The following is a 70,757-nucleotide window of genomic DNA, read 5'->3' on the forward strand; positions in this document are numbered from 1 at the left end:
GAGAAGGGCCGCAGGCGCATCTGCCTGGAGCTCAGGGAGCTGGAGATGGGATGCACGGCCCAGAAACAGTCAGAGACGGAGGAAAAGGCTGACCACCGTGCCCTCTTCCTCCCAGCAACAGTGACCGCCAGCTTGGATCAGAGCGGGCGAGGGGTCGTGTCTCTGCGAGGGGACCCTCAGACTGGCTCAGGGACGGCCAGGGGAGGGGAAGGTGGGGAGTGAGCAGGGTCCTGGGTCAGGGTGAGGGCGGGTCTCAAGGTCCTCCCTGTTTCTGCCCTGCGAGGAAGCCTAGCTCCCAAGAAGCCTGTTGTTCCCGCCGGAGGCTGCAGAGAGAGACACCTGGAAAGGAAGTGGCAGGGCTGGGCCCGCCAGCACCCTGGGCCCTCCGCGTCTGCGGATCCCTCATCCTTGCATTCAACTCACTGTTGGAAAAAACTCCAGAAAATTCCAAAAAGCGAAACTTGAACGTGCAACCTCCCTCCCTACTGGCAGCCATTCCCATAGTGTCAACAGTATATTAGGTGCTGTAATTAACCTGGAGATGAAAGTGTACAGGAGGGTGTGTGAAGGGCACAAGCAGAGACTACGCTGTTTTGAGTAAGGGGCTTGAGCATCCCATAATTTTAACATCCACAGGGGATCCTGGAGCCGATCCCCCCTGCCCAGACACTGAGAGACGAGTGTGTGAAATGCCAGCAGGCCAGGGGGACCCTTCAGAGTCTGGTGCGTGACTGCCACCAGGCTGGGCCTGGAACCTGCCAGGGAAAGCCTTGCACCTGCGGACGGTCAGGCCTAAAAAATCACACTGAGGTTGTTCACCGGGAGCTGGACTCCTCAACATCGCACAGGCATCAAGCCCAAGGCTGTCCTGTCCTGAGTGGCAAAGCTCTCCCTGAACCAGCTCGAAGCTGCTGGCAGTTCCCAGAGCTCCCCTCCTCTCCGCCCGCTCAGGTTCCTGTCCCTGGGGACCCTGCACACATAAAGAGCTCAGCGTCTCCCTTCCGGGTCCTTGTCCCCTCCTAGGCATCAGCTCTAGGAGGCAGCAGCGAAAACTGAAAGGCGTTATCTACCAGCAGTGACAGATGACTCCATTAACATTTGTCATGTATGCATGAGTTATTTTATCAAGAGAGTGCAGGAAAGAGCAGAGGACAAATAAACCACAGGGCAGCAGGGGTAAGGACGTGTGCGGCGGTTTCTAAACAAGTCTGTGAGATAAATGATGCTAATGGGGCTGTTGTGCTGGGGCCAGCCTGGGGGGACGTGGCTGGGCTGTCGAGGCTGCCCGCCCGGAGCCTGCCTGATGCCGTTATAATCTCTTTAAAGGTCAGTTTTCTCATCCTTAATGATGGTGGATTAATTTAGGGGAATAATAGTGTGGATTAAACTATATATAATTTTATTATTTATTTTGGCTGTTCTGGGTCCTCATTGCTGTGCAGGTTTTCCTCCAGCTGCAGCGGGTGGGGTGGGGGCTGCTCTCTGGTGGCGGTGCTCGGCTCCTCCTGTTGCAGAGCACACACTCTAGGCGGACAGGCTCCCGTAGCTGCAGTTCCCGGGCTCCAGAGCACAGGCTCAATGGTTGTGGTGCAGGAGCTTAGTTGCCTCACTGCATGTGGGATCTCCCCGGATCAGGGATCAAACCCCGTGTCTTCTGCGTTGGCAGGCAGATTCTTTACCATCGAGCCACTGGGAGATGTGCTGTGCACTATGCTTAGTTGCTCAGTCGTGTCTGACTCTTTGTGACTCCATGGACTGTAGCCCGCCAGGCTCCTTTGTCCGTGGGATTCTCCAGGCAAGAATACCGGAGTGGGTTGCCATGCCCTCCTCCAGGCGATCATCCCGACCCAGGGATCTAACCCAGGTCTTCCACATTGCAGGCAGATTCGGAGCCACCAGGGAAGCCCGAGTCATCAGGAGATAAATGATGCTAATTTTTTAGGGAAGCCCCACAAAATCTTTGCATACAGTGTGCAGAACAATGTGATTACTCAGGATTCGCTGGTGGTGTGGTTTTTATTATTTTCATCTGAGTCCTACCTTGCTCAAGTCCTACAGCAAAAGCTTTGTCGGTGTAGATCTTGCTCGGTGCATTAATGGGTTTCTGCAAAGATGCACGTAAACCAGATTCACTGTCAGTTGTGAATTTCACTGGCAGTTCTTCCTCTTCATGCCTGGGCACGTGGTCTAAGTGTGAGCAGTCTCCTCCTTGGGTGTCAAGCTCTCCCTGCATTCCACTGTGATTGTCGGGAGCTGTATCTCTGCTCGAGTCTGGGAAGAAGTTTGCACCTTTCATGAAAGAATACACAGTGCCCAGGTGGGGTAGCTGAGGTTAAGCCCTCCCTGGCATCCACACAGAGCCGGTCTTTCTGTATGGAATTCTCCACCTGGAAGTGGAAGCCGGTGTGAAGTGGTGGCTCAGGGTTAGAATAAAAGGAGAGAAAGACGGAGCTTCTCCACACACTGCCAGGTCACGCCCGAGACACACAGGATGGTTTCTTCACCAGAGAGCAGACCAGCCTGTGTGCAGAGAGTGCGCTGGGGCAGCATCAGGCAGCTGTTGACCCCACATCCTCCTAGAAAGAGACCCGGATGCCTTCCTGACTTCCTCTGCTGGTTGATGGACATAGTCAGGACACCAGATTTCAAGGATATTTTTATGAAGTGGAGATAAGTGAAGTAGAATCTCTTAGTTGGAAATCATAAAGGGGAATTTGGTTTAAGAAAGAACAGATAGCTTTTTCTGTAAGGGCCAGAGAGTGAATATTTTCGGCTTTCTGAGCTGTAGAGTCACAGTTGTAACTGGTCAACTCTGCTGCTATGGCCCCAAAGCCACAGTAAAAGATGTGCTAACAAATGCACGTGTCTGCCTTTCCTGTAAAACTTTATATAAAAAACCAGGAAGCTCAGGTTTGACCTGAGAGCCATAGTGTTGAATCCCTGGCTTAAGAGAGATGGGAAAGGCTAAAATATAAAATTCTGCCTATGTCATCGTGAATCACAGCAGTCAGAGGAAAAACAAGCAGACAATTGAATTAATCAGTGTAGTTGCAAAGGGAGCTGTCTGCCTGGGGTTGAAGGAGGCGTGTGCCAGAGAGGAGGGGCCGTGTGCACGTGTCCTGTGGCTCAGAAATAAGCTAGCTGATGTTAAAAAATTAAGCTCTGGGAATCAGCAAAAAAGGCTCAAGATTACAAATAAAGAAGGAATAGGTTTGGGTTTTAGTTTGGGGGGAAGTTGTTTAGTATAGTCAAAAGTTCAAAGGAAAGGGTAGACCCCGTGCCTGGGGACAAAGCTGTAATGCAAACAGGGGCCGTGACTTTGCTGACCGCGGTCACCTAGAAGGGGACCCGGAGGTGGGCCCTTGACTCTCTGAGAGGTGCTGGGCAGTGGTGGCAAAAAACAACCCAGTCAAAGCTGCAGAAGAGGCAGGGCTTGCCTAGTCGTCCAGTGGTTAAGACTCTGGGCTTCCAGTGCAGGGGCATGAGTTGGGTCCCTGGTCGGGGAACTAAGATCTCACATGCCTTGTGGTGCAGCCAGAAAATAAGTCTGGAAGACGGATCCAGGCCCAGAGAACAATAAAAACAAAAGACTGAAAAGCGATCTAAAAGCTTCCAGATGCGAATGCTCGTTGTCGCTCAGTGTCGTGATTTGGGTAGTTGTTTTCTTTTTTATTCTTACCCTTCAGTCGCTGAGTCATCTCCGACTCTTTGTGACCCCATCGCTGAGTCATCTCCAACTCTTTGTGACCCCATGGACTGTCGCCCCCCAGGCCCCTCTGTCCATGGGATTCTCCAGGCAAGAATACTGGAGTAGGTTGCCATTGCCTCCTCCAGGGGATCTTCCTGACCCAGGGACTGAGCTTGAGACTCCTGCATTGTGGGAGGATTCTTTACCACTGAGCTGCCAGGGAAGCCCTTTCTTATTTTTGAGTAACTTTTATTATAAACATATGTTACTTTAAAAATGAAAAATGAAAGCTATTTACATGGAGGAGCAACCTTAGGATGTGTGCTTAGAAACTGTAAGAAGACCTTCTTCACTCAGCCTAAGTAGGAGTTTCTTACTCTAAGGGTCTGAGCTGCAAACTAGGGAGTGTCCCAGGGTAGCAGACACTCGTTGCTTATCAGCAGTTTTCCTAATGGTAGAACTTGCCCCCAGCAAATATCCAATACTTGTCTTCCCAGCTTCCTTTGTGGTCACAGCATGGGCGAGCCACATCCTTGCCAAGGAGAGCTGCTGGGAAATCTGCTCAGCGGTTGCTGGGGGAGGTTCTCCTTCTGGCTCTGTGTGTGTATGTAACGTGGGCAGAAACCTCAGCCTTTCAGAGTTAGACATGCTCCTGTGAGGAGGTGGTGTTGGTGCAGTGCCAGCACTTTTGTGACCACGAGGAGCTAACCCCAAGGTCACCATACAGCACGCTGGTGCTGGTAGACCAGAAGGCTGGAAAGAGTGGATCCTTGGTTTGTTGACCTGCACCCACCTCTTCCCATGTATCTTCAGAGACCGGAGACAAGTGGACTTGTGGAGGATTCGGTTCTCACTGGGCACTGCAGCTTCTGAGTGGGTCATCCTTCCCAGACTGTTCACAGAGGCGTGTGGATGGAATGCCTTAAGTTGGGTTAGAGGATGAGCAATTCTCAAGTCCTGGGGAGCTGTTTTAATCCAAAACCTTGCAGCGAGAGGCCAAAATGCAGTTTTGCAATGTTTATTATTTCTTGTCATTAGATTTTGTTGCCTTAACTATTGGGGGGAATAGAGGTGTTTTCACGTGGCTCAATGGTTTCTCTTTTTCATGGTTGTTGGCGCCCTTCCCCGAGCCCAGTTCTGCGGAAGACAAGGGTAAGTCCTGAAGACTCCCTTCGGTGGGGCAGGAGATGCCCAGTCTCTGCATGTGTGGGCTCATGGGGAGGTCTCGGGGGAAAACCAGTCTTCGCATCTCCTGTTGGGCAGAGAATAATGGCTAAACTGGAGCTCCCTGCTCATGGTTGTGGGGGAAGGATGGGGAGAAGGATAGTTAGGAAGTTTGGAATGGTCACCTACACCCCGCTCTATTTAAAGTGGAAAACCAACAAGGACCTGCTGTCCAGCACAGGGACCTCTGCTCAGTGTTATGTGGCAGCCTGGATGGGAGCAGAGTTTGGGGAAGAATGGGTACATGTTATATGTATGGCTGAGTCCCTTTGCTGTCCACCCAAAAGTATTACAACACTGTTAATCGGTTATACTCCAACACCAAATGAAAAGTTTAAACTGAAAACAAGGAAAAGAAACAGCTTCCTGTGCTCCACAGTAGGACCTTGCTGTTTACCATCCCTTGTCTACTGGTTTGCACCCGCTAACCCCAGACTCCCAGTCCACCCTTCCCCAGCTCCTCCCCACACTGGCAACCACAAGTCTGTTCTCCACGTCTGTGAGTCTGTTTCTGTTTTGTAGATGAGTTTATTTGCATCATATTTTAGATTCCACGTGTAAATGATATCATACGGTATTTGTCTCTGTCTGACTTAGTACGATAATCTCTAGGTCCATCCGTATTGCTTCAGATGACATTATTTGGTTCTCTTTATGGTTCAGTAATCTCCCATTGTATATACGTACTTCAATTTAAAAAAGTAGAATAGGGCAGGAGGGCCCGGGGGTACCCACTCCGGCAGAGCAGGCTCACGTCCTGGCTCCAGCTCTGACTGGCAGCCGTCTTGGGCCAATCCCTTAATGTCTTGGCCTTGGTTTCCTCGTGGATAAAACGAGGATGATGTTCATATGATGGAGGTCATGAAGCCCAAGGCCTTGTGAGGGCTCCAGCGCTATACCTGCCCCACACTAAGGATTCCACACGAGGATCCTGTTGTCTTCCGTTCACGGGGAATCCATTCTTCCCAGGTGGCCCTGTGCGTTGAGAGGCCGTCCCTGCCTGGGGACATCATCCTTACCTGGGGACATCGTCCTTCAGCAAGGCCTCAGGGATGTGGAGGCGGGGTACTGGATTTAGCAGAAAGCATTTCCAGTTTGGAGAGCCCTCATCTCCTTCTGGGCCTATCAGTTGATGGTGCTGCTCTTATTACTGTTTCATTTTGCTTGTGTTTGTAGCATGTGGCTCAGCTTGCTCACCCTCCCTGAGGGTGGGTTGAAATTCCACGTCTGGACGCTCCAGCATGTTTGGCTCTGGGCACGTGGCCCCTCTGCAGGGGACAGGGGTCAGCGATGGGAAGATGGACAGCAGTGGCCTGTGAGAGGAGGTGTTGGGGCTGGTTCGCGGGAAGGTCAGAGTACAGAGTTCTGTGTGCAGCTGTGCATTGGAATCGCGAGTGGACAGGTGGCCAGCCGTGCGGTCTGCATGAGTTCCAGGGACTTGAGAGCCTCAGTTTTAAAACCAGGACTTTTAGTGTTAAAAGATACAAAGTCCCAGGAAAACTGGGCAGGTCAGTCTCGGGAAAGTGGGGTGAACTGGCCACCCTACCAGCGGGGCTTTACAGCATGCTGCTTCCCCGGGGACTCACCCCCAGAGCTTCTGATCTCTGCTCTGGGGGAGCAAAGATGGGGAGTGTGACTGCCCAGGCGACTGTGAAGTTCAGGGAAGCATGGGAACTACCGATGGGTAGAAGTTTCTGACCCGGGTTCCAGGGTACACGATGGAGCTGAGAATGGGTTACAGGCGGCCTGGCATACTGGCCACCAGCCCTAGGGGCCCTGACAGAGTGAGCCAGGGTGGGAAGTCCTGCTCAGTGATGATACATAAACATGGAGCATCGTTCAGTTCAGTTCAGCCGCTCAGTCGTGTCCGACTCTTTGCGACCCCATGAATCGCAGCAGGCCAGGCCTCCCTGTCCATCACCAACTCCCGGAGTCTACCCGAACCCATGTCCATCGAGTCAGTGATGCCATCCAACCATCTCATCCTCTGTCGTCCCCTTCTCCTCCTGCCCCCAATCCTTCCCAGCATCAGGGTCTTTTCCAATGAGTCGACTCTTCACATGAGGTGGCCAAAGTATTGGAGTTTCAGTTTCAGCATCAGTCCTTCCAATGAACACCCAGGACTGATCTCCTTTAGGAAGGACTGGTTGGATCTCCTTGCAGTCCAAGGGACTCTCAAGAGTCTTCTCCAACACCACAGTTCAAAAGCATCAATTCTTCAGTGCTCAGCTTTCTTCACAGTCCAACTCTCACATCCATACATGACCACTGGAAAAACCATAGCCTTGACCAGACGGACCTTTGTTGGCAAAGTAATGTCTCTGCTTTTAAATATGCTATCCAGGTTGGTCATAACCTTCCTTCCAAGGAGTAAGCGTCTTTTAATTTCATGGCTGCAATCACCATCAGCAGTGATTTTGGAGCCCCCAAAAATAAAGTCAGCCACTGTTTCCCCATCTATTTGCCATGAAGTGATGGGACCAGATGCCATGATCTTAGTTTTCTGAATGTTGAGCTTTAAGCCAACTTTTTCACTCTCCTCTTTCACTTTCGTCAAGAGGCTCTTTAGTTCTTCTCTCTGCCATAAGGGTGGTGTCATCTGCATATCTGAGGTTATTGATATTTCTCCCGGCAATCTTGATTCCAGCTTGTGCTTCTTCCAGCCCAGTGTTTCTCATGATGTACTCTGCATGTAAGTTAAATAAACAGGGTGACAATATACAGCCTTGCTGTAGTCCTTTTCCTATTTGGAACCAGTCTGTTGTTCCATGTCCAGTTCTAACTGTTGCTTCCTGACCTGCATACAGGTTTCTCAAGAGACAGGTCAGATGGTCTGGTATTCCCATCTCTTTCAGAATTTTCCACAGTTTATTGTGATCCACACAGTCAAAGGCTTTGGCATAGTCAATAAAGCAGAAATAGATGTTTTTCTGGAACTCTCTTGCTTTTTCGATGATCCAGCGGATGTTGGCAATTTGATCTCTGGTTCCTCTGCCTTTTCTAAAACCAGCCTGACCATGGAGCATAGAGAACTCATCAAAAAGGGAAATTCTCAGGCCCCATCCAAGACACCCAAGACCCCTTGTATGGTAATGACTACAAGCCTGGGGGAATATACATTTTTATCAAGCTTCCCAAGTGATTCATTTGTTGTTGTTGTAGTCCCTAAGTCATGTCTGACTCTTTGCAACCCCATGGACGATAGCCTGCCAGACTCCTCTATCCACGGGATTATCCAGGCAAAAATAATGGAGTGGGTTGCCATTTCCTTCTCCAGGGAATCTTCCCCACCCAGGGACTGAACCCACATCTCTGTGTCTCCTGGACTGGCAGGTGGATTCTTTACTGCTGAGCCACCAGGGACGTCCCCTAAGTGATTCATATGCACACTCAGATTTTAGAATGGTAAGACTGCAACTCTAGAAAGTACCACAAAGACGTAACAAGAAGAGCTTCAAGGACCTGCCTCCCGGAATAGTCCAACTTGAGTTGACCTGGGTCCCGAAGGTGACAGGTGAGGAACCAGAGCCATCATCCTTTATCACAAAAGATCCCCCTCTCCCCAGACCTCCTCCTCTTCTGGAAATGGCTGTGTTTCTGAACACAACTGTGGCCACCTGCCTTCAGCTCTTTTCCTAAATCTGGGGTCGCAGACCTGTAGGTAGACTGGATTTAGTCTCTTGTGACAGTTGGGATTATTCTCAATTCTTACTCTTCCTACCCTGTAGACTTGCAGTGAGCAAAAGTGGAATGAATATATTTCTCTGTAAGCTAGCAAGGGAGAAATGTAGATGCTTGCCAGCGTAAGCACTGAGTTTTAGGGTAATTTGTTTTGCAGCCAGAACTGACTAATGTATCCCTCCAAAGAAAGGAAGCCCTGGGCTTTGTCCCGGTTCTCACTAAAAGACGTTACAACCCTGTGAGGAAGAAAAGCTTGCTCACCATGGTGGCGAGGGCCTGGAAAGGGCAGAAAATCTGTCCAAACTGATAGCACTTGTGAGTGTTGATGTCTCCAAAGCGGCTGCGACGCTCCTTGCGGCCAGCCAGCCTCTTCTCTGCCTTCATGTCCATGAGGTTCTGGAACGGGCCTTGCTGGGGCAGGCGGGCCGCCTGCACCTGTGCCAGGAGCCCAAGAAACGGAGGTTCCTGAGCGCCATGGGCTCACGGGGAGACCAGGCGGGGACTTTTTAGAAGGGGCAGCTCTTGTCCACGCCTCTCGTGCGTGAGTTGGGCTTCCGGGCACCTCTCTTCATTTTCTGTATCCCTGGGATGCAGATCAAAGGGGCATCCCCCCTCCCAACACTAACCCTAACCCCAACCCCCCAGGTGTCACTGGGGCTGTGGCTCAGTGGCTGGAGGGTCAGGACACGAGCTCTAGTGATGACCCCGCCCCTCTCTATGGGACCTCGACTCACCACCCGCCTCTGTGGCGGATTATTATTATTTTAAAATTTTATTTGTGGTGTATTGATTTACAACATATTCTTAGATTCAGGTGTATGGCAAAGTGACTCAGTTATACTTAAGTGTTAGTAGCTCAGTTGTGTCCGACTCTTTTCAACCCCACAGACTGTAGCCCACCAGGCTCCTCTATCTGTGGGATTTTCCAGGCAAGAGTACTGGAGTAGGTTGCCATTTTCTCCTCCAAGGGATCTTCCCGACCCAGGGATCGAACCAGGTCTCCCACACTGCAGGCAGATTCTTTACCATCTGAGCTACCGGGAAAGCCCTCAGTTATACATATACATGTATATTTTTATTTTTCAGATTCCTTTCCTGTATAGTTTATCACAGAATATTGAGTAGAGGTCCCTGTTCTGTATAGTAGGTCCTTGGTCATCTATCTTATGTGTAGTAGTGTCAGTGTTCATCCCAGCTCCTGATTCATCTCCCTCCGGCCAGTGTTTTCCCTTTGGTAACCGTAAGATTGCTTCGGTGGGAGGAGGAACAGAGCCGGCCTGACATGGAAGAAACCCTTAGGACCGTCAGGAGACTGCCGGGTTTTGAGGATGTTTCTTTCTCTCTGTAGGGATCCCCGATGAGGGTCATGCTGGGTGCATTAGGACCTACCCTCGGGGTTCCCTTTCTCCCCTGCCCTGGTCTCACCGAGTGTCAGGGCCGGACAGGGACGCGGGGGAGGGCTAGACCCACCCGCTCCTGTTCTCTGGTTTGCATTGGCCTCAGCACTCTGCTCAGCTCACCGCTGGACGGGGCCCGTTCTCACTGTTCAGTCTGCAAAGGACAAAGGAGGAAAGGGACCCTCGGGAGACTCACGTCGTGTATCCGGAACCTGTTTGCCGTCGGAGGAGACAGTTCCCAGCTTCGTCCCAGGGCTTTCATGGAGCTTAGACTCGAGACCAAAGGTGGATAAACAGGTCCCAGGGGGCCTGGCAGCTTCCAGTCTGTTTCTGGGGGGTGAGGAGAGAAAGGGCACCCCGGAGGACCCCGGCACTGCCCCTCCTTCCTTCCCACCGCGACCAGGGCTGATTTGTCCGTGTTTGACCCCAACATAACAAGGAAGAGGTTTGTGCTGCTGAGAAAGAAGCAGGCCCTCACCGCAGAGCCCAGAATGAAAGCACTTGTTAGGAGATCCACGGGACCCTTGTGACAATGTTCCGATTTGCTTTTCTGGAATGTGACCAGCTCAGCGGACGCATCTCAGGCCACGTTTTTTGTTCGTGAGTTGAGGCCACACAGGTTGAGTTGATTCTTGCTCTGGGGATTTAGCTGAGTAAAGAAGGTTCTTAGGGGCTCCAACGTGGTCATTTAATTCTGTTAAAGGATGACTTATGCAAGCCTCTCATTTTTCTGCCTTTGTGCAGGATTATTCTTTGACTTGAGTGCGGAGGTTGGAGAGCTTTCTCTGCCGATGTCCTGATAATAAACATTTAAGCCTTTGTGGGCCATCTCGTCTATCACAGCACCAGAGTAGCCACAGACAGTATGCAAATATGCAAATGAGTGGGTGGAGCTGACTGTGTCCCAATAAAACTTTATTCGGGCACTACATTTTGACTTCCATGTCATTCTCCCGTGTCACCAAATAGTCCTCTTTTGATTTCTTTGTCAACCGGTTACAAACAGGAAATCTCTTCCTAGTTTGCAAGCTTTAGTAAAATAGGTGGCAGGACAAATTTGCTGCCCGCTGTGTGAGCCTTACAACTCAACATTCAGAAAGCTAAGATCATGGCATCCGGTCCCATCACTTCATGGCAAATAGATGGGGAAACAATGGAAACAGTGAGAGGCTTTATTTTCTTAGGCTCCAAAATCACTGCAGAAGGTGACTGCAGCCATGAAATTAAAAGACGCTTACTCCTTGGAAGAAAAGCTATGACCAACCTAGACAGTGTATTAAAAAGCAGAGACATCACTTTGCCAACAAAGGTCCGTCTAGTCAAAGCTATGGTTTTTCCAGTAGTCATGTATGGATGTGAGAGTTGGACTATAAAGAAAGCTGAGTGCCGAAGAATTGATGTTTTTGAACTGTGGTGTTGGAGAAGACTCTTGAGAGTCCCTTGGACTGCAAGGATTTCCAACCAGTCCATCCTAAAGGAAATCAGTCCTGAATATTCATTGGAAGGACTGATGCTGAAGCAGAAGCTCCACTACTTTGGCCACCTGATGTGAAGAACTGACTCATTGGAAAAGACCCTGGTGCTAGGAAAGATTGAAGATGGGAGAAGGGGATGACAGAGGATGAGATGGTTGGATGGCATCACCGACTCAATGGACGTGAGTTTGAGCAAGCTCTGGGAGTTGGTGATGGACAGGGAAGCCTGGAGTGCTATAGTCCACGGGACTACAAAGAGTCAGATACGACTGAGCGACTGAACTGAACTGAACTGTGTGAGTGGACTGAAGAAGGAAATGGCTACCCACTCCAGGATTGTTGCCTGGAAAGCCCCATGGACAGAGGAGCCCGGCAGGCTGCTGTTCATGGGGCTGCAAAGAGTCAGACACGACTGAGTGACTGAGCACCTGCCTGCAAGGCCCCCACCTGCATCAGTAGACATAGAATCCGGAACAAGAAGGGAATGGACCAGTTTTCTCTTCTTGGTCTCATCACAGGTGCATCCCTGAATTCAGCTCAAGGGCACTGGGACCCACTGTGGCTCCTTCAGAGGAGAGTGGGGAGGATGGTGTGGAAAACCCTAAAACGCTCTTTGTTCTTTGGGGCATGAGTGAAGGAGGTGGGAATGATTAGACGGAAGATGGATGGATCCGGCGGGGGACATGCAGTCACTCTCGAATATCCGAAGGCTGCCATGAAGAAGTGGGGTCCAGCTGGTCTGACCAGATCCTGTGGACGGAACTAGAACCCATGAAGGAAGCTGCAGGGAGGCGGGTTTGGGTGAGGTTTGGTTAAAAAAACCCCAACAATACTGCAGAGAATGCTGTTATGGACCATGTTCTGTTCTGCAACTCGTCTCCAGCCTCTCAGAGCAGCGTGGGCAGAGGGAGAATTTGAATGCCATTCTCATCTACATATGGGCCCATCCAGGTGGCTCAGATAGTAAAGAATCTGCCTGCGATGCAGGAGACCTGGGTTTGATCCCTGGTTGGGGAAGATCCCCCGGAGAAGGGAATGGAAACCTACTCCAGTATACTTGCCTCAGAAATCCCATGGACAGAGGAGCCTGGTGGACTACAGTCCATGGGGTCGCCAAGAGCTGGACCTGACTGAGCGACCGACACTTTCACATACGGTTCCACCTAGGCTGAATCAATGACCCCAGGAGAAGGTCAGGGCTTGGTCCCTAAGGGGGCGGTGTTGGAAGCTTTGGAACCCATTGTGGGAGCCTGCAGTTCAGAATCCACCATCCTCACCCCTGTGAGCCGGTCTGCATAGAAAGCTCACAGCCACAACCACCAAAGACCGAGTGACCCATCTCAGTATATAGTCCATCGCTGGCGACAGTGAAGCATAAACGAAGGCACTGTCTCCTCTGCAGGACGTGGTGCAGCGTCCAGGCGCACGTTTGCATGCAGGTTCCTTTACTCCGCAACCTCAGCGACGAATTAAGGAGTTATTCAGCCCCTACTATGCGTCAGACTCCAAGGGGTCAGACTTTTAAGATCCTCCAAACTTGGTGATCCTCTGTGCCTCTGGGCCGGGAAGATCCCCTGGAAAAGGAAATGGCAACCCCACTCCAGCATTCTTGCCTGGAGGATCCCACGGACGGAGGAGCCTGGTGGGCTATGGTCCATGGGGTTGCAAAGAGTCGGGCGTGATTGAAGTGACTTCGCAAGCTGAGTACAGTGAGCTACGTTTTGCCCAAGAAGAACCAGGGCACCAGGATGTGGGGTGGGGGAACAAAGCCAGTGTGGGAGGGGTGGACCCTTCACCCTCTCTGAGCCTTTGCACTCTGCTCTCCTTTCTCGTTCAACCATCTGCTCTTCTCCTAGAAAAGCGAGCCACACTCTGCTCAGCCATCTAGTCTCGAGCACGTTTAGGCGGAAAGTGCAGTGTTGGCCCGAGAGTTGTGCTCCCCTGGCCCTGACACGCTGGAGCAAGAGCTCCTTTGATCTGCAGTCTTCCAGACCTCAGATACCCCGGAGCAGAGGCGGTGGTTCAGATTTCATGCCGCATGTGACTCCGGGGCTTGGGAGTGCCCGCCGGCCCCCAGATGCAGCCACTCCCACTCTTCTCTGCACTGAGGTTCCAAAAATCGCTGCAGAAACTGCCCTTTTCTAAGCAAGCCCGTTTCTTCTGGAGCATTTCTCCGTCTCCCCCTCCCCACCACTCTGCCTTGACATCTTACACGTCTGGGTATTTCCTGCCGGGATCTCTTGCCTGGCGGAACCCCCAGCAGTTTAGAGGCACCGCCCCAGGCCGTGAAAGGCGACCTGGCTTTGGAGCTGGGCATTCCGCAGGCAGCAGGGCCGTGGGCTCGAGTCTCCCTGCCTCTGTGCCACGTCCGGCTTGCGACATGTGGGGAGGGCAGCCGGGCAGCTGTGAGGGGCCGTCGGCCGCCGTAGGAGCATCTGTTGGAAAACTTGCTGTGTAATTTCCAGAGCCTTTCAGGGACAGAAGTGGGTAAAAAACCCCAAATGGAAGAAAGTCCTAATCACTTTCAAGTGGGAGGAAAGTAAGAAACAGGCCAGCTCACATGGGTGCGGAGTCTGAACTGCAGGCTCCCACGACGGCTTCCAAAGCTTCCACTGCCCCCTCAGGGACCAAGCCCTGACCTTCCCCGGGGGTCATTGATTCGGCCCAGATGGGACCATATGTAGATGAAAGTGGCCTTCAAATTTTCCCTCTGCCCACACTGCTCTGAGAGACTGGAGATGAGTTGGAGAATAGAATGCGGTCCAGAAATGCATTCTCTGCATTAGGGTGTTATTTTAATGATATGCTCAGTGACTCAGTCGTGTCCAACTCTTTGTGACCCCATGGACTGTAGCCCCCCCAGGCTCCTCTGTCCATGAGATTTTCCCAGCAAGAATACTGGAATAGGTTGCCATTTCCTCCTCCAGGGGATCTTCCCCACCCAGGGGTCGAACCCAGATCTCCTACATTACTGGCAGATTCTTTACCGTCTGAGCCGCCCTGGAAGCCCAACAGGTGTGAGCTGCCATTTGAGCTCCTTCCCTGAGCACCGCGTATTTCAGAGGGGGACCTTTCTGATGCTGTTTCCACCCAGCTCCATGCTACCCTCGTCTCTCATCTGAATGACTCCCGCGTTTGTGTTGTGGAAGATCTCCTCTGGTTTTCATTCACTGAGGTGTTTTCAGCACCTGCAATAGTGTCTGGAGCAGAGTGGGTGCTCACCACATAGAAAGCAAATGACAGAATGAACCCACTTTTTTGCCCTACACACTCCCTAAAGTGTTCGCCACTTAGCTGACTGTGAACATGGTTGGTGCTCGACACCAAGGCTTTGATCTCTCCGCAGAGCTGGAGGGGAATGTAAATGAAAAGGTTGGAATCCTAGGGGAGAATCGACATGGCTGCGTGCAGGGGTCTGGGAACGCTGTGTGCCCTGGGTGCAGACCCTCAGAAGGCGTCTGAGCTGGGAGACAGGAGGAGCCAGATGTCTGTGTCCTGTGCCTTTGAAGTTGACACTCATTCTGAATTCTGTTGGCGATGAAGAGTTTGCACTTGCTTGGCTTCAAAGTTGAAGTTGTTATCCTAAGATAAGTTGTCTCCTCTCTCCTACTTTTGCTGTATCTCTCCTCTTTCCCTTTCTCACAAGTCTTCCTTTTTTTTTTTTTTTTTAATGTTTGTTCTTATTTATTTATTTGGTGGCTCCAGGTCCTAGTTGTGGCATGAAGGATCTTAGTTCCCTGACCAGGAACTGAACCCAAGACCCGTGCATTGGGAGCATGGAGTCTTAGCCACTGGACCACAGGGAAGTCCTTCCACAAAGCTTCTTAAGGACTAGTTTCAGTACTGGGGAGCAGGACCAGATTTGGCAAAGCTTGCAAAAGCTTTCCAAGCTCAGTTTTATCTGGTTCACATCTTCACAGTTTTTACTGGCTGTCATGTGACTGAAACCAAGAATACTTTTAGGGACTAGAAACCGAGTCACAAAACATGAGCCGTGTCTGCATCACTAAGACCCCTTCCCGATTCTGTGTGAACAGAATCAGGTTCGTGTAACAGCGGGAACAGGAGGCAGTTAGGAGGATTTACGTAACGCTGGCTCTGGCAACTGGAATTTGTCACTCTGTTTGGGACTCGGAATAAGTGATAGCTCCGAGTTAATGATCAGAAAGGATTGCACCATCCAGTTAGTGAGGCTTGAAGATAACTTTTCACCTTAAAAACACCCCCCGCTTTTCTCTCCTCCATCCAGAAGACACAGTGAGCAGAAACATCACGTGCACGTCTCTGCAGAAGGTGTGGCTTCTTCGGCTACAGCAGGAGAGAAATGTGAAGATGACCTGCCTGTCTTCCCCGGCTCAGGGTGCAGAGAGCCCGGTGTCTGCCTGGGGCTGGAGCCTGAGCTCTCTGAGAGCCCCGGGCAAAGCAGAGTCAGTCCTGGGGGGGAGGTGAGGCTGGGGAGGACGGCTGGGGGGACCAGAGGAGACTGGCTGCCCGCCACTCAGCTGCCACCCTGAGCTCCAGCCCCGCTCTGGGGTCTGCCCTTGGCACCTGGTCATGAGTCCCCATTCTTCCTCTGTTTTCTACATTTTGGCTGTGTCAGGTCTCCGTTGCGTCCTGGGGCATCTTCACCATGGTGGGCGGGTTTAGTGGCCCCGCGGTGTGTGGAACCTGAGTCCCTGGCATTGCAACGTGGATGCTTCTCTGCTGGACCACCAAGGACGTGCCTGCCCCCCATTCTTGAAGAGATGCCTCGTTGGCAGCCGACCTCTTCCTGCCTGAATGAGGTGTGCCTGGGGCTCGGTCTGTGCATTTTGGGCCTGGCTGCTGAGCCCCTGGGAAGAGCCCAGCTCCCAGACATGAGTGGGGAGTGGGGAAGGGCTCGTGCGACCTTGGCCAGAAGCAGACTCTCTCCCTGAGGGTGAGGCACCTGCAATCCGTGGCTGCTGAGCCCACTGCCCTGCCTGGCCGTCGGCGTCACTGGGAGCAGTCCGCTTTGCCCAACCCTGGGTTTGACCTAAATGCCGGAGTGAGAGCCTTGGGGTCGCACGTTAAGTCCTGAACACTGGAGCTCTGCAGACTTGCATTTTATAACCTGAATTCCCCCGCCTCCATTCTCCGGGTCCCATCACCTCGGCTCCACCCTTGCCCCGGGCTCCAGCTCCTAAACTGGAAGAAAGCCCGCAGATGCCCCGGGACGGCTGGCCTTACCCCTGGCGTCCTTCTGGGACTCTCTCTTGCCGAGAGAAGCGCCGTCCTCCGCAGCCTTGTCGTCTCCCGCATCCCTGGTCTTGTCGCCCGTGATCTGGGCCCCTTCCCCCTTCGGTAGCCTCTGACCGAGGGCCCGGCGCTGCTCTTCAGACGGGGCTTCCTTCTTGTTCTCCTTCCTCCTGTCACGGGGCGCTCTAAACACAAAACCGCCGTCAGCGCTGATGCTCAAGGCGTCAACCGCCCCTGAACGTGGGGCCTGGCCTCTGGGCTTAAGAGGAAGGCGGCAAACGGAGAGCCCAACTTCAGGAAAAAGAATGTAAACTGAGGAGAAAATGGACGGCTGCGACCCGCTTCTCCTTGCTATAGCAGAGTGAGAGATGGGTGCGCATGTCCTGTCCCCGAGTAGCAGGGCGATTGGAGAGCAGGTGTGTGTGTGGGGGGGGGTACATACATACTATACACATTCATATATGTGAAGGACAGAAAATAGTTCTTACAAGTCAGGACACTTTTAAGAGCTAGTATTTCATTTTTACGGGGTAGGCTTAATATTTGCTGTTATTTGGTCGCTCAGTCGTGTCCGACTCTTTGCGACCCCATGGACTGTAACCTGCCAGGCTCCTCTGTCCATGGGATTTCCCAGGCAAGAACACTGGACTGCCATTTCCTTCTCTAGTGGATCTTTCTGATCCAGGGATCCAACCCATGTATGTCTCTTGCATCTCCTGCATTGCAGGCAGACCAATTGAAAATAAAGTTATTTTGGGGGAGTATCAAGCTCAATTCTCCAATCACTCTCAAACCTCCAAGTCATCCCTCTTGGCAAGACCCACCAGGAGCTTCCTGACTCGGCCCTGCCCACTTCCTCCTCGCCCCTCCCACGTCCTCCTCGCCCCTCCCACTTCCTTCTTGCCCCTCCCATTTCCTCCTCGCCCCTCCCACTTCCTCCTCGCCCCTCCCATTTCCTCCTCGCCCCTCCCACTTCCTCCTCGCCCCTCCCACGTCCTCCTCACCCCTCCCACCCCCCACATCCTCCTCGCCCCTCCCACATCCTCCTCGCCCCTCCCACTTCCTCCTTGCCCCCTACTTCCTTCTGGCCCCTCCCACGTCCTCCTCGCCCCTCCCACATCCTCCTCGCCCCTCCCACTTCCTCCTCGCCCCCCCACGTCCTCCTCGCCCCTCCCACGTCCTCCTCGCCCCTCCCACGTCCTCCTCGCCCCTCCCACGTCCTCCTCGCCCCTCCCCACGCCCAGTGCTGACCATCCCAGGGCCCGCGGGTTTCTGGGGTTTGGGTTGTTTCTCACTCTGCCTGGAATGTCACACTTTCCCCCTTTCCTCGTTTGTGCTCCCGTCCTCCTGGGGACTCCTCCTTGTCACGTCCTCCATGGAGTGGTCCATGACTCCTCCCACCTCCCACCCATCCATATAGACCTGCCCCCCCTCGGGTCCCCAGTCCCTTTCACGCATCTCCATTCTAGTAATGACCACAAGTGCGATAAACGGTCCATCTTCGTGCCTGTTTCCACAGTTAGGTATTATGTTCCATGAGATCTTAGACTCTATCTTGTTCACCGGTGTATCCATAGCATGTAGCACTGTATCTGGCAAGAGATAGATGCTCAGTTCATATGGATGGATGGCCGGGTGAATGGATGGATGGATGGGTGAGTGGGTGGATGGGTGGATGGATGACAATGGATGAGTGGATGGATGGATGAGTGGATGGGTGGATGTATGTATGTATGGATAGATGGTTGAATGGATGGGTGGATGGATGGATGGGCAGAGGACAAAATATTGGGTAAAGGTTGAGGGGAATAAAAGACAATAGATTAAAAATATGAACTATGTGGAAGAGGGAGTTGGGGGCCTGATGGATCCACCCCAGATCCACAGTGACACCCGGAGTCAGTCAGGATCAGGGAGTCAGGGAGCTGCGTGTACCAATGAGGGTGCATATGGGATTCATCAAGAGGGTCCAGCTACACCAAAGGCTCAGAAAACAGGACATGATTTTGCGTTTGCATTTTGTGGTTAGCCCATCTGAAGAAGCACTAAGTGGTAACATCTCTGGCGAGCTTAAGTTCTTCCCTGAGAGCCAGAGAAGTTGCATCTGAAACCCAGCATCCTGGACGTGATAATTAGAAGAGAATGTGAAGATTTAGACATCACTGTGTCCCTCTGGGAGCCCTGGGTTAACACCAGGCATTGAACTGTCCTCCCTGAAGTTGGACGGGCACCTGGAATTTTCTCCATACTGTAAAAAAGTGTGCAGCTTTTCTTTGATGAGTTTACCCTTGGTTTGTGACACTGTGGTTTCTGAGGCCTCGGTGCATTTACTGGGCTTCTCCGCTGCTCCTCTGCAAAGATGCAGCTTTAGCAGTTTATGTGTCGCACAGTTGTGAGTTGCTGGGCAGTTGTTTAGAAAAACAACATTCTTGCGCTCAGGGGACATCTGCTCTGTGTCTGATCACCAGAAACCTCCAGCTTTGCTAGCAAGTTGTATCGTTTGAACCGATCACCCAGAGGCGTGTTTTGGCACAAGAAGGAAATCGACACTCAATAAAGATGCTATTATCGTGTCTCTGGTGCTCTATTCAAGGATCTCAGACCATGTCCCTCTGTTACGGATTCTTGTTTGTGAAGTCAGAGCTAGGCAGTCCCAGCTACCAGACCCAGCAGAAATGCAAATGAGCATGGACCCTCAGGACTCCTTGTCAAGGTGGATCGACCATCGAGTGGACTGCTGGGGGCGCAGAGATGTCCCCTCATGAGAACGTATTCTGGCGTGTAAAATTATGCTCATAAAATGTTGGCAAGAAGAGTAGTCTAAGGGGCCCTCCGTCAAGTCAGCCACAGGGGAACGGACTGCTTTCCATCTGTTTTCAATTAAATGTGTTTATTATCTTTGCGTCTCACTCCCCAACTCAGCATAATCAGTTAGAAACTATCTCCTGTGATCTTAAGTGCAAGCATATTTTTATAAGTGGAACTGGCTCTTTGCTTTCACACACGAGGCGGTGACAAGGCTTCCTTCCCTGTGAGGCTGGTGTGTGCTTTGTCGGGGCCGCAGGACGGGGCCTGAGGCTCTGTTTATCTAGCACTTGTTTTCTGTCCCCTGGGATGTTGCAGATGCTGTGTTGGGTGTTAGGGTGTTAGGGGTCAAGGGAGTCAGTGAGTGAATATCTAAAGAGAGTAGTTGTCCTTTGTGAAAAGTGCTGGAAGGGAAATAAGCAATGGAGAGAGAAAGTCATTGTGAGGGCCACCTTCTGAATTGCTGGGAAAATTGAAGGCAAAAGGAAAAGAGGGCAGCAGAGGATGAGATGGCATCACCGACTCAATGGACATGAACTTGGTCAAACTCCAGGCGATGGTGAGGGACAGGGAGGCCTGGCGTACTGCAGTCCATGGGCTCTCAAAGAGACTCAACCAAGCGATCGAACAACAACCACCTTCTGAACTGAGTGGTCTACCTCTTTGGGCAAGAGAATTTGGATCTGAGGCCTGAATGATAAGAATGAGACATCCAAGCCCTTCTCTGGCGCTCCAGTGGTTAGGACTCGGCATTTCCACCATGGAGGGCTCAGGTGCGATCCCTGGTTGGGGAGCTAAGATCCTGCGTGCGGCAGTGTGCCTCCCGAAAAACAAATTGGGTAAGAACAAGCCATTCAGAGAGAAACTAGTCACTCAGTCGTGTCCAACTCTTTGCGACCCCATGGACTGTAGCCCACCAGGCTCCTCTGTCCATGGATTTCCCAGGCAAGACTACTGGGGTGGGTAGCCATTTCCTCCTCCAGGGGATCTTCCCAATGCAGGAATCGAACCAGTGTCTCCTGTATTGCAGGCGGATTCTTTACCATCTGAGCCACAGGGAAGCCCAGTAGGGATGATCCAAGCTACTTATTTAATGTTATCCTTTCAGCTCCAGCAAGTGGAACCCCCTTTTTAAAGCTACTTTTTAAAAATGACATTTTTCTCTGTAAATCAGGCATTGAAAAAACCAAAAAAGTACAGAGGCTCCTCTTAACGTTTCTTCAGTAGGTCTCTGCCTTCCTATTCATTTTCAGCAGATTCTGTTTGTTTTTCCACCAGCATGCTGGCGTCTGAGAACAGGCTGTTCCACGCTCTACTTTGCTTATCTCCCTTTCTGTTTGGTTCTAAAGGTGTCCGTGGTGCTTTTAGGGAGGGTGATGTTTGAACAATTGGTGAGCAGCCTGCACTGCAAAATGCATTCACTTGCGGTTATCACTGGTGACCCACGTGGAAGAAAAACTTGTCCCAGCGTATTTCTGGTGTGTGTGCCTAGAGTCTCAGAGCCATGGAAGGGAAAGTCTTCTACTTTTGGTAGAAAAAGCTTAATTTGGGGAGTCCTTAGCTCTACAGTCATCTAGTTTAAGACTTGAGGATTGTGATAAGCATTTTTTTTTTAAGTGTAAGAGTGACATTTCATTCTCCAGGGGATCTTCCTGACCTGTGGATCGAATTCACGTCTCCTGCGTTGGCAGGCAGATTCTTTACCACTGAGCCACCTGGGAAGCCCCATAAGTGCTGTACAATATTGTGCGAATTACAGGTGTACTATGCAGTAATTCACAATTTTAAGGGCTATGCTCCGTTTATAGTTTTGCAAAATATTGGCTATATTCCCCTTGTTGTACAGTATATACTTATATCTTTTTTATTACTTTCCCCTTGTAGATTATTTTATGTCTAATAGTCTGTACCCCTTAGCTCCCTACCCCTATCTTGCCTCTCCCCACCTCTACCAACTGGTAACCACTAGCTTGTTCTCTACATCTGCGAGTCTGCTTCTTTTTTGTTATATTCACTAGTTTGTTGTACTTTTTAGATTCCACGTATAAGTGAAATCATACAGCATTTCTGAAAATATCATTGAACTCTGTTTTCATCTGGAAGATGTGAATAATGAGATATATGTAAAGTGCAGAGTAGTTGTGAAGACAAAATGATATGACACGTGTAAAGTTCTTAGCATGAGGCTGTTCATACTGGTAACCACAAATTGCCTATCACATTTTTATTATCAAACTTACAAACGCAATGCTTGTCTATTGGACAGGAAACAAACATTCCTGGTTTGCAGCTCTTGAAAGGCTGTTGACAAGCATTGCAGTTGTGTGTGTGTGTGTAGGGGGGGTGCAGGGGTCCTGGGGTGAATTTGCTCTGTTACAATCAAGCAGAGGTTTGCAGACTGGACCACCTGATTGTGTACTTTAAACCAATTTGACAAAAAATGTAGATTGAACAAGAACTTTCCTATGTAATGTGGATCAGCTTCTCTTGAAAAGCTATCAAGTGGCACGGGGCCCTCCCACTGCAGCTGGCGACCAGCGCTATGACCTAGAGGCTGATGTCAAGGTCCCGTGTGTCCTGCCCCATTCCCTGCCTGTCTTGGAGTTGTTGTTCTTGTTTAGTTGCTCAGTTGTGACCCCATGGGCTGTAGTCCCCCAGGCTCCCCTTTCCATGGGGTTTCCCAGGCGAGAAGACTGGCATGGGTTGCCATTTCCTTCTCCATCCCAGGGAGAGAATCCATGTCCCCCACACTATAGAAGGATTCTTTACCGCTGAGCCACCTGGGAAGCCCACCCATCTTGGAGAGCCTGGCCTTTTATCTTATATGGACTGGGACCAGCTTGTGGGAGCTTGGGCAAATTCTCCAAGTCTTTTAGTTTTGGTTTCCCTACCTGTAAAATGGAGATGTTAATAATAAGTCTTACCCCTGAAGTTTCTTTTGAGGAGGAAATAACATCAACAAGTTTTCCCACAGTGCTTGGCATGCGGAAAGCCCTTGGGGCCAGCTACGGTTTTCCTCACCAGAACACTTCACAGATCAGTGGGCATCTGGTTGAAATCCATACTTAGATGGGTGAAGCAGACAGACGCTGGTGGAACGGAACCACGCGTAAGGCAGGCTTATGTTATAGGGCGACCATACCTCTGAAAAATACCGATAGGATTTTCTTCTTCATCCTCTTGTGCTTGATCCCTTCCCCATGCTGTCTCAGGAAAAGCTTTTCGACTGGATCTCGTCCAGCCTGTCCACCGTCCATCCTTCTCCATTGTGGAGCTGCCGGTTGGATTCTACCAGGGGAGCCCTTTGCCTCTGACGTCCAGTTAGTTAAGGCCGATGGGATGCTCAGTGGGGGATGAGAAGAAGGGAGGAAAGCGATGGCAGTACTTATTCCCTGGGCTGGCTCCTCCCTGGGAGGCTGTCTCGAGCCGACTGAGATCTCAGCTGACGGCTGCACGCGAGCGTGAAGTCGCTTCAGTCCCATCTGACTCTTCGCGACCCTGTGGGCCAGAGCCCCGCAGGCTCCTCTGTCCGTGGGATTCTCCAGGCAAGAAGACTGGAGTGGGTCACTGTGCCCTCCTCCAGGGGATCTTCCTGACCTGGGGATCAACCCCCTGTTTATCGCATCTCCTGTGTCCGCTGCACTGGCAGCTGAGTTCTTTACCCCCGACCTGCCTGGGAGCCGAGCTGAAGGTTCCTGGGTCCCTTTCCACACTTTGTGTCTGGGTTTGGTAACCCTGCTCCGGACGGCCGGGGCTCGAGTCTCCAGGTGCTGATGCTCACACGGTGACCAGCCTCAGCTCTGTGCTGTCTCTTCCCGTTCCCTGTATGGCCCCCAGAATTCTGTAAAGAGGCTTTGATTTATCCTACACCCTGTAAGTCATCAGCAGATGTAGCTTCTACTGAACTGGAGAAAATTAGGGCTATTGAAGCAGAAAGCGGAGAGAGTGAAGTCAATTTTAAAGTCCTCATTTCCCGTTGGCAAGGAATCCATAGCTAGTTAGAATCCAGGCTTTGTGAAGAGAGAAAGGGTTTTCTCAATGCCTAAGGGTTTCCTTTAACACATAAAGAGCCGGACGAGATCAGGGAGGGTCAAGACGGAGGGGATATGTGTATACTTAGGGCTGATTCACATTGCTGTACAGTAAAAACTAACGCAGGATTGTAAAGCAATCATATTCCAATGAAAAAAGAAATTTAAAAAAAGTTATAGTGCAGAGCAGGTGGAGGAAATGGCTTTGGGGAAGTGCCCACACCATAGGAAGAGACAGTGGAGACCACTCCCGTGGGGGGCGTGTCTGAGAGGGAAGGGCTAGGATGCTAACCCTGGCTCCTCACCGTCTCCTCCCACGGGCGTCTCCTCCCCAACTCCATCTGGTTTAACCAAACCGGGCAGGGTGATGGGGCATCAGACTCGGGAGAGTCTGCACACGGTGGTCCCCCCCCCTGGCCCCCTGTGTCTGCTGGGGTTGCAGGAGGTAGAAGGCCGGATGCTGGGACCCTTCTGGCTCCTCCGAGAGGCCGCTGGGGTGTTGAGAGCTCGGTCCCGGCCCAGGCCTGTGGTCAGGGGCCCGCCCTGCACAGGGACCGGGTGATCTGAGGGCCGCGGGGACCTTGGGCTTCCGCAGCAGAGACCAGCAGGGCGCCACGAGGGGCCATGAGAGCAGCTGCCCTGAGTGAGCGCCCGCCCAGGCACTGCGAGACTGCCGGGCCCGCAGCCGAGGACCCCGGCACGGCTGTGTGTCTGCCCACCCTGCCCTTGGCTCCTTGTTGGGAAGGGGTGGGAGAAGTGACCCCTTGACAGAGAAAGAAACAGCCTTCGAGCTGACTCTTCATTCACCCGAAGGAAGCTGAGTTCATCTCAAAGTGAAATGCTTCAAACAAGAACAGGGTAAGATCCGCTTCACCGGCAATTTTGATTTTTCTCGGCTATCAGGAGGACCGGGAACTCCAGAGCAAGAAACTAGTGGTGAATGACTTCGTTTTCTCCACACCGCTGTGCTCTGAGTAAATTCTGAAGCCCTCTCTGTGACTTTCTTACAAGAGGGATTCTTTACGAGGGACCCTTGGCCTTGGACCCTTGGGGCTTCCCTGGTGGCTCAGAGGGTAAAGTGTCTGCCTGCAATGCGGGAGACCCAGGTTCAATCCCTGGGTTGGGAAGCTCCGCTGGAGAAGGAAGTGGCTACCCACTCCAGCATCTTACCTGGAGAATCCCATGGATGGAGGAGCCTGGTGGGCTACAGTCCATGGGGTTGCAAAGAGTCGGACACGACTGAGCGACTTCACTTTCACTTTTCACTTTTGGCCTTGGAGCCACTTGGAGTCAGATTAGTGGTGCTGAATGCATTTCATCTACTGCAATGACTTTTACTTAGTTGTTTTTACTCTAATAACTTTAAAAGAAATCAATACGGAAAGAAGAATGTCCATATCCCCTCTACCATACTGCAAAGACATCAACTTTCAAAAAAAAAAAAAAGATTTTCTTATTTGTGCTGTTAAAGGTCTAGCTGTGAGCTTTTTTAAACCCTCTGCTTAGGGACGGCCCTGCTACCGACACCCAGAGCAGCCCCCCAGAAGCATAAAGGAAGATGGGGGCGGATGATTACCTGATGTTGTCGTACGGCATCAAGCTTCTGCTGACCTGGCAGGCCTTCCAGTTACTGAAACGGGACATTCTTCAGATGGCGTTCAGATTCAGCAGTGTGGATGGGACTTCTCTCTTCACTTCCGGCTTCTTAGCCTTTGCCTTTATGCCAGATCCCAGGATTCACAGGGATCACGTTCCATCCTTTCTCTAACATCCTAGCCCTTGATTCCGGGGGTTCTGGACGTCCTTGGAATGTTGACATTATGATGTCACTGATGGAATTCCTAAGCCGTTTGGGACTGGAGTCCTGAAGAAGAGATTTTGGCTCTGCTGACCTCGGCACGGGTTTTTCCTCCTTCCTGCACTCAAGCACGTGATGGTGGGGAAGTGTTTTACTTGGACTGAGGGATGAGCAGGAAGCAAAATACATCCCCTGCTCTGGTGCGCGTAGCTCTGACTGGGACGCATTGGCTATTCTGAACGATGCCTTATTCCTGTGTTTTTGTTGACTTGGAACTGGAAGGAGACGTGATCAGATCTGCTCAGGTCACACAGCAATTTGTGACCCCATGGACTGTTGCCCGCCTGGATCCTCTGTCCATGGGATTCTCCAGGCAAGAACACTGGAGTGGGTTGCCATTCCCTTCTCCAGGGGATCTTCCCAGACTAGGGACTGAATCTGATTCTCCTGCCTTGGCAGGTGGGTTCTTTCCCACTGAGCCACCTGGGAAGCCCATCCGCACATAGTGGAGATGCCTATTTCAATAGGACTGCCGAGCAGGTTCATCTAGATGTGATGCTCTGGTCGGGAACCCTGTTGTAAATGGAGCGTGCTGGCATCTTGAGATGCCATCTGGTTGTCTCTCATATTCCCAGGGGTGTCCCTCCGCTGTCCTCAGGTTCTTCCAGAGGAGCCTTGGATGGAGGCAGCCTTGGAGCCACACAGGGATGGACTGACTTTTCCATGTGCTCAAAGTGGCTGTTCTTACTTGAGCCCTGGCGAGTGAAGTGCAGGAAGTGTTCGCATCAGTTGCTCAGTCCTGTCCAACTCTCTGCGACCCCCATGGACTGTAGCCTGCTGGGCTCCTCTGTCCATGAAATTCTCCAGTCAAGAGTACTGGACTGGGTTGCAATTTCCTTCTTCAGGGGATCTTCCCGACCCACCAATCAAACCTGGGTCTCCTGCATTGCAGGCGGATTCTTTATTGTTTGAATAAAAATCTAGACACAGACTCTATGGACAAATGGGTGAAATGAATAAGCTATTGAGAATAAGCCCTTTCATTAAGACTTGTAGTTTTCCCCAAGGAAAACCAGACTGTTTTTGTTGTTCCTGAGGCCTGCTCTGTTAGCCTTACCAGTGCCATCAGATGGAAAACCATCCTGAACAAAATGGGAAAAATCAGGCCATGACAAAGCAACTTGACGTTATGTCTTTTTTTAATTTAAGCTTTTCATTTTGTACTGGGGTACGGTTGATACACAATGTTGTGATGGTTTCAGGTAGACAGCGTAGGGACTCGGCCATACATACACATTTCCTTTCTTCCCCAAACTCCCCTCCCATCCAGGCTGGGCTTGGCATTATTTCTAATTTCGAGCATGATTTCCTCTTTGGCCCATACACACAAGATGTGGTACCACTTTTAATTTCTAAATATACAAGAGTACTTAGACTATTTTTAAAACTGAGTTCTTATTTTATCATACTGCGGTCATAGAGTAGGGTATATATGTTTCCAGTTCTTTGGTACCTATTGAGATGTCCCTTATGCGCTAGTGAGTGCCCAATTTTTAGAAATATTCCTCAAAGTCTTGATAAGAATGCAGCTTAAGAGCTGAGATAAATTTCTGAAAGTGTGTGCTTCATACAAGGTCTTTATCAGCTGCTCCAACATCCAACGTCTTTGTTATTTTTTGATCACTTGACCAGTTTGTAAGAGACGGATGTTAAAATCACACTTTAAGAAATTCTGTGTCGTAATCCTATTGACTTTTAATCTCTCTGAAATGACTGCTATTGTGAGCCAGTCAAATATTATAAATTGCACAGGATTCAACCTGTTTTGACGCTATGTTACCGATGCTGGTTATGTGTGGAATCAGAAGCAGAGAGCATTAGAGAGGGAAGAAAACCTCCCACCAAGAACCCATGTATTTCAGAGAGGAGCAGAATCAGGATGTGTCCCTCTGATACATGGAGGCTCAAGCAGTGGAGCAATTCTTTTATGGAATAAATATTTACTGAGAACCAGGAACTGTGTAAAGCAGTTATAGTTTTCTAGACGGAGAAAAGCTGAGGTTACCTTCATCTTCTGTTTTAAAAAAGATAAAAGAGAGAATGAGAGAGACACTTAAAGTAAAACAGCAAATCTTTTCTTTTATTGAAAAATACCTATTTGTATAAAGGCTGAGCACCAAAGAATTGATGCTTTTAAATTGTGGTGTTGGAGAAGACTCTTGAGAGTCTCCTGGACTGCAAGGAGATCAAACCAGTCCATCCTAAAGGAAATCAACCCTGAATATTCAATGCAAGGACTCATGCTGAAGCTCCAATACTTTGGCCACCTGATGTGAAGAACTGACTCATTTGAAAAGATCCTTATGCTGGGAAAGATTGAAGGCGGGAGGAGAAGGGGACGACAGAGGATGAGATGGTTGGATGGCATCACCGACGCGATGGACATGAGTTTGAGCAAGCTCCGGGAGACAGTGGAGGACAGAGGAGCCTGGCGTGCTGCCATCCTTGGGGTCACAGAGAGCTGGACACGACTGATCAACTGAGCAACAACCTAAGATAATCAGTTCATCCTATGTTATTGCTCTTTATTCATTAGAACAGGTTCCTAAGGTATTACTATTTGAAAAACCTATCAGCTCTAATGGAAATTACTTCACACACATGTGGAAAAAGAGTCCTAACAAATGTCTTGACGATATAACACTTCACACACTTCACCAGGTGCTCAGATGAATCCGTTCATTTGTTTATTATTCAACAAAATGTCCCACTTGCCAACCCCGCTCCAGGCGCTGCGCCTTACCGTCTGAAGTCAGGAACTTTCATCATGTAAAGGGACACGTGAAAAAAACTGCTTTTCTTGAATTTCTTCCTATAAGTCACTGTGTAGTTTCCACAGAAACCATAGAAACTTTAAATGCAAACATATGAGGACAGAAACATGGCTTAGATGACTTTTCCAGTCACAAAAGACGAACTTTCCCTCCGCCGTTTAAGTCCAGTGTGGAAGCATCAGTGAGCTAGCTCCAAAGCTAGGTCTCCACAGGCCCTGTGTGGGGGGGTGTGTTAGTCTCTCAGCTGTGTCTGACTCTTTGAGACCCCATGGACTGTAGCCTGCCAGGCTCCTCTGTCCTTGGGATTTCTCAGCCAAGAAGACTGAGTGGGCTGCCATTTCCTTCTCCAGGGGATGTTCCTGACCCAGGGATTGAACCTGGGTCTTCTGCATTTCAGGCAGATTCTTACCATCTGAACCGCCAGGGAAGCTACAAGTCTAATATTCTTGAACTAAAAATGAATTATGCATGATGTTCTTAATAAACTTTATTGGTAAACAGGGAAGGAAGACATGGAGCCATGGATGTGTTTCTTTTACTTAGAAAAGGCTTTGTGGCAATGGAGGGAGCAATTTTGGTGGTACATTCTTTTTTTTAGTGATCACACTCCAATGATTCTTCTTATAAAGAGTATCATAAGATCTCCAACACTCCAATCTCCTGAAAAGGAAACAGAGTTCAAATAAAATAATGGAGGTTTTCCTTGGATCTTCCTAAAGGGAAGATTGATACACTTGTCACTGATGACACTGAGACAACCTCACCTGAGAACCAGAGACGCCAACAATTTTGGGGGAAAATAGGGGCATCCAGGACTCTGGTGAATATCCTAGTGCTGACAAGATTTGGAAGGATTGAAGGTGACCTGAGTAATCAGAGGATTTTTTTTCTGAGTGATCCTATCTAGAAGGAGGAAAGGGAATGTATGTTCAGTGGGTTAGTCATGACACATATGCATACACACACACACACACCCCTATATGGACCACATTCGTCTATATTTGATCACACACATTATCTACACATTACTATTTTGATTTTACATCATATATTGTACCAATTGAATGCTGCTCAATTCCAGAGCCATTATTTTTTTCCACAATATATTGAGGTTCCAGCAACCAATCAACTGAAAACTTTAAAAAATCAAATAGTGTGAACTTGAGCAAATTCTTTAAGGTCTCTGGGCTTCATTTGACCATTTTTAAAAGCGGAATCCTTGCAACCTCACTGCCTGTCTTCAGAGGTTGCTGAAAAATCCAATGAAGTAATCAAGTAAATGTGCTCCATAAGCTCTACAAAGAGATATACAATAATAGCATTGTAAATGTACTTAAAGCTGAAACTCCAATACTTTGGCCACCTGATGCAGAGAGCTAACTCACTTGAAAAGACCCTGATGCTGGGAAAGATTGAGGGCAGGAGGAGAAGGGGACGAGAGAGGATGAGATGGTTGGATGGCATCACCGATACAATGGACATGGGTTTGGATGGACTCCGGGAGTTGGTGATGGATGGGGAGGCCTGGCGTGCTGCGGTTCATGGGGTTGCAAAGAGTCAGACACGACTGAATGACTGAACTGAACTGAACTGAAATGTACTTTATAAACATAAGAACCCGATGTCTTAATTTTATGATTGTTTGAGGAAACTAAAGGAAATTACTGAAACATAACCATTGATTTAAACAAGATCAAAAAGAATGCAAAGAATTTATTATTGCAATTTAAGAAGAAAATTAACAGTGTCTTTGAAACAGCGCAGTGTTGGTGATTGCTTAGGTTGAGTGCTGAGTACAGTGCATTCTCATTGCCTTTGTGTGTTTGAAATTTCTCATCTCAACAAAAGTATGAAAAATAGTTGCTTGACTGTTAATACTTAGCTAAGATGGTGCTTAAGAACAAGGATTCAGTAGCTAGAACACCAGAGTTTGAATCTTGCTTCTGCTAGTTTGGTCCCACTAGCTGTGTGACCTTCAGCCTGTTACTTGACCTCTCTGTGCTATGGTGTCATCTATAAGATGAGGATAATCATAGTACTGACGTCATGGGCTTTTTTGGAGAATTAGATAGGTTCGCATTTGATAAGCACTTAGTAAATTATGTGTTTTGTAAAAGAAAAATCTTTGGGGCTCTGAATAGCTATTATCATTTACAAAGAACACCTGGCTCAGAAAGGTCAAACAGCCTACCGTCACAGAGTGAGCGAGCGGCTTGGCCTGGCTTTGATTCTGGGTCAGGCTGCTCTAAAAGCTTGGCCCTCAGTGCCAGGGCTCTCTCCCGTGGGGGAGCTACCATATTCCAGCCAAGTCCTAATGCGGCGAGTGATACCACACTGACTCTAGTATTGAAGGCATCTGGGAGGCGGATCTGTTTGCTGGAGGCCCAACAAGCGAGTACTAAGTAGGGGTGCAGGGGGGACACTCCCTGGGGACCCCCAGAGCTTTCTGGAAGGGCTTTGAAGGAGATCGGAGCTCCCTGGGGGGGAAGGTGGGGCCAGAGAACCCCTCTGTGGACGGTTACTGGGCCTCTTACTCCAGGCGTGTGCATGCCTCCTAAGTCACTCAGTCGTGTCCGACTCTGTGTGACCCCTGGACTGTAGCCCGCCAGGCTCCTCTGTCCACAGGATTCTCCAGGCAAGGATACTGGAGTGGGTCGCCACGCCCTCCTCCAGGGGATCTTCCCAACCCAAGGATGGAACCCGTGTCTTTTAGGTCTCCTGCATTGGCACGCGGGTCCTTTACCACTGGTGGCACTTGGGAAGCCCCTTACTCCAGGTAGATGGTGTGAAAGCTGCTATGGATGTTCCAGGCGCCATTCTGAGAGCTTTACGCCTATCGGCACATTCTGAGCGTCTGTGTTAAGCTGGATTCTCTTGGACCACCCACACCAGCTCTGCAAGCTTGAATCCTCCTGTAGATTTAGTGCTATTACGCTGCACATTGGTCCTGTTTGACCCTAATCTGGGTGCCCCAGGAGGGTAGGTCACCCTTGCAGAGTCACCAGGGGGAGCCTGACAGCCCCCTCAGACGCGCTCTGGGAAGAGACGTCTAGAAAAGGGCCCGCGGGTCTCAGCCCTTCTCCCCACTGTGGAGAATGCGCTTGGAGACCTGATGCAGAGTGCTGTCTGGGCGTTTCTTCTCGGGCTACTAATGCCCGGGTCAATCAGACATACAGCCAGCGTCTGCTCGCCCGGGGATCCTGTGGTTCATCTCTTCCACCTTGGCCATTCATTCTCCCCTCAACAGACTCCTGGGATGACTGTACTTTTCTCTTTGTGTTTATGCTGACTACATATTTGTGGGTCTTGCCTCCCAGGCGCCCTCTTTGAAGGGTGGGGATGGGCGTCTTCTCCCATAACTATTATTCCAGTGTCTGCTCACAAGACGTCATGCCCGGAGGGGGTGCAGAAATGCTTATTTACCAGAGGATTCTACTCTGGGAGCTGGTCTGACCAAACCTTCAATCACACCTGATCAAGGCAGTCAGGTCGGTGCCAGGCGCGGGTAAGGAGCTCCTGCTGTGCTCCGAGCTCAGAGCTGGCCCTTTAAGTGACTAAGACGCCTTCAGAGCCTTTCAAGTAGGAGACTCAGGAGCAGCCTCTCCCGCCTTGCCCCAGCCTTCCATCCTCCTGTGGGCACCATTAGTCCTGAAACGTGTCATCAGCAATTTCTTACCAATAATAAAGTACCAAATGAGGATGACTTATTTTTTTAAAAATAAGTTTGAGTGGATTCAGTTATTTTTATAATCCCCCCTCATCATCTTTCTAGCATTATTTGTGGGTGTGAAACTTTTTGCTGTTTTCAACTTTTATTTTCCTTTCTGATGCATGTGCCACCTCCCAGCCCCCTGCCCGCTCCCCAAGGGCCCGTCTAAGAAGTGGTCCCTTCATTTCAGCTGAAGCGTAAGGAAGCCGGGTGGGGATGCGTGTGTGGCAGCCAGCCCCCCAGCTCCCGCCCGCTGCCTTTCTCACGGACACCAGGAAGCCTCTCAACGCACGTCACTCGTGGTGACAGAATCACAGATCCATCTTTTTTTTTAAGAAGTTTTAAAAATCTTCATTTATCCATCTGCTTATCTTTCGGCTGCAGCGGCCTCAGGTGCAGTGCGTGGGGTCTTCGCTGCACTCACCCTCCGGTTATGGCTCGGGGGGCTCAGCAGCTGCCCTGCTCCAGCTTAGTTGCTCCGTGGGATCTCAGTTCCCTGACCACGGATGGAACCCAAGTCCCCTGCATTGCAAGGCAGATTCTTAACCGCTGGACTGGCAGGGAGGTCCCCCACAGATCCGCCTTGGATGGGGGGAGGGAAATGCATTCTGATGAGGAAAGAAAGCGTGGACAGAGTGCTTGGACCGTGTAGATCTCAGGAGGGTCTGGAAAGGTAGGCACAACTGGGACAGTGAACTGTGGGTGCAGGGTCACCCCGCAGTAAACAGATCTGTGCAGCGCTGCAAAGGGAGGACGGTGTCCATGCGTGCAGGGTCCTCTGAGTTGTCCAGTGTGGGGAGGAAGCTGGCCGGCAGGTTCTACACGAAGTTGGGAAGAGTCCTGACAGCTCTTGATAGAACATGGAGGTGTTCAGACTTCATTGTGTGTCTAGTACAGAGACATCTGAGCTGTCCAAACAGGCACGTTACCTTGTCTATTTCTATGTGCCAAGTGCATAGACTAGTTCTAGAAGGGTTCTTGAATGTGATTAAACATGTCCACTTTTTAGAGCTATGAAAACCTTGTTTCTAAGTGCCAGTTATTTCTCTGGAGCCAGTTAGTTTGGGTTAAAAAAGTGGCTCTGTCACTTATTGGCTATAGACCTGGGTTCACTGTGCCTCAGTTTCCTCATCTATAAAATGGGGATAATAAAAGTGCTTCTGTCATGGATTTGTTACTAAACATTAATTGAATTAAAATATCCATAATAAGGGATTTTCCTGGTGGTCCAGTGGTGAGGACTCTGCGTTTCCAGTGCAGGGCGCCATGGGTTTGAGCCCTAGTAGGGGCTTCCCAGGTGCCTCAATGGTAAAGAATCCGCTGGCCAATGCAGGAGACCTGGGTTCGATCCCTGGGTTGGGAAGATCCCCTGGAGAAGGGCATGACAACCCACTCCAGTATTCTTGCCTGGAGAATCCCATGGACAGAGGAGCCTGGCAGGCTACGATCCATGGGGTCGCAAAGAGTCGGACACGACTGAAGCGACTTAGCACGGACGCAGTAGGTATTCTATGCACATCTCATTTCATTCTCTTTCTTTTTTTGGCTAATTCCTTTTCTTTTTATTATTTGGCTTCATCAGGTCTTAGTTGCCACATGTGGGATCTTTGTGGCCTGTGGGGTCTAGTTTTCCAACCAGGGATTGGACCTGGGCCCCTGCATTGAGAGCACAGGGTCTAAGCCTCTGGACCAGCAGGGAAGTCCCTCTTCTCATTCTTAGGAGCATAACTGAAGGTCACATAGATGCTCAATGGCAGAGACAATATTCAAATCTAAGCCTGACTTCAAGTCTCCTACTCTGCTCAGCAGAAGCCACTGCTTACGGTCCAGGGGAGGGCTTTTGGCAAACTTAAACTGGAATCTCTGGCTTCCTGTCTGTGAAGAGTCTAATGGAAGCTGACAAGGAATCTACTGGAGACGCAAGTCACTGGACTGGCTGCCTCCCTGGGCCGAGCTGTCTGGGACACAGCTGGCCCTCAAGGCTGAGAAATCGCAGCCCCGGTCCTTGCCAGCTCAGGTTGGCTGGAGCAGGGTGATCTGATCCTTCTGGGCCCTTCGGTTTCGAGGCGAGGAGACGTGCTGTTTCCATCCCAGGTGCCTGGAAGTTCAGCTGGAGAGTCCATTACCCGTGACCAGCCTGCCAGAGACATGCTCTGCTGTTCCTTTCTTTCTCAGAGTTTCCTGGCGACCGCCGGGCCCTCTCGGTCTAAACGTGGGGCTTGGGAAGCGCGGGGAGGAAGGATGGATGCTGGGTCCGTGACACAGGCTGGGGCTCGGACCCAGGTACGACCCCGCTCCCTTGTCCGTCATCCCCGTTTAGGACGCAGAAGCAGAAGGCCTGTGATAAGCAGGGGATTTTCCCATGATGCCTTTCTGATCTTCGGCAGCTTGCGTTGTTGCAAGACCGCAAAAGAGCCGGCGCGAGCTGGTTTTCCCAGTTGCTTCGGGGGCAGCCGAGCGCGTCCCCCGTCGCACATGGCTGAGCGTCCACTTCCTGGAATGAGGGCCAGCTGCTGGGCAGCCGGCGGCTCTGCAGTGGGGGGTGCTGCTGTGTGCGGGGAAACAAGACCCCACCCGCCTCGCTGGCTTCACATGCCTCTGCCTGCTGCCCAAAGGAGGCAGAGAGGGGGGCGGAGATTCCTGTCTCTTCAAAGGTTTTCTCTCAGGGGGATCTTCGTCCCTGTAAATAAGTGAGGATGATCTTTTAAGTACCGAGTTATCAGAGGTTAGACATCCCACGGAGGATTAGACATACGAAATCCTATCAATGTAGTCATGGCGACCACATGCTTTTCTAAATCTTTGCTGGAATGTAGTTCTGTAGCTGTGTCTCTACCTTCAGAAGCCACGTGAAGAAGCCCCGACACTCACCTCAGAGGAAGCGAATTAAGATTAATCATATCTAGTGTGTCAATAACTGTAAGTGGGCTAAGCAGCATCGTTTCTAAAACACGACGGGATCACAAAGCTGAACCCAACTGTAAGATGAGAGACATCGGGAGACAAAGTGACTCATAGGGGTTGAACGCGAAGAATGGGAAAGTCGGGGCGGGAAAAAATCAGTTACAACACAGTATGAATCTTCATTCTGCTGTCCAAGTTAAAGTAACTGGAGAGCATTAACTGAAACAAAGAAGGTACTTTACTGTTTTAAAGAGAACCACATTTAAGACTAACCAATAGGTCCCGAGGTCTCTGGCGCTGGGAGGATTGTTTTCCTTTTTGTTTTCTTTCTTTTCTTTTTTTTAATCCAGCACTTTGGCATAAACAAATTAAAATTTATTGAGAGTTTTGAAAAACCAGGGGATTTAAAATTTAAAAAACACTCCATTATTTCTAGTTTTTCTTGTAAAATTAGAACATCTGATCGAGGTGGGAATTGCCAAACTCTGTCCTCAGTCAAATCCAGTGCACCATCCTGAGAAATTCACACCAAAAGAAGCTTTGCCAAGACCCAAGAGACCCAAGCTCCAAGACCCAGAACATCCAAACTCCAGAAACCTGAAGACAAAGAAAAAAAAAAAACCAAATAAACCCTTGAAAACAGCAAGAGAGATGTAACACCTTAACTATGATTTCTTATTGGAAACGACGGAAGCCAAGAGGAAATGGCATAATATTTTTCATGTGCTGAAATAAAAGAACTGTAAATTCACTATTCTGCATCCAGGGAAAACATCCTTCAGGAAGAAAAGAAAAAGCAAGTTTGTTGGATACAAGGTCAGTTTGGAAAATCAACTGGATTCCCATGTAATTTGTTATTGTTGTTTAATCACTTAGTCCTGTCAAACTCTTTGTGACCCAACTGACTGTAGCCTGCCAGGCTTCTCTGTCCCTGGGATTACCCAGGCAAGAATACTGGAGTGGGTTGCCATTTCCTCCTCCAGGGGATCTTCCCAACCCTGGCATCGAACCTGCATCTTCTGAGTTACAGGAGGATTCTTTACCACTGAGCCACCTGGGAAGCCCTCCAATGTAGTACAAAAAGACAATTAGATAATAAACTGTTTAAAAACGGTGCTTTTTTGCTGACATCAAAAACATTAAACAAAATCTAGGGATGTATCTAACCGAGATTTTAATAGTTTTACAAAGAAAGCAACAAAAACACAATTGTCTTTGTATTCTGAATCTACAATGAAAAATTTCCCAAGTCTGGGCTGCTTAAAACAAGCTATGCTTGTTAAGAAAGAAAAAAAGAGTCCAGTCTCCTATGTGGGAGCTTTTTCAACCCCAGTTCCACAAAAGCATTAATCCTTACAGAAAAATGAATTGAGTAACTCTGTTCTGAGTCCTCCCAAGGGAAGTACAAAGCTAGGAGACTTAGAGATGCAAAGCAGAGAAGTCAGTGCCTTACAGGCAACGCATGCCTCAGGGCTCGCTTCCCTAGGTGGGGACGGGTCCCAGGTGGGGAAGAGCTGGAAGATCGGGGTCTCCTCTGGAAGTGTGGGGGTGGGGGCGCAGAGGGTGAGATTGAATCTCCCTACCCAGGCCCGAGACCACGGAATTTATTTCCAGGTACTAGAGGTTGAGTTACCTAGAGGGTGAGATGGGGTGGGAGGTGGGAGGCAGGTTCAAGAGGCAGGTTGTTGTTCAGTTGCTCAGTCGTGTCCGACTCTCTGCGACCCCGTGGACTGCAGCACGCCAGGCTCCTCTGTCCTTCGCTGTCTCCCGGAGTTTGCTCAAACTCATGTCCATTGAGTCGGTGATGCCAGCCTACCGTCTCATCCTCTGTCACCCCTTCTCCTCCTGCCCTCAGTCTTTCCCAGCATCAGGGACCTTTCCAGTGAGTGGGCTCTTCCCATCGGGTAGTCAGAGTATTGGAGCTTCAGCTTCAGCACCATCCCTTCCAAGGAATATTCCGGGCTGATTTCCTTTAGGATTGGCTTTTAGGTCAGCAGTGGCCAGTACAATCACGGAGCTGGCTGGAGGCCAAATCTGCCCTTTGCCCTCTCCTCCATGTGGTCCGTCAGTGTGGCCCTAGAGCCCTAAGAGGTCTCAGGCATGGCGTCTTGCCTGGTGGTACCCGTGGTTGTACAAACAAGACCCACTCCGTGGGGTCTTGGTGCAGCTGGGCTCACTGATGAAGTGGAACAGACGGACATAGGACAGGAGACCAGAAGGAGAGGAGGCCACCCAGTGAGATGTGAGACTTCTTCAGCAGGTTTGCGGGCCTGTGTGGCAGAGAGGGGCCTAAACCTTCGTCACCTAAGAAAGAGAAAGATTGTGTGTTGTGTTGAGTTGCTTCAGTCGTGTCCAACTCTTTTGAGACCCTATGAACTGTAGCTCCTTAAGTTCTTTGTCCGTGGGCTTTCCAGGCAAGAATACTGGACTGGGTTGCTGCTTTCTCCTCCAGGGGATCTTCCCGACACAGGGATCGAATCCGGGTCTCTTGTGTCTCTTGCATTGCAGATGGATTTTTTACCACTGTACCACCTGGGAAGCCTGGTTCTCCATTACCGTTTTCATTTGCCCACGCAGTACACAGCTTTGGGGAGACTTAACTCTTAAGCCCAGTACGTGATGGTCAGCGGAGGAAGGCAAGTGTAGAGGGTTTTCCTCACGGGAAGCCTGTGTGAACGTAACCTGTGATGATGCTGTGACTCTGTTTTGGGATCAGCAGGACCTCAAGGGCTCTGGTTACTGAGAAGGAGCTGTGCCTACACTTCAAACGAGAAAGCGAGATCACACTGTGATGGTTTCTTAAGTCCATTTAGGAGGAAGGGAAGATGGCTGAGCTTTTCTGTTCTGCTCTTCAGACCTCCTGTTCTTCCTCTCTCCTAGTAGACGCTTGCACCAGCCTGGGAGGCGGGAAGAGGAACCACCGTAAAACCACGCGGACCGTGTGTTGACATTCAGAATTGGTTGATTGCATCAATCCAGCCTTCAGGAACAGTTGGTTTCAAAGAAGATGGTTCAACCAGAAACAGCTAAAGGCATTGAGATCAGATTCACTCAACCAGCCCTTCTACTGCCGAGGCAATCCAAGAAATGTTGATTGTATTTTTTCTTTCGTTTTGAGGTTGCTAAAACTTGACTTTATCCAGATGATACAGTTTTTGTTGTTGCTGTTTTTTTTAGAAATGAGGAGGGTCCAAAAACTTACTGCATGCCCTTGTGTAAATTGCTAAACCTCACTAAAGTGTTGGTGTCATCTCGGGTTTAATTGGGGGAGGTAATTGCACCTTCTCAAAGAGTTTCCGAGAGGATGCGCTGAGGAAAACCTATGTAAGGTACTGAGTATAGCGCCTAGAACACAGCAAAACTTGATCAATGATGAACGATTATGGAGGCTTCTTTTTAAGAAAACTTTACCAATTAGTTGTGACGCTCTGATCCTGGACCCTTCACCATCTTGGAAATGTCCTATTGGCTTGATTTTATTTTCAAACCTTTTTGATTCCCTGTAAGGGCATTTGAGCACAGAGCATGGGTAAGAAACTGACCCAGGATTGCTTCTGCACTGGAGCATATTCTAATTAACTGTCTGACAGCACTGGTGTCTTGAGGGTGAATCAGGAAGATGAACAATGAACTTGGGAATCCTGGCACGAGATCTGTGCAGGGTTTGCTGCTGTTGGCAGAAGCAGCTATGCTTCTCAGGTGATGTGCGAGGCACCACACCCTAAAGGAGGGAGTTACAGAGTTTGCTCTGCTTTTGTCTAAAAGAAAGCAGTTTATTCTTTCCTCCCTGTGTGGAGAACACCAGGCATATTCCATGAACATCCAGAGCCAGTGAAAGCGAAGCTCGCTCACTGCTTCCCTGGAATAACTTAGAATCTGCCCTTGAACTTCAGAGATGGTGGCTCCCAGGATGTCTGTGCAATGTCCTTGGAGAAGGGCTGCTGGGTGACTGATGACCGAGGGACACCACGCTGTCCAGAGCCCTCAGCCGCTCCCAGAGAGGCTTGGCTCTCCCCTTGGACAGGAAAGTGCAAGATACAAAGGTCTGTAAGTGGACACTGGCCTTTTAAAGGCACCTGGGTTGGATCAGACCTTGATCTCACCCCTGCATTAGTCCTTCTGTATGTGTGCATGCCAAGTCGCTTCAGTCGTGTCCGACTCTTTGCGACCCCATGGGCTGTAGCCCGCCAGGCTCCTCCGTCCGTGGGATTCTCCAGGCAAGAGTACTGGAGTGGGTTGCCACGCCCTCCTCCAGGGGATCTTTCTGACCCAGGGATCGAACCCAAGTCTCTTAGGTCTCCGGCCTTGGCAGGCGGGTGCTCACCGCTAGCGCCATCTAGGAAGCCCCTAGTCCTTTGGTTGTCTTTTGGTCAATGTCATGCTGACCGCGGAGGCCGGCAGAGAAGGAAGGCATCGGGTTCTCTTGTAGGTCTCGCACCAGGAAACGGCTTCGTGCTGGAGACTGGCCGTGCAGCAGCAGCTGGGAAAGCAGCTGTGCTGTTTTACCTCCTGGGGTGGGAGGGGGAGGGGACGGAGGTCAGCGCTGGTGTCTGTGGGGTGCCGCACAGAGGGGTTTGAGTGCACCGTCTCATTGAATCCTGCAGCAAGTTAGAGACAGCGGCCAGGAGGACGTCCACCTTGTGGGTCAGGAAACCACAACCGAAGGAGGTTAAATAGTTTGCTCTTGTTGACACAGCTAGTAGCAAGTAGAACTGGGTCTTGGTTAAGACCCTCTGATCCTGGAAGCTGCCTTCTTTAACCACGAAGCTAAGAACTTGTGACTTCTAACAGGACTCAGAGAACATTGAACAATGTCTATTTCCCCCTCAGCAGCACTGGCGTCTTTGACGGGTCCTTGAGTCTAAGTCTCCAAAGGTGAGCATCCACATCTTCTTAGAACTTAGTATTTCTGCACCTAGCTGTTGGTCCACAGTTGATAACCAATAAATGTTTGCCAGTCAAGCTAACTGGACTGGTGAATTTTTATTTATTTGCTTATGTAAGTAACTCTGTGGCTGCGTCTGGGCTTTCTCTGGCTGCAGTGAGTTGGGGCTACTCTCCGCTGCGGCATGGGGTCCTCTCACTGCAGTGGCCCCCCCTGTTGTGATTCTCAGGCTCTAGAGCACAAGCTGAGTAGTTGTGGTGTGCAGGCTTAGTACTCCGAGGCGTGTGGAATCGTCCCGGACCAGGGATCGAACCTGTGTCCACTGCATTGGCAGGGAGATTTCTTACCCACTACGCCACCAGGGAAGTCCCCGAACTGTTAAGTCCTATGTGATGGTTTCCAAGGTAGACTGACAGCTTAGGAGATGTGGCCACCTTACATTCTTGCAAACAAACAAAAATCACTAACCTGTTTCAAGATTGAAGTCAAATTCAGTTCAGTTAAAAACCCTTCCCTTCCCTTCTCTATAGGTGGACAGGTGGCTCAGACAGTAAGGAATCTGGTCAGTGCCTAGTGTGTTTGGATGGTGACACATGACCACAGCTTAAAAATAGTTGTTAAAACAGGAATGCACCCTTTGCAAGGCTTGACCTAAATATATAAGGGCACAGCACAGCCAGCCACCAATGCAATACTGAGGGAACTGATCTGGTTAGTGTAGGCAGTTATCCTGACTGTCTCTAGACGGAGAAGTTACTAGTCCTGTAAGCAATATGGCCGTGTGTGTGTGTGTGTGTGTGTGTGTAGGATTGTGAGTTTGGGGGATTGGTTGGTTCTTTAAAGAACATATCTGATCCACAGAAAAGGGGCTGATTCTCTCAGGACCCCTTGCCCTTGTAGGCTTGGCACTTGTAACTGTGGGACAGCTGGTGGGGTCCAGGGGCCTTGGGCGGAGACATCTGGTGATTTGGTAGGGTGGGTGGGATGGGCCCACTGGAAGGAGGCTTGCTGTCGTTCGGTCACTCAGTCATGTGCAACTCTTTGTGACCCGTGGACTGCGGCACGCCAGGCTTCCCTGTCCTCCACCATCTCCCTGAGTTTGCTCAAACTCATGTCCATTGAATCAGTGATGCCATCCAACCATCTTATCCTCTGCCACCCCCTCCTCCTCCTGCCCTCAATCTCTCCCAGCATCAAAGTTTTTTCTGATGAGTTGGGTCTTCGCATCAGGTGGCCAAAGTACTGAAACTTCAGCTTCAGCCTCAGTCCTTCAGTGAGTATCCAGGGCTGATTCAGAAGGAGGGCAGAACGGCATTTAAGCTGTGCTCGGCTCCATAATCTCAGGCTGGGGAACCTGCCATGGGGCCTGGCTTTCGTCAACCATCGCTGTGCCGTGGGAGACCGCAGAAATCCCACGGTCTCCAGGAAGACGAATTGTGTGAACTTTGGAATTCCCCAGTGTAGCAACATGGATTGGAGTGGAGGTCATCGCTTGCACACCCAACCCTAGGCTCCAAAGAGATTATGATTTTAGGCATCGTTTCCGAAGGGGGATTCCAAGGAACACGATCACGGTGTTGTCAGCAGAGAGGTACTGTGGGAGAAAGTCACCTGTATTTAAGGAAGCTTGGAAAACATGTGGTTAAACGAGTAAAACCATTGCGTCTTTACAGGATTTCTTAGGATTTCTCATCGGTTATCCTGAATTGTGTATGTCAACAAGGGAGACCGTGTGTATATATTTCAGAAGTCAAGTTCCAATGTAAAGGTATGTGATGGTTGTGGTAACTTTTGGGTTGCACCAGGAACAGAGCATCTTTGGCACATGGCTTACATCTGCAGAAACAGATATGGATTTGTGTACTTGTGTGAATGTGTATACTCTTAAAAAATAAAAAAAGAATCACAGATTTTATTTTCCTGGGCTCCAAAATAACTGTGCATGGTGACTGCAGTCTTGAAATTAAAAGACACTTGCTGCTTGATAGAAAAGCTATGACCAACCTGAAGAGCATATTAAAAGCAGAGATATCACTTTGCCAACAAAAGTTCGTATAGTCAAAGCTATGGTTTTTCCAGTAGTCATGTACGGACATGAGAGTTGGATCATAAAGAAAGCTGAGTGCCGAAGAATTGATGCCTTTAAACTGTGGAGCTGGAGAAGACTCTTGAGAGTCTGAATGTTCATTGGAAGGACTGTTGTTGAAGCTGAAACTCCGATACTTTGGCCACCTGATGCAAAGAGCTGGAAAAGACCCTGATGCTGGGAAAGACTGAAGGCAAAGTAGAAAGAAGGGTAGAGGATGAGATGGTTGGATGGCATCACCAACTCAATGGACATGAATCTGAGCAAACTCTGGGAGACAGTGGAGGACAGAGGAGCCTGGCGCGCTGCAGTCCACAGGGTCGCAAAGAGTCGGATGCAACAGGACTGACCAACAAGAGCCACAACAGAGAACAAAACGAACACTATATCCGCAAGGAAAGGGTGGGAGCTGAGGGTTGGGGGGATAAGGAGGGATTTGTGGCAGAGATTTAGAAAAGTCAGCACCCCTGATTGAAGGCCAAGGGTCCAGGATTCTAATTCTGAATCCTTGGATGACCTCTGCAGGGTCTCTCAACCCAACTGGTTGTTTCTCGGTACACAAAGCAGAAATTTGAAAAGTAAGGTCACCGCAGACCTACCAAAGATTACAAGGATTAAACAAGCCCATGCTGTTAAAATGTTTTGAGCTCTGTGGTCAAGTACATGGGCTAATGACAGGGTATGGTCTTGACCACCAGCAGGATAAACTGAGGGCTTTGCCCGCCAGGCACAGACAGAGTCTGTTCGGCTAGAACTTCGGGCGGCTGACGTCCTGGGGTTGGAGTGAGTCACGCCCCGGGTGCAGGATCAGGCAGGCAGGCCTGCTGGGCCCTCAGGCTCCAGTGGCTCCTTCAAAAGTCAGCCCCAAAGACTGGGAAAGAAAGAAAACCAGAACAGTGAGCAGGCGGCCTCTCTCCTGCCGCAGAGGCACGGCCTGATGGTCGGCCAACCTCCAACCACCAAGGCACCTTCCTCTTCTGTTAGTCGAGGGGTGTGCCCGTGCTTTGGGGGTTTAATGGGACTCCTCAAGTGATTATCTGCTTCATTGTCGGTGTCTAGTCCTGAAGTCTAGATGGGGAAACAATGGAGACAGTGAGAGACTTTATTTTGGGGGGCTCCAAAATCACTGCAGATGGTGACTGCAGCCATGAAATTAAGACACTTGCTCCTTGGAAGAAGAGCTATGACCAATCTAGACAGCATATTAAAAAGCAGAGACATTACCTTGCTGATAAAAGTCTGTCTAGTCAAAGCTATGGTTTTTCCAGTATTCATGTATGGATGTGAGAGTTGGACTACAAAGAAAGCTGATGCTTTTGAACTGTGGTGTTGGAGAAGACTCTTGAGAGTCCCTTGGACTGCAAGGAGATCCAACCAGTCCATCCTAAAGGAGATCAGTCCTGGGTGTTCATTGGAGGGACTGATGTTGAAGCTGAAACTCCAATACTTTGGCCACCTGATGCGAAGAACTGACTCATTTGAATAAGACCCTGATGCTGGGGAAGATTGAAGGTAGGAGGAGAAGGGGACGACAGAGGATGAGATGGTTGGATGGCATCACCGACTCGATGGACGTGAGTTTGAATAAACTCCTGGAGTTGGTGATGGACAGAGAAGCCTGGCGTGCTGCGGTCCATGGCGTCACAAAGAATCGGACACGACTGAGTGACTGAACTGAACCGAGTCCCTAAGTCATGACAGACTCCAGGTGACTCTTTGCAGTCCCATGGACTAGCCCACCAGGCTCCACTGTCCATGAGATTCTCCAGGCAAGAATACTGGAGTGGGTTGCCATTCCCCTGGAATCTTGCTGACCCAGGGATCGAATCTGTGTCTCCTGCTTAGCAGGCAGGTTCTTTACCACTGAGCCACCAAGGAAGCCTTGGTTATCTGCTTGGAGCCCTCTCAGTCAGTTCAGTTCAGTTTAGTCGCTCAGTCGTGTCCGACTCTTTGCGACCCCATGAACTGCAGCACGCCAGGCCTCCCTGTCCATCACCAGCTCCCGGAGTTTACCCAAACTCATGTCCATTGAGTCGGTGATGCCATCCAGCCATCTCATCCTCTGTCGTCTCCTACTCCTCCTGCCCCTAATCCTTCTCAGCGTCAGAGTCTTTTCCAGAGAGTCAACTCTTCGCATCAGGTGGCCAAAGTATTGGAGTTTCAGCTTCAACATCAGTCCCTCCAATGAACACATAGGACTGATCTCCTTTAGGATGGACTGGTTGGATCTCCTTGCAGTCCAAGGGACTCTCAAGAGTCTTCTCCAGCACCACAGTTCAAAAGCACCAATTCTTCGGCACTCAGCTTTCTTTATAGTCCAACTCTCACATCCATACATGACCACTGGAAAAACCATAGCCTTGACTAGATGAACCTTTGTTGACAAAGTAATGTCTCTGCTTTTTAATATACTGTCTGCTGCTGCTGCTGCTGCTAAGTCGCTTCAGTCGTGTCCGACTCTGTGCGACCCCATAGACGGCAGCTCACCAGGCTCCGCCGTCCCTGAGATTCTCCAGGCAAGAACACTGGAGTGGGTTGCCATTTCCTTCTCCAGTGCATGAAAGGGAAAAGTGAAAGTGAAGTCGCTCAGTCGTGTCCGACTCTTAGCGACCCCACGGACTGCAGCCCACCAGCCTCCTCCATCCATGGGATTTTCCAGGCAAGAGTACTGAAGTGGGGTGCCATTGCCTTCTCTCAATATACTGTCTAAGTTGGTCATAACTTTCCTTCCAAGGAGTAAGCGTCTTTTAATTTCATGGCTGCAGTCACCATCTGCAGTGATTTTGCCCTCTAAATCCTACCAAAGAGATGGAACACCCAAGAAAGGACACATCCAAAAAGTAATTTTTTTGTGCTGGTGGTGATGGCAAACTTGTGTACACGGGCAACTGTGTGCTTCCTGTATGCTGAGTCATCGGGTTGTCTTGCAGGCGGAGTTAACCAGCCTGTGCCGCGTGGAGCGGCAGCGCCACCCTGAGTCATGCGTGAGTGCTGCAGCGCCCGTTGAAGGAGCTGTTTGGAGATGGAGCCAGAGACGCTGATTGCCTGTCGCCCTTGGAGTCTCCGTACTCCTGGGAAACCCTGAATTATAAACTACCATTTTGATTTCCATCCTCATTGAGGGCCTCCTGGTTAATGATGTTCGCTCGTACGACTTGGATCGTGCAAAATTTTAGTGTTTCAGTCGTGTCCAACTCTTTGCGACCCCATGGACTGTAGCCCACCAGGCTCCTCTGTCCATGGGATTCTCCAGGCAGGAACACTGGAGTGGGGTGCCCTGCCCTCCTCCAGGGGAGCTTCCTGACCCAGAGACGGAACCTGGGTCTCCTGCACGGTAGGCGGATTCTTTACCATCTGAGCGACCAGAGAAGCCCCAATATAAAAAAACAGATCTGATCCCTGAGTTTTCGACAGCAAAGAAGTGGCTGAATCAAGCCAAACCCATGCTGAGGAGCCGTCTCCTGGGGCTTCTGGCCAGCTGGCTTGCCCCATGACTTGTCCCTGTCTGGTCTCTTGCCTTCTCTCCAGCTTCTGACTGTGCTCATGTTATCATGACGCAAACACATGTTTGCCTGTTCACCTTCTCTACCTAGAACTGTCTTAATAGGAGCCGTATAATCCTGGGCAGGTAATTAGTAGGCTGTGATGTGTCTAAGCAGAGACAGCCAAAGGCTGGGTGATGGTGGTATCCAGCAACGTTAGCTACTGGAGATTCACATTTAGTCTGAGTTAGCATTGGAGGGGCCGTGCAGGCACCACGGTGCGTTTGGAGGTGCCCAGACTGAGCCTCAGCTCTACTGATTTATTCATCCTGGACTTTGGTCTTTTTATTTTGGGCTGTGCTGGGTCCTTGCTCCTGTGAGTGGCCTCCTCTGGCTGTGGTGGTTGGCTGCTCATCGCAGCGGCTTCTCTTGTTGCGAAGCCGGGCTCCAGGGCGCTCAGGCGTCCGGAGTCGTGTGTGGCTTGGCTGTCTCTCGGCCCCCTGCACTGGCGGGCGATTCATAACCACTGGGCCTCCAGGGAAGTCCTGCTCGCTGCGTACTGACTGAGCTCCTGCCTCCTGTCAGAGTCTGGTCTTTGTCGGGGATTTGCAGCAAACAGGACAGAGGAAACGTGCCTGCCCCTGGGCCTCCTATTAGAGCGGAGGCGGCGGCGGGGAGCTTTACTGTCACATGAGAAGGTGGGGGACCCTCAGGAAACAGAGCCAGGTGGGGGGACAGAGGAGGCTGTGATTCTCTCTGGGGTGGGTGGGCAGGCCTCTGAACAGACGGGATTTGGGCAAAGACCTGAGGAGATGAGATGGCCAGCCTTGAGATATTTGGGCGAGAGGTTTCGGGGTGCTGAGAGCAGAGTGTGCACAGACCCCGAGGTGAGACCATATCTGAAGCTGCACGGGTGCGCTGAGTGACTGGGCGTGGGGAAACATGCGTGGGGTTCAAGGTCAAGGAGGAAATTAGGGGCTGGTTGTATCAGACTTACAGACCAATGTAGGCAAGACTTCGGCTTTTACCTCTTTTACTGAGGGGCTTCCCAGTGGTGAAGAATCTGCCTGCAATGCAGGAGACTCAGGTTCAAGCCATGGGTTGGGAAGACCCCCTGGAGAAGGGAATGACAACCCACTCCAGTATTCTTGCCTAGGAAATCCCATGGACAGGGGAGCCTGCTGGGCCAGAGTTCATGGGGTCGCAAAGAGTTGGACACGACTGAGCCCACACCTTTTACTGAGGTAGTAGGAGATCTAAAGAAAGTTTGACCAGGAGATGATGCTGATAGGATGATGAAAAATTTTTTGATGATGCTGAAACTTTTGATAACAGTTAAATCTAGGGAGGATTTACTATGTCAGATACTGTTTCAAGTATCATACAGTAACTTGTTTAATTCTCACATCACCTCTTAGAGGTAGGTACTAGCATCGTCCTCATGTTGTAGTTGAGAGCAATGAAGCACAGAGAAGTTAAGTGACTTGTCCACGGACACCCAGCTAGGAAGTGGCGGAGTTGGGGTGAATGGAGTCTGACTCCAGGGTCCTGGGAATCTCAAGGATGGACCCTGGGCACTTGAAGTCGTTCTTAAAGGAAGCGGAGGGGAAGAGGAAAGAGAGACTACTTCTGCCAGCACAGGGCGTTTGCTCAAAGCTGGAAAGGGCATAACCACATGCCTCAGGAATGGAACAGCCCCACTGGCCCGAGGTGGGGCTTGCGGAGCAAAGCCAGGCGTGACAGGGTTGTGCTAGGATGGAGGGGTTCTGGCTCAAGGTCAAGTGCTGCGGCCTGGAAAGCACAGATTTGTGTCGTAGTAAGATTAACGTGCAAGGGATCGTCTCAATGGCTCAAAGGACAGGAGGGGTGGAGAGGCTTGTTGTAGGGCTATTTTTATCAACTGCAAATTATATGGCCTAATTTAGCCGGAGGACTGCAGGAACATGGCCCCATTCACACTGTGCCTCAGGCAGGCTCCACATACTGATCTGCTTGGGAGAGAGAGGGAAATGCTGGGAAGGACTGGATTCACACAGGCCTTGGCTGGATCCCTGACCTTTAAAACTGATGGACTGGGAGGCCCTGGGCACGTCCCTCGGACGCCTGCTTCCGATTCCGTCCGTGATTGTCGGAGGACGGAGTGAAACGGGAGAAAGAAGCCCGCCTGCAGGCATTCGCTCCAGCGTCACAGGAGAAAGGAGCGAACATTCTCTCTATCCTGTTCGATCATTTTGTCAGACTAGGCTAACACCCAGCATTTCACTGCTTATTTTTATTTAATTTTTATTGGAGTATAGTTATTTTAGGGACTTCCCAGGTGGCTCGGTGATAAAGAATCTGCCTGCCAAGCAAGAGATGCAGGTTGGATCCCTGCAGCAGGAAGATGCCCTGGAGAAAGGAAGTGGCAACCCCCTCCCTGTCTTGCCGGGAGAATCCCATGGACAGAGGAGCCCCGAGGGCTAGAGTCCACGGGCTCGTAGTCGGACTCGACTGACCATATATAGTTGCTTTACAATATTGTGTTAGTTTCTGTGGTACAGCAAAGTGATTCAGCCACACATATACATAAATCCCTTCTTTTTTGAATTTCCTTCCTGAAGACTCAGTTTTAAAAAGATGTTCTTTGCTTGTTAAGTGATCGCCTATGAGTCTGAGACTCACTAGCCCTGTAGAGGGCGATGTTTCTCTTTGTCTAATTTTTTTTTTTTTTTTAACTATTTCAAGCACATCAATAAGGCAAAGTAGCTACAGTCAAGGAGGGCAGAAATTAAGAGAACCTTAAGGTTCCATGTTGACCACAAATGCCCCCTGAGACTGAGAAGTCATTGATGAGACCCTTGAGTATGCTAGAATCCCTTTCTTGAGCTTCCCTGGGACTTGAGGGCTGCACATTAAGTAAAGACTGAGACGGTGAAAGCAGGGGGCTGGTGAGCAAAGACAGAGACCCGTAAGGAGCAGCAGGAGGATTTTTATAATGAGATTTGAGAATTGAAATCCTCATAAGGCCAAGCAAGTGCCGCAGCCTCCACGTCAGGTAAAGAAGTGAGCTGGCCCATTCCTGCGGGAATTCTGTCACCCTGGCCTGCCTCACCTGATGCCAGCAAAGGGTGGGATTTCAAGTCTGAAGGAGAGGAACTCTGGGGGTCTGAGATGGAACTTTCTAGAATCCTTGGAGAGTCACCATTTTAGAGGGGAATGAAATGGAAAATTACTTGAGGGAATCGTGTTCCTGCTCAACTCCCAGGATCCTGTTTTTTGTTTTTTCTTTCAGGATTCTAAAGATAAAAGAAGCAGTGTGTCCAAGAACTTTGAAACCCTCCCTGGTCTACATCCTCTGAGGCGTCTCTCTTTGCCACAGTCACAGCTACATGCACAAGAAGGCCAGCATGGCCATCGTGGGTCAAACAAGCGTATCTCCCCTTCAGAATGCTTGCAGTTGCCCGAGGTCCTGGAGGCAGGTGGGGACTCAATCAGATGGCAGGAACTTCTTTGGAAAAGTTTTCTTGTTTTTCAGTCTCTAAGTCGTGTCCAACTCCTTGAGACCCCTTGGACTGCAACATGCCAGGCTTCCCTGTCCTTCACTATCTCTTGGAGTTTGCACAAATTCATGCCCATCGAGTCCGTGATGCCACCAGCCATCTCATCCTCTGTCACCCCCTTCTCCTCCTGCCTTCAATCTTTCCCAGCATCAGAGTCTTTCCCAATGAGCTGCCTCTTTGCCGAAAAGTCTAGAAGTAGCTTATATATAGAACACGACAAGGCTTACTAGCTGGCAATGCCAAGGTGTCTTCTTCTTAGGGAGTCCAAGATAAGCTCTTTGGATGTCAACTTGACCTTTACACTCCCACCTCTCAAATCTCTGACTTTGAGGCATGCTAGTAGCAGTTATGACAGCGATCCCCGGACCCTTAGGTCAGCGTGGAAGAAGTGACCGTGTGTGTCTCCTTGACGGCAGACAGATTTTCCAGAGCACGGCGGGGTGGGGAACGCCATGCAGCATCCTTGTGTGAAACCAGGAGTGCAGTTTCCCTCTGGATTTTACTGAAATGAGCGCTTTCCTCTGGGAGATAATGCTTTATAATTTTTTAAAATTGTTTTTAATTTACCTATTTATTTTGGCTGCAAAGAGTCGGAAGTGACTGAGCAACTGAACTGCACTGAACTGACTTTTGGCTGTGCCGGTCTCCGTTGCCGCATGCGGGCTTTCTCTAGATGCCGCGAGCGGGGGCTATGCTTGGTTGCGGCGCCCGGTTCTCTCACCGCGAAGCCTGCTGTCGTGGAGCGCGGGCTCCAGGGCTCGCGGGCTTCCGTTGCTGCGGCTCCCGGGCTCTAGAGCGCAGGCTCGGTAGTTGCGGCGCACGGGAATAGTGCTCCACGGCATGTGGGATCTTCCCGGACCAGGGATCGAACCTGTGTCCCCTGCATTGGCAGGCGAATTCTTAACCACTGGACCACCAGGGAAGCCCCTGGGCGGCGACGCTTTCCACTGAACTTCTTGGGAGAAAGAAGATGGGACCTCTGATCACAACAGCACATGACAAGTCCCCACAATACACCCCTTGATGAGTTTTAGTGTGATTGTGAGTGCTTTAAAGACCCAGAAGGAGGAGAGTAGGTTTCTGGGCCATGGTGCTTAATCTTTTTTTGCTTAAAGTAGCAAAATAAAGGGAGCCAAATCCTTGCAGAAGAATTCTCTGTGGAAGATGAAGATCAAGTGGAAAGGGAAATGTGGTCACTTTATAATTTACTACTCTTGAGGGCAAAGCACATTGCATTTCTCCAAGTAGTTTGCTTAGCCCTCCACAAAATTCAGCCAGATAAACCCATTTGCAAATTCCCAGACGATGATTATGGTATATAATCCTCCCTTCCTCTCCTCCAAACCAGAAAGCACAGTATCCCACAACAGTGACCGAGAAATAAAAAGGAGTTATGTTTAGTATGGAAAACATACAAAGAAGTCCCTTACAAATTTAAGATTATACAGAGGCATCAAACAGGAGAACACGATGAATTTCTTTTTTACTTGTTTGTGTAACAAATTTTTTTTTAAGGCTGATAGAGCCAAGTCCAACACAGGCATTCTAATTTTACAGAGAAGAAATAAAGACCCAGTCCTTTTTGGAAGAGTGATAGATACAGCAAGAACGCTACGAGGTTTAATGGAGACGAAATATTACAATACTCGAGTTAGAACCCAGCTCTTCAGGGACTTCCCCGACAATCTACCGGTTAAGACTCCCAAAGCAGGGGGTTTGCATTTGATCCCTGGTTCAAGCGACTAAATTCTCCTGTGCAGCGTGGCCAAAAGATAGATAAGCGAATAAATAGAATCCAGCCCTTCAGATGGGCTTCCCTGCTGGCTCAGTGGTAGAGAATCCGCCTGTCAATGCAGGAACCGCAGAAGACCTGGGTTCGATCCCTGGGTCGGGAAGATCCCCTGGAGGAGGAAATGGCAACCCACTCTAGTATTCTTGCCTGGAGAATCCCATGGACAGAGGAGCCTGGCGGGCTAGAGTCCATGCGGTCGCAAAGCTCTTCAGATACCAGAGGGTTGATTCACTTCCTAGGTGGTTTATGGGGAGGCTGATTTTGTTGTTGTTGTTGTCTTGACGACAGCTGTGCTCTCATTTCCTGTCGTGGGCCATGCCTGTGTTGTGTCAGTCATTTCTTTGCAGCCCCACGGACTGTAGTCCACCAGGCTCCTCCATCCATGGGATTCTCCGGGCAAGAACACTGGAGTGGGTTGCCATGCCCTTCTCCAGGGGATCTTCCCCATCCAGGGGTCAAACCCAAGTCTCCTGCATTGTAGGGAGATTCTTTACTGTCTGAACCACCAGGGAAGGATGGTAAAGATGGGGTCTCCTGGTTCTGGGAAATTATTATCAACGAGAACAAAAAACTCACACACCTGCTTTTCTATGAGCAATGTTTTCCACGTCGTGTTCCTTAGAACACTGACTCCTGCATGTTCCTTGTTACATGGTCCTCTACATAAATATTCTTTGGTGCATGAAATTTGAAAATTTTGATAGGAAGCAAATTTAATCTGCTGGAGGGTTTTTTTTTTTTTTTTTTACTTCCAAGTGTCTCTGTCCTTCATAAGCTTGTATGCACAGTGCCTGTCCTAGAAGGCAAATACAACACAGTATTTCTCCAACTTGTTGGGGTAAAGACACTTTTTTCTTCTTTTTTCCACCGAACATCTTAAAGAACTGGTGTTCCAGGGAACACACTTTGGGAAAGGCTGAGTTACTTCACTCTGTACCTTAAGGTCCGGTTCTCTTGGCAGCTATGTATCCCCGGGGGAAAAAAAAACAACAAACCTAGAAATGAGGTTTCCATATAGAATTTTGTTAAACAGCAAATAAATATAGTCCAAGAATTTACCTTGTGACAAATCAGATACATAGACAAGCTTATTATGAATGTCTTGATGGCATGCTTCTTTTAAAAATGTCTCTCTATTTTTTGTTTCTTGTATTCTTTAATTTTTAAAAATTTTTAAAAATTTATTTATATTGAAGTAGAGTTGATTTACTATTTAAATATTGTGTTCACGTCTACTGTGCAGCAATGTGAGTTGGCTGTATATATTCGTTTTCAGATTCTAGCCTGTGATTGTTCACTTATCACAGGATACTGATATAGCTCCCCGTACCATACGGCAGGCCTTGCTGCTTATCCACTCCACAGGCAGTAGCTCGCGTCTGCCGACCCCAGACTCCCGTCTGCGCCTCCCCCCCGCGCCCCCCCCCCCCCCCCCCCCCGGCAGCCACAGGCCTCTTTTCTGGGCTGTGAGTCTGTTTCTCTTTTGTGGATAAGTTCGTTTGCATCATATTGCAGATTCCACATGAAAGCGATATCCTACTGTATTTGTCTTTCTCTGCCTGACTTGCTTCATTTCTCAGTGTGATCCTGTCCAGGTCCGTCCATGTTGCTGCAAATGGCATTATGTCAATCCTCTTTTTAAAAAGTTATTCTTAATTGGAGGATAATGGCTTTACAGTGTTGTGTTGGTTTCTGCCGTACGTCAACACGAATCTCCTGTAGGCGTCCGCGTGTCCCTCCCTCCTAGACCTCCCTCCCCGTCCCGCCCTCTAGGTTGTCACAGACACCGCTTGAGCTCCCTGCACCACCCACCGCTTGAGCTCCCTGCACCACCCAGCAAGCTCCCCCGGCTCCCGGTTTTGAACATGGTGCTGTGCATATTTAACGCTGCTCTCAATTCGTCCCACCACTCCTTGCCCCAGTGTCCACAAGGCTATCCCCTATGTCTGCATTTTCCTTGCTGCCCTGCGTATGGGCTCATCAGTACCATCTCTCTCGATTCCTCATATATCATTAATTATACAATATTTGTTTTTCTCTTTCTGCCTTCCCTCTGTATGTGTTTCATCCCTTTTTATGGCTGAGTAATATTCCATTGTGTGTAGCGACCACATCTTTATCCATTCATCTGTCGATGGACGTCCAGGTTGCTTCCATGCCCTGGGTCCTGTGAATAGTGCTGCAGTGAATGTAAGGATGCAAGTACCTTTTAGAGTTTTCTGCAGATTGCCCAGGATTGGGCTTGCCGGATCATACAGCAACTCCATTTTTAATTTAAAAACATCTATGCTGATGTGTTTCATAGGGAATACCTAGCTCGTGCTACAATCCTGTTGCTGTTTGAAATATTGATTCTTCCTCTCCTGCCTCCCTCGTGGCCATGCTCAGAGGCAACAAGGGATCCGCCCTGCTAGTGTCTGCCCTGGACCAGAGGGCAGCGCCGGCCGCGTCCTCCTCTCAGACAGACTCACAGACGGAGGGACGGAACTCACAGCTGGGTTTGAGGGAGCTGGGGAAGGTTGGGGGGGAGCGACAGTTGGGGAGTTTGGGATGGACGTGTGCACACGGCTCTGTTTAAAACAGATAACATCAAGGACCTGCTGTCCAGCCAGGGAGCTCTGCTCGATGTTCTGGGGCAGCCTGGACGGGAGGGGAGTTTGGGGGAGAATGGGCACATGTGTGTGGGTGGCTGAGTCCCTTTGCTGCCCGCCTGGAACTATCACAACACGGTTAATCGGTTAATCGGCTAAACCCCAACACAAAACAAAAAGTTAAAGAAGAAAACCTATTTCCTGTTTTCAGTAGAAACAAGGCGTTTCTGTTTTTCACACTGAGGTCAAAGATCCAAAGCAGAACTGGAAGAAGACCAAATATTGTCAAAGGCCATAATTCACATCCTGAAGAGTCTTGCCATCCTTGGGTGTTTCTTTGGGAGGGCCTGGGGGGCGGGGCGGGGAACAGACAAAAGAAATCTCGGATGTACATTCTGGGAATTTTAGAGACAGCCTCCCATGTTCTTCAGAGAAAGGTGCAGGAACAAAGCACTCTTGTGTTGTAAATAACAAGCCGGGGGACAGCTGGGGGGAGGGGTGTTTTGTTCCTCTTCTAGAAACAGCTTCGGGATTCCAGTTCCATGACCTTTCTGGCCGCGCTGGAGGAGTCGAAACTTCCTGACTTCTACAGTCGGACCGTTTGACAGTTCTCATGCTCATGGAATTTAGGAACTGGAAAGGGTCTTTGAGAACACTTAGTCCAAGCTTTCCCCAGCACGTCAATCGACCTCACTAGCAGACAGTGGACACTCCGTTTATCTCCAGATGCCACGGGGGTGGCTTCAGTCCTGTTTTCGGTTCACTCTTGGACTCACGGGTGAGATCGTTGTTTTAGTCTGGCTGTCGTCACGACTGGCACTCCTAGCGCTGCTTATTGAGTACTCGACTCACTCACAGTCCACTTGTTGAGTGAATACCGGTTTATTTACTTGGCATCTACCCGTGGTTCATGGCACAGTTAGTAAAGAATCCACCTGCCAGTGCAGGAAAAGCAAGAGACGTGGATTCGATCCCTGGGTCGGGAAGACCCCCTGGAGAAGGAAATGGCAGCCCACTCCAGCATCCTTGCCTGGAGAATCCCAGGGGCAGAGGAGCCTGGTGGGCCACAGTCCATGGGGTCACAGAGTTGGACACGACTGAAGTGACTTAGCACGCACGCACACAAGGGTTACTACAAGGTGTTGAATACAGTTCCCTGTGCTCCACACTGCGTCCTTGGTGTGGGTGGCTGTTCTATTTAGTGGTGTCACTGGCCTCTGTGTACGACATACCAGCTGTACCACCCTTCCCCAACTGGTGATAATAAGAAATATTTCCAGGGGACCTATGCACCCTAAAGGACACAATCCTTCCAGTTGGGGACCACTTCACTGGAGCAGAAACAGGGCACTGAAACCCAAACAACCTGAATCTGTGATGGTCTATTCAGCTGATCATTTGCTTTGAAGCAACATTCTGGTTTTCTGATCATTCTTGCTTGTTCCTTAATTGCCACGATACTGGAAAACATTATCACACACAAACACAGGAACCTGTATTACTAAGAAAACAAGGTTTATTTAGTAACAGTAAAAGTAAATGCTGAGTGAGAATTTTTAAAATGTGTGACACTGTGAATTGATGTTCGTGATTTGAGTGCCAACTCTTAGGGGAGAGAATCACATTCCAACAAACCCAAGAGACACTTAAATGACCACAGAGCTTTTCTGTATAAAATTCTGAGTCTTCAGATTATGTCCCTATTCGGGGGGAGGGTATTGACTAAGGCGGAGACATCTTTCAGGCAGAGGGAGATTTTGGCTGTATCAGCATTTGGATAACGGAGTTTGGCTTGGAGATGTCTTGCGACACTGAGTCCTGGAAATGAACGGGATGTGATGACAAGCTGGGTTTGTGGCCCAGTGTCAGGGAGGTCCAGTTTCCTCTAGAGAGCGGCTCTTTGTTTCCTGTATGCCATCAGCTCAAAAACATGAGATACCAGAACCCCAAATGCTAACCTTTCTACCCTTTCCACAAAAGGGGATTCAGAGATTCAAATGAGAAGCTTGGAGTGTTTTTATTCCTATTCTGCAGTAGATAGGAATAGTTGCTGTTGTTCTTAAGCCCTAATGAAAAGCCAGATTCTGCAGTGCTTCCCAAGGCGTCTCCTGTTTGGAACCGTCTCTCCACTTTAGATTTGATTACGTGTCCACGACGTATACACGTCTGTGTACCTATCATCCCACTGTGGACTTTAAACTTGCGTGTGCTCAGTCTAAGTCCTGTCTGACTCTTTGTGGCCCATGGACTATAATCCACCAGGCTCCTCTGTCCATGGGATTTCCCAGGCAAGAATGCTGCAGTGGGTTGTTATTTCCTCTTCCAGGGGATCGTCGCAACCCAGGGATCGAACCCGAATCTCCTGAATTGGCAGGCGGACTCGTTACCTCTGAGCCATCAGGGAAGCCCTTCCTGCAGGGTTCTCTCCTTTACACTGAGGCCTTTTCCCCTGGATGTGCAGAGCGGCCAGGAGGGCACACGCTACAGGCCAACAGGAGAGGGCGCGCTTGTAACTCTGCAATGATGAATACCACGGTTTCCCTTAGATAAAAGGGCTTTGTCCCTCCTTTACAAACCGCTCTCTGCAGCTGCGCGTAGCCCCAGATGTTCTCGCTGGGAGTTTCGGGCACAGAAAGCCCTCTGAGACTCAAGCACACAGTGTTTCCAGGACTCCCACTCACTCTCTGTTTCTCCATATTGTTTACAGAACAATCCGACACTCTCACCACCACGCAACCTAGAAGCTTGTGTAGTCTCTTAAGGGTCGAAAAATAAAAAATAAACACAAGTGAACTAGAAAGAAGATGATGGAAATGAGGTAGAGAGATGGTAAACCCAAGAGGAGAAAAAGAAGCCACCTGGGAAAAAGCTGGAAACAAGGCGGAGGAAGTGTTTACGACCAAAGAAAATTGGCTGAAAAGTTAAAAAAACAAAACAAAAATGCCTGCAGACCCTGAATATTCACATATTTTGTTTCCCTTACGCAAAGCATTGGTTCGAAGGGCTTTTATTTTCCATGCAAACAACTTATTTACATCTTACAGATGTGAGCACAGAGGGGAAAGAAAATTCAAAATCCGTGTTGTAGCATGTGTGTCTTGACTGTTAGATAGAACTACATGAAACTGCCAGTGTTTGACTGTTTTTGGATTCCTTGGTAGCTCAGCTGGTAAAGAATGTACCTTCTAGGCGGGAGACCTGGGTTCAGTCTCTGGGTTGGGAAGATCCCCTGGAGAAGGGAAAGGCTACTCAGTCCAGTATTCTGGCCTCGAGAATTCCATGGACCGTACAGTCCATGGGATCACAAAGAGTCGGACATGACTAAGAGACTCACTTTCCCTTTGACGGTGTTTAACCTGTAGAAATGGCAACTCCGTATGGTTCAAACTTACGTTCCTGCCAATGAGACGAGGTTGGGGTCCCAGTTCTCTTGCTGGCTGTCTCTCTTCGGTGACAGTCAACAGACTGTCTCTTTATCCTTGACTAAGTGATAAGTTTGGAGTCTCTGGAAGATGTTTTCCGTCCAAATGGGTTGAGTTTTCTTTTGGCAGCAGGTAGAGGCCCAGCAGCCCGCCTTGACGGGGAGCTCTGCAAGGCCTTATCTACTCAAGCTTTGCTTTTCTGTGTTTCAACAGAAAACCCCCTCTAACCTGGCTGACTTTGTAAGTACAAGGTAGCTTCTGAATCTCTGAGAGCAGTTCAACCCCTCTCTGCCGCTTTCCACCAGACTTCTCTGAGCTCTAATCTACACACAGGCTGCTCAGGTATACGCAACGTTTTTAGTCGCTAAGTCATGTCTGACTCTTTTGTGAGTCCATGAACTTTAGCCCACCAGGCTCCTCTGTCCATGGGATTTCCCAGGCAAGAATACTGGAGAGGGCTGCCATTCCTTCTCCAGGAGACCTTCCCGGCCCAGGGATCAAACCCATGTCTCCTGCATTGGCATGTGGATTCTTTAAGGTGTATGGGAAGCCCATACACCTTACTATTACAGGGCTGTTTGTGTGCGGAATTTGGGGCTCACAGTCTGTGGTTCCCTCCTTTCTAGGATTAATTTCCAGCTGCTATTAAAGCTGTGAACTCTGGACTCTGTCTCCTGAATTCACTATGACTACTCCTTTCCGCTTAGGCTCAATTCCTGGAATTGGTAAGTATCGGAGATTTCCCGCAGGACAGCTGGACACAAGTGGGGCTTGCCTAGCACGTGTCCCTCTCCTTTTCGGGTCGTGCTCCGTCCAGGTTCTGTATGCCCTCGTTGTTCTCCACTGCTTTTGAATATTTTCACTGAGTTTTAAGATTGTTATCATCAGGAGGGTTATTCGGACATAAAACTACTTTGTCATGTTGGATACATGTTGAATCCTCTTGGGTGGATTCAAGCTGTACATTGCACTCAAAACAGTAAGTCAGAGGTTTAAAATTTGATGTGATATGGGGGACGGGGGTGGAGAAGGGGTGAAGTGGGAGTTTGGGATTAGCAGATGTGAGCTATGATATATGGGATGGATAAACCGCAAGGGCCTACTGAAAGGCTCAGAGCAGTGTATCCAGCATCCTAGGATAAACCGTAGTGGAGAAGAAGATTAAAAAAATATATACGTATAATCGAATCACTTTGCTGTGTAGCAGAAATTAAGATTGTAAATCAACTATACTTCAATAAAAAACTGCAAGAAAATGACATTTGATGTGATAAATTACTTAGTGACTCAAATAAATAAGAGAAATTGCAGTATTTTGTGTTGGAATAAGTAAGCTTCAGGTTCCAAAGTGACTCAAATAAATAAGAGAAATTGCAGTATTTTGTGTTGGAATAAGTAAGCTTCAGGTTCCAGGGTTGATGCCAGTTTGAATATGAATGAGAGCGGGAAAGTACATGGTGTGTGGAGCTCTGGTTCCTTTGGCAAAAGAGGGACAGCAAACTCTCCCTGGGGTGGGAGACTAAGTATATTTGTCAGACACAATGTTGGCTCTTGAAAGGGCCTCCCAGTCCATAAGCATTACACTTTTGCAACGCCCATCCTGTTGGAATGATTTCCAGCCTGAGCTCATCAAGAAGCTTGGGTCGAGTTCTCAGACACTGAACTTGAGTTTGAGACTTTTGATGCCACCCAGGTAGCTGGAAGTAGAAAGCAAATATTTCTCTGTTTGTGCAGGGCCAATGCATAGCAAGCTTCTAGAAGCATTCTAACTTGGAAGTCCATGGACATTAAAAAAAATAAACCCAAAGATGGCACTCTTTGAAAATTTAGCTTGGCAAATAAAAGGAAAAAAATACAGAAAGGTTTTCATTATGTCAATTCCAAAATGTAATGCAAGCTTGGAAAAGAACAGCATTTTGTTGATGACCTACGGTGACATCTTAATGATGGTTTGAGGGATTTTTCTTGTGAAATGGTTTTCGGGTTTGAAGAATTGGCAACAGAATCTCATGTGCTTTCTGGGAAAGTTGGAGACATTTTACAGTGTTCTAAAGAAAGTTTCAAACAAAGCTTTTTTGGTTGATACAAATAACAGGATGGAGTCAGAGGCACTTTTTTTTTTTTTTTCATTCTCTCTTTACTAGGTAAGAATAGCTCCTGGCTAAAGAGTTAAATAAAGTAAAATAAATAAAGTAAATAAGTAAATAAAATAAAATAAGTACAAATGAAACAAATAAGTAAAATAAATAAAGTAACAGGACCACAGCCCTGAGACTTCTTGTACCAATGCTACATGGAGGCGTAATCGACTTTCTAGCACCCAGCCTTAAGGTTAATTACGTCTTCCTGTCAGAAACCAAGAATGCCCAGTACCAGAACTCAGCTAAAATCCTGCCATGTTTAGCAGCTGTAACATGCAGAGATATCTTTTGCTCTAACCCAGATGGTATTTGGATTTTGTATCCATGTCTTGAAAATATGGTAGGTCCCTAATACAGGAACACAAAATTTGGCACCTGCGTGGGTTAGAAAATCGACGATCTCTCTCCCACATCTCCATCTTCCCAGCCTTAGCAGTGCTCTTCACTGGCGATTTCTGATGACAGTGCTTCCTCTCTCAGGGCACTCTGCCTCCTCAACCATTTTTCTGGGGCCTGAGAGAAAATTTTTAAAAATGAATATGCTGTTCCCTGCATATATATGGAATCTAGAAAACTGGTCCTGAGGAGCCTATTTGCAGGGCAGGAAGAGGGAGGAAGATGTGGAGAAGGGACTTGCGGACACAGCGGGTGGAGAAGGTGGGACGAGCTGAGAGAGTACATTGAGACACACACACTGCCACGTGTAACACAGCGGGTGGGGAGCGAAGCCGCTGGACATCACGGGGAGCTCAGCTCGGGGCTCGGGGTGACCTAGAGGGGGAGGGAGGCTCAAGAGGGCGGGGACAGGTATCCGTAGAGCTGATTCCCCGTGTTGTACAGCAGGAATTAACACAACGTTGTAAAACAATTATACTCCAACTAAAAGAAATTAAAAAGTAATGCGTTGTTCCCAAACTCCCGACCCCCATCTCGGTTTGTTTGTTTCTAAATTGATTTATTCTTGCTGTGCTGGGTCTTTGCTGCTGTGTGGCCTTTTCTCTAGCTGCGGCGACCGGGGACCGCTCTCCCGTCGAGGGGCTCAGCTTCTTCACGCGGAGGTCGTGCTTGCGGAGCGCAGGCTCTGGGCAGGCGGGCTTCCGTAGTTGTGGCGCCCGTGGGATCTTCCCGGACCAGGGATCGAGCCAGCATCTCCTGCTTGGCAGGCGGAGCCACCAGGGAAGGCCCCCGCTGTCTCAGTTCACAGCCTTCAGGTACCCTTCTCTGCCCCCAAAAATCCCTCCGGCTTTGCCTGGAGTGTTAGCAGCACATTGGGAAAGAGAACCTTAGTTTCATTCTTATTCCTTTTCCAAACAAACCCATGCCCCTTTCACCCGAATACCATATGTTTGTTGCCAGGGAGCAAAGACTCATTTGCTCCTGGCTCAGAGGATGTGGGTTAAGAGAGATGGAAACAGGATATCTTATGAAGAAACCAAAATAGAAAAGCCAGGCATGCAGTCCAACTTGGTCCTTGATCCCAAAGGACAATATGAAAAGTGCAATGCAGTTGAGAAATAAAAGACAGAGTCCAAACTCCAGAGTGGAAGGCAGAGGTAGGAGGTGCTGTTGAGGCTGTGGGATCACTGGACAGATTGTGTAAGTTCCTGACCCTTGCATATGGGCGGGAAGTTCTGAAGGGCGCTCACCTGGCTCAACGTGGGAAGGTCAGAGTGGGAAGACAAGGTCAGTTCATGTCCATATGTTGTTATTGTTCAGTTATGTCCAACACTTTGTGACCCCATGGACTGCAGCACCAGGCTTGCCTGTCCTTCACTATCTCCTAGAGTTTGCTCAAACTCATGTCCATTGAGTTACTGCAGCCATATGTCCCCACAGGTTGATTATGAAGATAGGATTTTCTGGGGAATAGGGTGAGGAATACTTTCCTCTTTCCAGTGAAGATCGGGGAATTTTCCAAGTCTCTCAGTTCAGTTCAGTCACTCAGTCGTGTCCGACTCTTTGTGACCCCATGCACTGCAGCACGCCAGGCCTCCTGTCCATCACCAACTCCTGAAGCTTGCTCAAACTCATGTCCATTGAGTCGGTGATGCCATCCAACCATCTCATCCTCTGTCGTCCCCTTCTCCCTCTGCCTTCAATCTTTCCCAGCATCAGGGCCTTTTCCAAGGAGTCAGTTGTTTGCATCAGGCGGCCAAAGTATTGGAGTTTCAGTTTCAGCATCAACCCTTCCAATGAATGTTCAGGACTGATTTCCTTTAGGATGGACTGGTTGGATCTCCTTGCAGTCCAGGGGACTCTCAAGAGTCTTCTGTAGCACCACGGTTCAAAAGCATCAATTCTTAAGTGTTCAACTTTCTTTATAGTCCAACTCTCACATCCATACATGACTAAACACCATAGCTTTGACTAGACGGACCTTTGTTGGCGAGGTAACGTCTCTGCTTTTTAATGTGCTGTCTAGGTTTGTCATAACTTTTCTTCCAAGGAGCGAGTGTCTTTAATTTCATGGCTGCGGTCACCATCTGCAGTGATTTTGGAGCCCCCCAAAATAAAGTCAGCCACTGTTTCCACTGTTTCCCCATCTACTTGCCATGAAGTGATAGGACCGGATGCCATGGTCTCACTTTTTTTTTCTTTTTTTTCACTTTTCTGAATGTTGAGCTTTAAGCCAACTTTTTCACTCTCCTCTTTCACTTTCATCAAGAGGCTCTTTAGTTCTTCTTCACTTTCTGCCGTAAGGGTGGTGTCATCTGCATATCTGAGGTTATTGATATTTCTCCCGGCAATCTTGATTCCAGGTTGTGCTTCCTCCAGCCCAGCGTTTTGCATGATGTACTCTGCATAGAAGTTAAATAAGCAGGGTGACAATATACAGCCTTGACGGACTCCTTTCCCGAGTCTCTGGTTACTCTCCATTTCAAACAACTTTTGCTCGGGTATCAGAGGAGTTCACTTCTCCGTGTCTGAGACTTACAGGTTACTGCTCACACCGCAGCGAGAGGGGCCCTTTCAAAACACGTCCATCGTGTGGGGAGCGGGCTCAGCCTCCCCGGGTACCGTCCGTCCGCTCGAGTCCAGGTCTAAGCGCTACAGCCCCTCCTCCTTCCCTGGCCTTGGCCCTCTTCTCCTTCCTCTTCAGCGCCTCCCCGCCGACTGCCCTTCGCTGCTTGCCCTCCCCAGGCGCGCTCCCGGGGCACCGTCGTCCGGGCAGTCCTGTTTCTCCGGCACGCAGTTCCATTTCCTCACCTTCTTCACGTCTTGGCCCAGATCTCACCTGATGCGCCAACCACTCTGAAGGAGCGGTTCCCTCCTCTGGGCCCTTCGTACTCTGCTCCTTGTTCTCTCTATACTTAGAACTGTCCAAGCGTATCCGTTATTCACGATACTTGTTTAACCCATCGCCTGACACAGTTTAAAAATGGTGGCGATCAAGGCGTGGAACCAACCTGAATGTCCACCAGCCGAGGAAAGGATAAAGAACACGCGGCGTGTGCGTACAGTGGAATATTAGCTTTTTGTGCATAAGAAAGGGGCAGTCAGAGCTGGAGGGTGGTCTGGGGTGAAGACCCGAGGAACGAGGGTGGAGAGCAGAAAGCCGCCGCGGCTGGGGCGACCCGGGGTCGGCCGAGCGTCCACCGCGAGTACCCGCAGGCTCAGCTCCCCTTGTGAATCTGTTCCTTGAGTTCCGGCTCTTACCGCCCTGTTTTCAGGGTCCGTCCGTGCAGAGGGTGAGGACTGTGCTGTCCGTTCCATCTGCTGCCTCCAGTGTGATCTTCATCCACGTTTGCTTGGGACCCAAAGATGAACAAGTCACGTCCGGGACACCGTGGGGCTCTGTTTACCTGGCACAAGCCCAAGGAGTCAATGAATGAAGTTTATTACTGAAAAAGTATTCTCAGTTGCCACGTTTGGAAGAACACTTAACTGGCAGAGGTAGGTAGGTGGTAAGAAATTCAGAGGCTGCCGATCCCAGGTATGTTGGTCACAGGCATTTTAGAACAAAGACTGACAGCAAATGATAAACACTTTTCCTTAAGGGCTGTGTTGTCCTAAATTAGAAGTAAATCCTGCAAAGGTGTTAGGTTTGTCTTAAAGCAAAAGCACAGCTTTATTGTTTGCAAAGGCTTGTAAACGGGGGTGGGAAGGCGGGCAAGGGATCTTAAAAACAAAACCACCCAAGTCACAGTTGGGAGCCCTGAAGAGGGGACTGAGCGACCCTCCCGGCCTGAGCACGAGCCCCACGGCTCGACCCGCGTCTCCGGTGATCGGCTGTCCTCAGAGGGGGCTTCCCGGGTGGGACCCTGAGCGGAACTAGAAGCCCTTAGAGTTGTCTGTTTGTGGTTTTCTAAGAACGCAAAGTACATGACGAAACCCCGGATCTGTTCTGACTGCCTGGCTCCGGTTGATTTAGGTGCCACACTAGCCCCATTTTTTATGCTCTTTCCACAGACAATCCCTCTTATTTTATTTTTATAGATGTTCCCATGAGCCTTGGTCCCCTGACCTGAAGGCGTCAATATGGACGTGACCGTATTTGTCCCTTTAGTACCTCTTTATCTCACATCTCCCAGCGGTAGAACACGAGAGGGTTTCCCTGGAGGCTCAGGGGTAAAGAATTCACCTGCTAATGAAGGAGACGCAGGAGACTCGGTTCAGATCCCTGGATCAGGCAGATTCCCCTGGACAAGGGAATGGCAGCACACTCCAGTATTCCTGCCTGAGAAATCCTACGGACAGAGGAGCCTGGCGGGCTACAGTCCATGGGACCGCAAAGAATCGGACATGACTGAGGTGACTGAAGGACAACGGCAAAGAACACGAGCGGTCGTATTTTATCGTTTTCCAAGCAAAACTTTCTTGAGTTAATTTTGAAGCAAAATGGGATGATCATTTTGTTCAGCTGCCTCTTTTAAACAGCATGATATCAGTTTGGACCTGCAAACTTCCAAATGGCCAACCTGGCTGGACATGTGGGTGTACTTGCCGCCTCCACGCAGCAGTGACAGCAAGATGCAAATGATTAAGAGGAGGGCCTGGCCTCTGATGTTTGAAGCCAGTGTTAATGAGAGATTTTTCAACAGCTGCAGGAAGTCAACAACTTAATGGGAAACATCACAAGTATTTAATCTGTCCAGGGTGACCATAGCGAACTAAATTCCCACACCAAAAAACAGACTAACAAAATGTTTTTCGAGTCCAGCTTCGTGAATCAAAGCAGATGTGAGGCTCTGCCTTTCCAAGTGGTTCAGAGAGTGGAGGTTCAGTGCCAAGAAGAGGCTCCTCCTGGTTTCACATCGATGCCATGAGGTGTGAGAGCTCAAGCTGTTTATTTATTTCTTGCAAGATGGAGGCGATGTTAAACCCTCGCCGATCTCTGAACCCAGGAAGGCAGCCACAGGACCTCGTGCCCTGCTATAAGCAAGCGCTTCATCAGACCCCAGAGCTCAAATGGAACTAAGCTAAGTCGCGCCAGCCGTGTGCAACTCTGTGCGACCCCATAGATGGCAGCCCACCAGGCTCCTACGTCCCTTGGACTCTCCAAGCAAGAACACTGGAGTGGGTTGCATTGCCTTCTCCATCAAATGTAACTGGATTAACATTTTAACAGAAAAGTTGGATTCCGAGTGGCAGGTATTTTCTGTGCAACAAAGTATCAGTTCAGTTCAGTTCAGTCACTCAGTCCAACTCTTTTGCGACCCCATGAACCTCAGCACGCCAGGCCTCCCTGTCCATCACCAACTCCCGGAGTTCACCCAAATCAGGTGATGTTAATTTAGAGATACACAGGAGAAAGAATAAGTTAATAAGAGAGAATGGGGACTTCCCTGGTGGTCCAGTGGTTAAGACTTCACCTTCCAATGAAATGATGTGGGTTTGATCCCTGGTCTGGGAGCTGAGAATCCCACATGCCTCATAGCCAAAAAAATCCAGAACATAAACAACAGAAGCAATATTGTAATCAGCTTAATAAAGACTTTAAAATTGGTTCACATCAAATAAATAAATAAATAAGTTAAAAAAGATAAAGAATGATTTAACAAAGTTGGAATTTGCTATGTTATAATAATTGAAGCAACTGTATTTTATGGGAGCTGATAGGTTACTTGTTAGGCAAAAACTACAAGAAAAACTTAAGAATGATCACATCTGGTAATAAAATTATTTCACTTATTTGCCCCCCATGCTTTGGTGATTTTTTTTTTTAAATACTAGACTGCTTCAAAGATATTTGCATAAGTAAAAAAAATAGCCTTTAAATTCATGTTTTCTTTTAATTTGGGTTGAGTATTATAAGATGTGTTTAATAAGATACCATATAATAAAATTTGCACTCTCCTTCAATAGTATGGTCAGCTAGGGGAGAGTGAGGGTGGAACGGTCCCCAGGAAGAACGATTAGCCTCTTCCTCTTTGCTTTCACGACACACTAGACACCCATGAATTACAGCCTCAGTTATATTTTATTTGAGTCACCTAGTTTGTCTCTCTCTCCTACTCAGCTGAGATTCTTGAGAGTAGAGAGTGTATCTTATTCATTGTACAGACTCAGAATTTAGCCTGTTAGTGACCCAATAAAAATTGAAGACTTCCCTGGTGGTCCAATGGTTAAGAATCCACCTGCCAACGCAGGGGACATGGGTTCGATCCCTGGTCCCAGAGGACCCCACGTGCTGAGGGGCGACTAAGCCCGTGTACCACAACTCCAAACCCGTGAGCCTAGAGCCGGAGCTCTGCAGCCAGACGAGGCGCCGCAGTGAGAAGCCCGCACACGGCCGCGAAGACCCAGTGCAGCCAAAAACACTTAGAGGAGTAAATGAAAGGTTTTTAAAATTAATTGAATAAGTGAAAGAAGCGGTTGAAACCCTGAAGAAGCAGGAATAATGGTAGATGTTCATATAAGCATAGATAGAGAATGGAAGTTTACGTGGAATGAGAAACGCGTGGAAATGCCTTCAGAGGGGAAGACGTTATCACTAATGTGGCATAAACAAGCCAGACTGAGGAGAACAGCCGTGGCTTCATCTCAGCAAGTACCACACGGGGGGCAAACTCTCAGGACGCCACGCGCAAGACTTGTCCGTCAGAAGCGCGGTTTTAGTCCCAGTACCTCCTTCCTCGCCAGCCCCATCACCATTGCCCTGTCCACGCGCACCTCCTCAGTCCTGCTGATGAACACTGCCAGCCCCTGGAAGGTGCTATGCAGGCTCAGCCTTTGCAAAAACCCATCTGTAATTTGACCTCGGGCCCCTGTTACCCCATATCCACCCTTGTTAAGTGTGGAGCCCCCACTTTTTCTTACAGTCCTCCATGACCTGTAATTCAAAGTAATTTTTCTTTTTCAATGTGGTCTTGGTAGCTTTCTCTTTTTTTCAGAAATTCTTCACAGTTTCAGATCTACCAAGTGTCTCTCTTTTTTATACTCATTATGCATTTATTTTTCTCATCTTTTTCACAATCTCTAAGGATGTGGAGTGGGGGTGGGGAGGATGTATTTATCTTGAAACAGAAATCTCTCATCTAAGATTGAGATAGCCAGGGACCTCCCTGGTCCAGTGGCTAAGAGGACTCCATGCTCCCAGTGCAGGGGCCTGGGTTCGATCCCTGGTCAGGGAACTAGATCAGACAGGCCACAACTGAGAGGTTGCTTTGCCACAACTAAAGATCCCAAGTGCAGCATCAAAGATGGAAGCTCCCACGTGCCACAACTGAGACCCAGTGTAGCCCAATCAACAAATGAATGTATTTTTTTAAAAGATCGAGACAGCAAATAACAGAGAAATCAAGCAGCAAAGAAACCATTTTCCACTTCTTATGCAAGACTCTCCACTTCCTATTATATCTGAGAAGGAATGAGCCTGCTACTCTTCATAGAGGCTTTACTGAACACCGGGGTACCCTACGGCAGCAGGGTGAGGCTCCGTTATCCTTCTGAAGCAGAACCTTGAGTGTCTGGGAGGAGTTCTTCAAGTCACCGTGGGATGCAGCGGTGAAAACTGGACTTTTTTGCACCAAAGTCTCAGGAACAAGGAAAAAGAGAAAATGCACTCGATTTTCATTGATTTTTAAAAAGACAGTTTATGGAAGAGCCCAAGTGGTTTGTTTTCCTTCCAGGATTTATCAAAGATAAATAGTTTCAGAGCCAAGCCTATACTTTTGACTTGGAAAAGGCACAATAGAAGTCATACTCAGAGCTTAACGGCATGACTACTGAGTTTCCTAGTGAGTAACTTTAAAGCAAATAGTACTGTGAAGATTTTCTTTTATGGGTCTCGAATATTTATCCAAAGTTTGTGAAATTTCAGATTCCCCCCTTGACCTTGAATGACTTCGCTTTGGCACATTACCCAAACTGTAGATGATCCCCTTGTAGAAGAAAATGCTCAATAGCTGACTCAACAATGTACAGACACTGCAAGTTTTGACTGCGATTTTTCCAGTTTTCTTCTTCTTCTCTATGAAGGAGAATCACCTGATTGCTCATTCTACTTCTGTTGGGACTGGTGTGATGGCTGCTCTATGGTTTATGAGACAAGGCAGATGAATTTTTATGCGATGTCAAGTTCTCATATACCAGCATTCATGCAGTTTACAGGAAAAAAAAATGCTTTTCTTAATAGAATGTCGCCATGATGGAGTTATTTTCATAATGGACTACTTTTAATTTCCCCTTTGTTTGGTGGAATGTTCTAGACTGATAGACACATCGCTGTCTTTCCCAGAGGTCTTCTGCAGCTGCAGTATTGCCAAGTGTTCATTTACTGTGAAATCTGGCCAGACTTGACTAACTCCTTTGAGATGTGGCTGCAGCCATTTTAATAATGAATCATTATTTCACTCCATTTTAAAACCATTTTCACAAATAGTGTATCATTTTACATATGTCTACATTTTTATCATTTTTTCCCTCCTCTCACTGTGTGTTTTCCCGGTATCAGTTAGTTTTCCTGTTTTTTTTTTTTGCCCACGTGCTAATAGTCTTTATTAGTACTTTATTTTTATTGTAAGCTGTCTCAACTCCTTTAACCAAGATGAAGTGAGGTGAGGTGTTAGTCACTCAGTTTTGTCTGACTCTTTGCAACTCCATGGACTACAGTTTTCCAAGTTCCTCAGTCCATGCGGAGAATTCTCCAGGCCAGAATACTGGAGTGGGGTGCCATTCCTTTCTCCAGGGGATCCTCCCAAACCAGGGATCGAATTTGGGTCTCCTATAGGCAATTCTTTACCGTCTGAGCCACCAAGGGAAGTCCATTCTAGATGAGATAGTAGGAACAATGAATAATAATTGAGAACATTGTATTCTGTAATGTAATCATTTTCTTTTACTTGGAACATTAAAAAAGTCTCTGTTGAATTTGTTACAGTATCGATTTTGCTTTTCCTGTTTTGGTTTTTTGGCTTCACGTGTATAGAACCTTAGCCCCCCAACTAGGGAGCAAACCCACAGCCGCTGCATTGGGAGGCGAAGTCTTCACCATGGACCACCAGGGAAGTCCCTGATCATTTTCTTTTAAAATCCTTGTACAGTTAAGCTAAGAGGCACATTCATTGTATGGGGTGACTAAAATCTAACACATAAGCCATGTAATGCTTTCTGCATCTGATTTCTACAAAAATCCCGAGAGAGGAAATACTTGAGAAGGAAGCTCGTCAGCAGCCCCTCGAAGAGGTTCAGAATGAGCGTCCCCAACTGGCGCCATCTCGGCACGTGGGTCATCCTGAGCCAAAGGCAACTGAGACCCCGCGGCCTCAAGAGAAACATCGGCCCCTCCACCAGTTACCTAGGAAAATGGAAAAGGGGGTCTTTCCAGGAGGAGAACAATCGCCAGGGACCCCTCTTATCTGAGTGGCCCAGCATGAATCACTCATCACCTGCTCTTCTCCTCGTCCTGTGAGTCACCCTCCTCCCCTCGGAAGTCCAGGTCCCTGACTCATTTCTTAGCTCAGGAGGGCGTATATATTAATACCTCATCTTACCCTTTTGTCTTGTGTACGCAGGATTCCCAAAGGTATGAAGCTACATTTGTTTTTCTCCGGTTACTCTGTCACATGTCGATTTGATTATTAGACAAGCTGAGAGAATCTTTGAGGAGCAGGTGAAACCTGTTTCTCGCCAATAGCACCATCCTTCTCCTCCCAGAACTCATACCCTCCTTCTCTGAATTCTTTGCCAACATCTTTTTGCCCTGCTGGGATTTCTTAAAGGAGCCAGGCTCTTCAATTTTCTGAAACACGGAACACCATTTCTCCATAACTTCCCATCTTTTGAATAGTAGGTATGCAGCATAGAGTTCCAGAAATTTGCATTCACCTAGACATAACCATCTCTTTATATTTGTGTTTAAGCATCTCTGCTATTCAAAATCCGTCATCAGAGAAAAGGAAGGAAATGGTGTTTCATGAAGTACTTTCCAACAAGCAGAAACTGGATGTGACATTGCTGAGACAGCTGGAACTAAATGCCCAGCAGCTGTGGTTTGCATTTTTGCAATAAGTCCAATAGAATCTCATACTGAATGGTCACAAACCATGACCATGATCTCTCTATAAAAAATGGTTCAGGTTGCAGTTCTGAAAATAAAGGGCTCTGGGAATTCTTCTGTTCTCTTCTTCCCAATTCCCCATCTTTCAATCCTCTAGGCAGTTAAAATAATCATCTTATAGTTTGTTGGTGTTGGCCTTCTTCAAATTGGGAAGGGGTCTAGGTGAGGTGGTAAGCTTTTTTTTTTTTTAACTAAGGTTGTGATAAAAAAAGAGCCTCTTGATGAAAGTGAAAGAGGAGAGTGAAAAAGTTGGCTTAAACTCAACGTTCAGAAAACTAATATCATGACATCTGGTCCCATCACTTCATGGGAAATAGATGGGGAAACAGTGGAAACAGTGTCAGACTTTAGTTTTTTGGGCTCCAAAATCACTGCTGATGGTGACTGCAGCCATGAAATTAAAAGATGCTTACTCCTTGGAAGGAAAGTTATGACCAACCTAGACAGCGTATTTAAAAGCAGAGACATTACTTTGCCAACAAAGGTCCGTCTAGTCAAGGCTATGGTTTTTCCAGTGGTCATGTATGGATGTGAGAGTTGGACGGTGAAGAAAGCTGAGTGCCGAAGAATTGATGCTTTTGAATTGTGTTGTTGGAGAAGACTCTTGAGAGTCCCTTGGACTGCAAGGAGATCCAGCCAGTCCATCCTAAAGGAGATCAGTCCTGAATATTCATTGGAAGGACCGATGTTGAAGCTGAAACTCCAATACTTTGGCCACCTCATGCGAAGAGTTGACTCTTTGCTGGGAAGGATTGGGGGCAGGAGGAGAAGGGGATGACAGAGGATGAGATGGTTGGATGGCATCACCGACTCGATGGACATGGGTTTGGGTAAACTCTGGGAGATGGTGATAGACGGGGAGGCCTGGTGTGCTGTGATTCATGGGGTCGCAAAGAGTCGGACATGACTGAGCAACTGAACTGACTGAAGAGAAAAAATTAAAGAAATTTGTTTATCATACTCTGAAACAATTTTATGAAAGTAACCTTGTTTATTCACCATTTATACAGAGAAATGAAATCAGGGTAACCTGTAGAGACACTAAGACATTCCTGCAGGCTGGGCTCAGCCACCTGCCTCTGCCCACATTATCACTGCACTGATCCAGCACTCACACCTTTTCTTCACCCATATCAATGCTTACACTATGGTCTCTGCAAATATGACATTGATGCTATAAAAATGAATGTCTTAGAAAACAACCAAGGCTCAAAGGGGAACATGGGGTGTTTGGGGCTTCAAGGCTCTTCCTGTGGGAGGAACTTCTGCCTCACTGAGGGGTCAAGTTCCTCCTTTAAATCATCCAGCTCCCGCTCCTTGGAGAGCTCCAGGAATACCTGAAAGTGGAGAGGAAATAGAGACAGGAGTGTCACACTGCTTCTCATAGTGCCAAGTGAGTGCACAGCGTGTGCACACCTTCTACCTTCTTATTCCAGGGATGGTGCGAAACCATAGAGCAGACCCACCTGCTCCAGGGTGCACTGGGGAGGCTGGGCTCCTCCAGGTCAAAGCTCCGTTCAACTGAGCGAAGAAGGATGTACATTAGGGGTTCACG

General features: G+C 49.0%; 1 protein-coding gene across 3 annotated transcripts; it reads right to left on the minus strand.

Moving 5' to 3' along the window:
* Positions 1-4,690: 4,690 nt before the first annotated feature.
* Positions 4,691-25,314, minus strand: LOC145542306 (uncharacterized). Of its 3 annotated transcripts, none has more exons than XM_081580836.1 (5): positions 25,095-25,314; positions 16,674-16,867; positions 10,187-10,320; positions 8,855-9,028; positions 4,691-4,940 (listed from the first exon to the last, which is right to left on the minus strand). In XM_081580836.1, exons 1-5 carry the CDS (start codon positions 25,160-25,162, stop codon positions 4,710-4,712), a joined length of 801 nt encoding a protein of 266 aa, XP_081436962.1. In that variant the 5' UTR covers positions 25,163-25,314; the 3' UTR covers positions 4,691-4,709. The 3 variants fall into 3 exon arrangements, with proteins under 3 accessions (XP_081436962.1, XP_081436961.1, XP_081436964.1); XM_081580835.1 differs by having other exon boundaries at positions 4,691-7,923; XM_081580838.1 differs by having other exon boundaries at positions 10,187-10,786.
* Positions 25,315-70,757: the final 45,443 nt, after the last annotated feature.

This window comes from Giraffa tippelskirchi, chromosome 3 (genome assembly GCF_054371585.1).
Source record: "Giraffa tippelskirchi isolate mGirTip1 chromosome 3, T2T-mGirTip1v1.2.pri, whole genome shotgun sequence".
Taxonomy (NCBI): domain Eukaryota; kingdom Metazoa; phylum Chordata; class Mammalia; order Artiodactyla; family Giraffidae; genus Giraffa; species Giraffa tippelskirchi.

What these genes read in the sequence shown, in the direction of transcription:
- LOC145542306 (XM_081580835.1), bottom strand. Translation starts at nt 25,162, where the DNA reads ATGTCCCGTTTCAGTAACTGGAAGGCCTGCCAGGTCAGCAGAAGCTTG. An exon ending in ATGCCGTACGACAACATCAG is followed by an intron (nt 16,868 to 25,094) that starts GTAATCATCCGC and finishes TTTTGTGTTTAG; the next exon opens with AGCGCCCCGTGACAGGAGGA. An exon ending in TCCAGGCCCTCGCCACCATG is followed by an intron (nt 7,924 to 8,854) that starts GTGAGCAAGCTT and finishes CTCCATGGTCAG; the next exon opens with GCTGGTTTTAGAAAAGGCAG.